Source organism: Gouania willdenowi, chromosome 6 (assembly GCF_900634775.1).
Source record: "Gouania willdenowi chromosome 6, fGouWil2.1, whole genome shotgun sequence".
Taxonomy (NCBI): domain Eukaryota; kingdom Metazoa; phylum Chordata; class Actinopteri; order Blenniiformes; family Gobiesocidae; genus Gouania; species Gouania willdenowi.
Window position 1 is genome coordinate 43,783,807 of NC_041049.1, and position 66,985 is coordinate 43,850,791.

At 38.5% G+C, this 66,985-nt stretch overlaps 2 protein-coding genes and 1 pseudogene across 6 annotated transcripts; 2 read left to right on the plus strand and 1 right to left on the minus strand.

Annotated features, from left to right (window-relative positions):
* The first annotated feature begins 25,145 nt into the window (after positions 1–25,145).
* LOC114464661 (F-box/LRR-repeat protein 14-like) lies at positions 25,146–27,714 on the plus strand. The gene has a single exon (XM_028449081.1). The coding sequence runs from the start codon at positions 25,688–25,690 to the stop codon at positions 26,897–26,899; it is 1,212 nt and encodes a 403-aa protein (XP_028304882.1). The 5' UTR covers positions 25,146–25,687; the 3' UTR covers positions 26,900–27,714.
* Positions 27,715–29,594: 1,880 nt separating this feature from the next.
* Positions 29,595–59,645, minus strand: LOC114464657 (ELKS/Rab6-interacting/CAST family member 1-like). Of its 5 annotated transcripts, none has more exons than XM_028449073.1 (21): positions 59,483–59,645; positions 56,705–57,469; positions 55,201–55,389; positions 47,963–48,254; positions 46,531–46,658; positions 46,383–46,457; positions 46,154–46,309; positions 45,862–46,029; positions 45,427–45,594; positions 44,551–44,688; positions 44,340–44,480; positions 43,247–43,387; positions 42,513–42,706; positions 41,124–41,135; positions 39,332–39,467; positions 39,120–39,251; positions 35,331–35,491; positions 35,016–35,163; positions 33,869–33,964; positions 33,039–33,224; positions 29,595–31,142 (listed from the first exon to the last, which is right to left on the minus strand). In XM_028449073.1, exons 2-21 carry the CDS (start codon positions 57,251–57,253, stop codon positions 31,005–31,007), a joined length of 3,348 nt encoding a protein of 1,115 aa, XP_028304874.1. In that variant the 5' UTR covers positions 57,254–57,469; positions 59,483–59,645; the 3' UTR covers positions 29,595–31,004. The 5 variants fall into 5 exon arrangements, 3 of the variants coding, with proteins under 3 accessions (XP_028304874.1, XP_028304875.1, XP_028304876.1); XM_028449074.1 differs by having other exon boundaries at positions 31,005–31,142; positions 39,338–39,467; XR_003674246.1 differs by lacking the exon at positions 29,595–31,142 and adding an exon at positions 33,652–33,729 and having other exon boundaries at positions 33,093–33,224.
* Positions 44,802–44,919, plus strand: LOC114466297 (uncharacterized; annotated as a pseudogene).
* Positions 59,646–66,985: the final 7,340 nt, after the last annotated feature.

Sequence of the window (66,985 nt, forward strand, 5' to 3'; positions counted from 1 at the left end):
GACTTTGTGGATGCTCCTCACTGAGGCTGTTCCAAGTTGTTGTTGTTGTTGTTGTTGTTGTCTTTTTCTCCATGTATCTGTGTTTCCAACACAAACAACGGATGCGCTGCCGTGTGATGAGATATATCTTGTTGGGAGAGTATGGAGGCTATATAAAATAATTGTTTATCTTTCTTTAATGGTGTTTATGTTGTTGATTTTGTTAGATGGCTAAATGCTTGTTAATGTGGATCTTGTTGGGGTTTTTCTTTCTTATTATGAGTTTTATATTTTGATAAGCACATTGAGATGACTTTGTTGTAAATTGCTTTATACAAATAAAGTTGATATGAATGGAATTAACACTTGCCAGCAGAAACATATGAAATTGTCATTGGTTGTCTCGATTTGTAACGTGCCTACCCAACCCTAGTGGTCACGGCACGTCACTGGTGCTGTACTATGACGCTGCTTAACTTATTACCAGGATAAATCACCATGGTAACTTATGCTGAACGGCTAACCTGAACCGTGGGTTAAGTTCTGGATAAGAGACAAGAGCTCATAAAAGCCAAGCCTCCTGACCATTCAGTTATTTTGGAGAAATACCTGCCCACTCGTAGAAGATCCTGGTTGGTGGGAGGATTTAGAGCTGTGCTTAGGAAAGAAAGAATATTTACAGATAATATAACACATAATAAAATAGTAACTCGCAGTGATTTGGATGACTAACTTTAAAGGTCCAGTATGATGGTTTTTTTCACCCATCTCTATTTGTTCTAAGAACCCCAACAACATAGTATTTGAAGTTTAGTTTTCCAATTACAGGTTTGAAAATAGTAAAGCTTTAAATTCCTCATTACTGAAAAAAGTGGTCTTATTAGAGCAACATGTTACTAAGTACCTAAGTTAAGCCTGATTTAAAATTCTGCGTAAAATCCCCCGCCGTAGACGCACGTAGGTCCCCTCCCCCGTAACCTTACGTGCGCCTCCCAATAATCCTGCCTTTAAATAAATAAAGGCAATCAGGATCCACTGTGAACAACAGTTGTGCACAACAGTGGATTCAGTGCTGCTCTGGTTGCCTTTATTTAACGCACACAAGCTCTTCTTCTCTCCTTAATGGCATCTACGAAACAGCAGAGTGGGAACAGTCGCCCCCTGTGGGTTACGGTTTTGATTTATCATCTCTCAGTAAACAAAAGAGGTTTACATTTAATTTTTTTTTTTTTTACTTTTACGGATTTTTAGAGCAACTCAAAGCAGCACAAGTTGTCATTTTGACTGAAAAAGCTGCTAAATTATCCTGAATGCTTCAACTCCTATAGAACTCAATGGACTAAAAGGGGCTAATCACGCCATCAATGATGAGAAAAAGGAGAAAGTTTGAATGACTGCTGCTGCTGCTGCTTGGATGCATGAACCCTGAAGCGCTGAGATGGACTCACTTAGTGTTTTACTGTAATGTGCAGTTGTTTGGCTGAAAACAATAACAGTGTGTGAATAGCAAACAAAAAATCGCTTTGGTGACCACTGATCACCCTGTAAAAGAGCGAAACATGAAGTGAGTGAGCATCTCAAGCAGGCCCCAAAATGGCCCAATTTCAGAACTGCTTTTCGGAGGGCCAAAACTCCGAAAAACATGTGAGTTTGGGAAAATAAACCTCAAATACTATGTTACTACTACTATTATGGGGTTCTTAGAACAAATGGAGATGGGTAAAAAAAATTGCATAATATGTCCCCTTTAAAGCTGCAGTATGTAATTTTTTTTAGCATCATTTGGTCAAAAATCCATAATCATCTTTCAGCATATTGTAATCCAAAGTGTTCTCAGGGGACAGTGAATCTCTGCTCCTTCTCCTGGGTCTGTAAATTAAGTATAGAAATCCAGGAGCATCACGCTGGATGTTAGCGAATCAGAGATCTTTCTATAAACACGTGTGCTCCATTAGCTGTTTTGGGCCTTGCTATTGGCTGCTCGAGTGAAGTCAGACGCCTTCACATACCATCTGTAGTTAAAGTGTAATGACGGACGTTCCAGCAGAAGTCTCCATCACGGTGTTAGACATAACAGTTACTCAACAAATCAAGTGGAAAAAGACAGATCAAGGTGGAGAAGCAACAGTTTAAAGGGACAAACATACTCGGTAGGAACAGACCGCTTTGCGCCCTTGTGGATCCCCATCACTGGTGTCAAGGGAGAGTGATAACAGACGAAGAGAAGCTTATTCAAGGTGAATCATTTTTATAGTTTGGATGCAGAGTGATGGTTGGGCCCCCTGCCCTGAGCGGCAGGCAGCTGAGATCACAGCCGCCTCTGTGTGCTTGCGGCAGAGTGATACGTGCTTTCATGTCTCTAAAACACCAGAAAAATCTCCAATGACACAAGATCAAGTCCATACACTTGTCTCTAGTCTCTGTTGAGAAAAAAGTTGCTAAGAGCATTCACAAAAGATGCCGGGTAGGAGAGGTTACGTTTCGGTGTCAAAACGGAGCGGAGAGGGGATTCTACATACTGCATCTTTAAGTGAATGTGTTAACCACACATTGTAGTACAGCTGCTCTTGGAATTTGAATGTTTGGTCAGGTCAAGTCCGCTAACAGAGAGATATCTGATATATTTACCCAGCTTCGTAGTACAGGACCAGGCATACAGATGTGTGCAAAGGTGGGGCAGGATTTTTAAGAAGGTGGTACAAAGAACAGCTGATCACATCAGCCTCTTATCCATTCTTTCCTCCCACGCTGATGCAAACACACACGTCGTCTTCCAACAGTGTGTAAACATGGTTGACCTCCAGGGGCAGCACAGCGGAGACCTCTCGGTACGCAGAGGTTGGCGAGGTCAAGAGACGAGAGAGAAAGCCAATAAACGCACACACACACACACAGCGCAACGTGTGGAGATTACAGCCGGCATGCGATAACGAGGGTTCACCTCTGACCTCATCGCCGTGGTAATGTGAGGGCATGCCCATCACCGAGGGAGCTGAGTTACTCAATCCATTACCAAAGAAGAAGAAAAAGATGAAGGCTGTGACAGCTGAGAGGTTTGGTCAGAGGAGAAGCATCTAAAAGCAGAGTTGGGGTCACTTATAATTGTAATTGTGTAATTGGTAATTAATTACAATTATGATGTAATTATAGTTATAAAATGTGCTGTTGCTGTTGTAATCATAATTGAATTGTAATTTAGTTCAGAAAATGTACTTTGTAATTGTAATTGGCTTGAGAATTCTATAAAACTGTTAATTACTATTTAATTAAACCCAAAACTGGGAAACCATGTTACAGTTCAATACACATACGTAGTTAACAATTATTAAAATGTGTTTCAGATCAAATGTACCTGTCAGTTCACTTGAGGATCATTTTACCAATAATAAACATTTAAATCTAGACATATACTGGCTCAGACGCCCACACCAAAAATATTAATACCAATATTTTTCATTGATAAGGAAGGCCAACAAGGGAACCAAGAGATATGAAACAACGGTAGAACATTCTCTGTGTACTACAACAACGAAACGTCAGAAACTGCGGATTTAAAGTGGGGTGTTCCTCAGGGCTCGGTCCTTGGGCCGCTTTTGTTTCTGATTTATTTACTCCCTCTCGGTGAGCTGATCCAGCAGTGCCCTGATGTCTCCTATCACCTATACGCAGATGATCTCCAGCTGTACTGCAGTTTTAAGCCCTCCGAACCCCAAAACGTGCTTTCCCTCACAAACTGTCTGGTAAAGGTAAAACAATGGCTGAATGAAAATAGCCTCCAACTGAACTCCAGTAAAACGGAAACCCTAGTCGTTGCCCCGGACATTATTGCTCCTCTTATCAAACAGCACCTTGGCGCCCTAAGTAGCACTGTTAAAAGTTCTATAAGGAACCTTGGAGTAACTTTTGATGAAGGGATGTCCCTGGAACGTCACTCTAAGCAGCTCATCAGGAACTGTTTCTTCCACCTGAGAAACATCTCAAAGCTGAGACACATAGTCTCTGGTCCTGAGCTTGAGATGGTCATCCATGCGTTTGTTTCCTCACGATTGGACTATTGTAACAGTCTGTTTACATGCCTTAGCAAAAAGGATCTGGCTCGTCTACAAGTGGTCCAGAACTCTGCTGCACGCCTCCTGACCCGTACCTGTAGGAGAGCCCATATCACTCCTATTTTAAAAACTCTACATTGGCTCCCTGTCATCTACAGGATGAATTTTAAAATCCTTGTGCTGACTTTCAGGGCCCTTCATGGCCAGGCGCCTGAATACATTGAGGGTCTGATCCAGCCCTATGTTTCAAACAGGAGCTTGAGGTCTTCTTCGCAAAACCTGCTGATGGTCCCCCGCACCCGCTTTAAAACACGAGGTGATCACTCTTTTAAGGCGGTAGCTCCTCGTCTCTGGAATGCTCTTCCACACACTCTGCGGATGCTGGACTCTGTGGATGTTTTTAAAAGTCATCTAAAGACCCACTTTTTTATGGAGGCTTTCTTGACTCACTCCTGTTTGTGAATGGACTCTTTTATACATTGTAGCATCATTGTAGTGGACTTTTATATGCATTGTGCCTTTTAACTGTAAATTGTGAAGCGCTTTGTGACCCTGGTCTGAAAAAAGTGCTATATAAATAAACTTTACTTACTTTACTTAAATTAGATGATAGATAATACATTTTAGTGTATTTTACAGCTGATTTAAAACATGGGTCAAACTGACCCGTTATCATAAGAGATGCTAACAGAAAGCTAACACAATAGGAAGGTTACATTTTATGGGCTTACTCATTAAAGGCTCCGTAAGTGTAATTAATTACTAGTAACTGAGTAATTGAGAATGTAATTAAAAGAAAAATAATCCTTTTAATTGAGGAAAAATGCTGATAATTGTTATCGTAATTGAGTTGTAATTGAAGATAGATAATTAAAGACTTAACTGTATTTTAAAAATGTAATTGGCCCTAACCCTGGTGGGCTTATCTATTAAAGGCTCAGTAATCGTGATTAATTACTAAAGTTCAATTACAGAAGTAATTGCACTATAGTAATTGAGAACATAACTATAATTGACTTTCGAGGGAAAAATAATTATTTTAATTTTAATTGTAATTGAGAAAAAATATTGTAAATGAATTGCAATTGAAAATGGATAATTAACGACGTAATTGTATTTTAAAAATGTAATTGACCCCAACCCTGGTGGTCTGTTTTTATTAAAGGCTCAGTAATCATGATTAATTACTAAAGTTGAATTATTAGTAATTGAGAACATAATCGAAGGAAAAATTATTGAGAACACAATTGTAATTGACTTCCGAGGGAAACATAATAATTTTAATTGTAATTGAGAAAAAATATTGTAAATGAGTTGTAATTGGAGACGTAATTGTAATTTAAAAATGTAATTGACCCCAACCCATTCTAAAAGCCTCACAACAGAAAAAGAATCTCTCCTCTCCTTCTCCTCTCGGCTCTCTCTCTCTCCATCATTTCCCTGTTAGAGGCGTGCTGTGGCAGAATAAGAGCTGACACCCTAGTCCCAGCAGTAACCGAGGGGCTGCCATCAACCCTTAAACATTTCCTCTCCGAGCTGTTTCCCTCTGGCTCAGCGCTCTGACTGCTGACAGCAAACACGCAGCAGATGACAAATAAAGGGAAAAGGAGGATGAAAAAGAGGGGAGAGATTTTCTACAGTTTGCCTATATTCTTGCTTCTTCCTTCCCCCTCTTGTTTTCTCTACACCCCCCACGCTCGTCTCTATCTTCTTCTTCTTCTTCTCCTCACAGTGAGGTCGCTGACCCCGAGCAAGTGAGCCTCATTACCCAGTCACTCTGTATCTACTCATGAAACAGAAGACAGACGACTCTCAGTGTGTGTGTCTGTGTGTGTGTGTGTGTGTGTGTGTGTGTCTGTGTTTGTGTGTGTGTGCAATCGTAAATATATCTGTCACCCCTGGAGTCAGCTTCAGAAGAGGCGATTTAAAAAAAAAAAAGAAGGAGAAGATTAGAGAGAAGAAATGTGGGGGAGGGAGGGGCTAGTGGTCAAAGATGATTGTCAGAGGAAGTCATTATGCACATATATGGTGTGAAGAAACCTGAGAAGACATTCTTCAAACAATGTATCTCATCATTTCTCCTGTCCTGTGGATCGTATTCCCCGACAAGGATCTAATGGGACAGTGATGGGTTCAGGACGAGCCCACGGGAAGGAGCAGGAGTGTTCACAGTGTTGGAATTACATCAGTTGAGTTTAATTTACATGATCTGGATTAAATCTGTTGAGGAAATATTTACAAAACGTGATCAAATTGCCGGCTTCCGCTGTCTGTAGTTATAGAAAATGCATAGTGTCAGTAGCTGCGTTTCCATTACTCTTGGAAAGGTGCAAAATCTAAATAGCGTAATAAAAACTGGTAATGGAAACACTTGAAATTATAATGAATATGATATTGAAATGTATCGCAAAAGCGCAATGGAAACACTTTATCAAGGAACGTCATAGGACGTACCTGGTCACATGACCACTTCTCTCTGAAAAAACATGGCCCGTGTGGACAGAAGAGGAGACCCAGACATTTCTGAGCTCACATCAGACATGGAACAATAAAAGAATGCAGAGTGTTATAAGGAGGTTTGGAGTGTCTTCTTGCAGAGGAGTCTCGCAAGACGAGATTTCACGAGGTTCCAAAACAACCTTCGATGGAAAACACATTCAAAGCGCTATTATACTTTGTCGACATTTAGAAATATCGCTTTCATTTTGCAAAAATCTGCAATAGAAACACAACTAGCGTTCATTATTTGTGTACCAACGAATAAGAAACATATGCAGCAAACATGCTTGCTAAATCTCCAATGTAAACACTCTCTTACGTGTTTGAAAAGTTTGGTGCATTGCATTAAAGTGTTTTTACTTCATTCTTGCTGTGATTTCTTGTGTTTCTTCTCCAGACAAGGCGGACAGTGATTGGCTTGACATCGTTTTTGTAGTTTATTTCCAGTATTCCCAGTGATATCACCTCACTCCACCAGACATTCAATTTCAGCCGCATTCAGATTTTTCCATGAAATGCTGCATTTGATTGCACTAAGAACCCGGATAAATCCAACAGAAGGAATCAAAAAAGTGTAATAAAAATGGCCCTTGAGCTCTGGACTCCGACTCGGGAATTCAAGTAGAATCCAAGCAGCCCGAGTTGATCGGAATTAAGTTTTAGCAAAATGTTGGCGCACACCATTATATGTAAACAGTCATTTTCTCCTCAACTTTTACTTTTACGTGTTGTCTAATTTGGTATTTGTGTTATTACAAGTGTAGAATTACTTTGTATAATAACTTTGGCATTTTCATTCCCACTCTGTTCCATTGAACACACTCTGTTTAAATGGTGATGCTCCATTAATGCATTCTTTCTACAGTCTATGGTTCGATGAAGAATACAGGATTCCTCTCGCTGGTGCATTCAAGTCATACTTACAGTATATGACGTCTCTCTCTTTCTCTACCTTCAGGTGGCTAAAACAAACATCAGCTTGCTACAGCCAGTCATGTTTTCCAAGCTCACTGAATTAAACATATTTACCTTGGAGGTCCAAATTGACAACCCGGTGTCCGTATTGAGATTCTCTTACAATCTCAGTACGTGACTGCTACGTACTGAGATGTACCCGTGCTGGATTAGCCACGCACAGAGATTGCTGTACTGATTTTAAAAAAAATGCTTAAAACATCACATCAGTCGACCATCGATAAAAAAAATATGATTGTCATGATCAGTTTTATATGAATCCAACAGCTTATTATTGTAAACTTACATTAGGTTAACTGTTATTTATTGCAATGTATATTATACTGTAAGTACCCTTAACCATGGAGAAAGTTAACCTGTCTATCCTTTCTTTGTGGAGTTGGAACCTCTCCCGCCTCGTATATTGAGCAGTTGTACATTTTTCCCCAAGAAAAGGAGCCGTTCAGCACTCGTCAAATAACATTAGCTTTGAAATTGAATTTTCAATCTCAGCACGGCCGAAGTAGCAAAAATTCATTTTCCAGTAGTGCGCGTGCTCATAATAGATCTCAGTACGAGGTAAACTCAGACCGTGACACCGGATCTTTCCGGGTTCCGAGTGCCATGGAATGCAGCAGAAGGACCAAAATAAACAGCCACCATTGTTTTGAGAAAACTTTTAGTAAAAACACAAGAAATGTGTTGGGAAGTCACTTTGAAAGAGTTTTTTGGAGGCAAACACAAGAAATCACCGTAAGAATGAAATAAAAACACTTCTATGCATCAGTCTACTGGACTCCACTTCCCACAATGCAATGTACCAAACTTTTTCAACAATGTCAATAGGAGAGTGTTTACAGTGGAGATAAATAAATAAAACTGATCCATGAAACCTACACTATCTTTATCTGATTAAAATCTTTCTTCTCAAGCAGCTTTAATATGAATGCTAAAGAAAAACAAATTTACCATATACAGTATGTATGTCTATATCTGATTAAAAAAAAAGATTGTCTCCAGCAGCTTTAAATTCAACCTTAAGTTTAAACAGTCCAGATTATGCCATGCATATAAACCTGCTGAGGCTCTGAATCAAAAAAAAAACAGAGAGAGAGCACTAGTGTTGTTCCATCACAGCACGGAGACATGCATGTTAATGGTGCTGAGCCCCTGAGCCACACTGTACGTCTGTCTCCACCTCCAAACTCTCTTTCTCTCTGTGTGTGCGTGTGTGTGTGTGTCTTCACTGTCCATCTGCGTGTGTGTGAGTACAAACATGGCAGAGTAACTCACACACTGAGTGGGAAAGCGACACTCGCTCCTCTGACCGAGACACTTTCACTAAATACTCAAAGTTCACGTCATTAAAAGTGTTTCTCTCGCTCTGCCTGTGTGACCCTCGCTATTTTCTACTACACATGCATGTTTCCCAGCAGAGCGTGAACTTCTCTCAGCACATTCTGCTGCCTTGCCCTGACCACAGTGGGTGACCTTTGACCCGACTCCATGAACTCTAATTCCTATGTCTGTCTCTTCTGACACTTCCTGACCTCAAAGGATCATAAATCATTGTCTCATTCCCAGACTAATGGAAATGCCCTTTTGAAATTCATCCATAGTCTCACTTGTATAATCTGTTTAAATATTATCAATTATATTTGATTATTTACTTGAAAAAGTGACAGGAGAACAGATGTTTATGATCTGACATGTTTAACACAGGGATGGGCAACTTTTATCACAACAGGAGCCACAAAAATGTGATCGTATCTGATCTGAAGGTCACATTATCAACATTCATGTCAGTATTTAGAATAATGGCCAATCTGAGCATTAACACAGGAAACAACAAAGGGTTTTTGATGTTTTGTTTATTTTTCTATCATTCTGTTTGTATGATTTTTTTATTTATTTTGTGTATTCTTGTTATTATTTTTAATGTTTTTGGAGTTGCTGTTATTTGTTTGTATTCTGAGTCCTTTTATGTATTTTTGTTGTCATTTTGTACATTCATTTTTAACTTTTTACTGTCATTTTGTATGTATTTTTGGAGTCATTCTGTACATTGTTTTTGCCATATTTGTGTGTGTTGTGAGTCCTTTTGTGGTCATTTTGTGTATTTTTGTTGTCATTTTGTTGTCATTTTGTAAATTTTTTCTTTTATTTTAGTGTTTTTACTGTTGTTTTGTGTAATTTTACATTATTTTGTATGACTTTTGTGCATTTTCGTTGTTATTTGGCATATTTGTATTGTTGCTTTGTGTGCTGTGTGTGTTTACTGTTTTTGTTCGTATTACGAGTCACTTTCTGTATTTTTGTTGTCAGTTTGTACATTTTTTTTTTTTTTTGTTATTTTTGTAGTCGTCATGGCTTTTTTTAAAGGAATTTTTCTGTTATTTTTGTGTTTTTACTGTCATTTGTATATTTCCTGTCAGTCAGTTTGTGTATTACACAACAGTTGCCCATCTCTACCCTACTGCATCCAAGTATCAGTAGATCACTGCTCTGTCTCGTGCTGCTGAACTCTACAGAGACATCCTCACAGAGTTCAATAACTAACCACATCAGGGTCTGTTCACTGTGCGTGCACACACACACACACACACACACACACACATATACATCATTACCTGGGGGGTCTGAGCTCCCCCTCTAAAGGCCTTCACCCCACATGCTCATCTCAATTAATCATCCAACAAAACAGATGTCAGGAACAAAGGAATGATCTCCAGGCCTGTGGGGAATGGAAGACAGAGAAGGAAAGGAAGAAGAAGAGGAGGAGGAAGAAGAAGAAGAGGAAGAAGAGAAATAAGTGTTTTTGTTGTGTATTTATATATATTTTTTCTATTCATTTTCATTTTGTGTAGTTTTGTTGTCATTTTGTGTCAGAAGAAGATTGGATAAATATATTTTTTAAAGAAGAAGAACAAGAAGAAGAGGAGGAGGAGGTGGAAGAAGAGAAAAAATAGGAAGAAGAAGAAGATTGAATACAGATTTTTTTTTAAACAAGAAGAAGAAGAGGAGGAAAAAGAAACAAAAAGAGAAAGAAGAGGAAGTGGGAGACGAAGAACAAGGAGATTTTTTTGTTGTTGTTTTGTATATTTTTCTGTCATTTTGTATGATTGTTTGATTCATTTTCTGTGTTTTTGTTGTTGTTTTGTGTGTTTTCGCTGTTTTTGTGTGTGTGATGATTCATTCTGTGTAATTATGTTGTCATTTTGTGTCAGAAGAAGAAGGGAAGTACCAGTTTACCTCAGGCTGGATGTTGGTCTGATGCAGGTGATGGAGGTTTGGAGGGGGATGTGTGCGCTGCTAGAAGCTTTGCAATGCTGTTACTGTAAATACAAGATAAAACTGAAAAAAAAGAGAAAAAAAGCGGGGGGGTAAAGTAGTCCTAGTGTTATAGAGAGGAGAGGATATGGTGAGAGACGTACAGGGAGAGTGAGAGAACAACAAAGCCCTGGAGATGAAAGGACTACAAAACAATGGGTGCAAAATAACGCTGTGGTGTGCTGTGCAGAAGTGGAGCAAAGATTGAAAAGCTGCCAAGATAAAGACGAGCTGCTGCCTTTGAACTGTCACGTCACAGCGATACTGTCAAAAACAAATGGCAATCCTGACAGCTTTCAGCTGCATTAAAACAGACTTAGTCATCTTTTATTCACAAATGCATATTTTATGGATTTAACAGCGAAGAGCGTGACCTGTTGGTAACTACTGAATATTTTAATTTTGTGCTAAATTATTGACATCTACATAGTGTACACATGGAGGGGAGGTGGGGGGTCCAATGAGGGGAACAAATGCAGCGAGGAGCAAACCATACCCTTATTCCTACCATGAAAAAACAATAGTTTCTATCAGGGTTGGGGTCAATTATAATTATAATTGTGTAATTGGTAATTAATTTCATTTTATGACATAATTATAATTGTAATAGAAAAAAATGTTGCTGTTGTAATCATAAATGAATTATAATTTAGTTTGGATAATTGACTTTCTAATTGTAATTGGCATGGAAATTACAAATGAATGAAATACAAAACTAGGGAACCATAGTTCTAATACAGTTCTATGACTTACACATACCTAGTTAACAATAATTAAATATATGTTCAGATCAACTTTTCCCACTAGATGCCAGTTATCTTTAAAAGATCATTTTACCATCCTTAAAAAAATGTAATCTAGGGGTATAGTGACAGAAAAAGGCTCAGATGCCCACATCAAAAATATTAATACCAATATTTCCATGGATAAGAAAGCCTAACAAGGCAACCAAGATATGAGAAACATATTAAATGATAAATAATGGTTTTTAGTGTATTTTGATGACGTGGGTCAAACTGACTCATTATCATGAGACAGGGGTGTCAAACTCATTTTAGTTCAGGGACCAAATACGGATACTCAAGTGAGCCACAGATTTTATGCAAGAAAACAAGTAATTTCAACATTATTGTCCCCTAGTTTACACATCTATGTATACATAACATACAAAATATGTAAGAAACTGACAATATCCAAGCGATAAGTGATAGATATCAGTCAGAATAGGATCTTCACTTTACATTTCCTACATTTTGCGACCAGTTTCTATTCAATTACTGGAAATATTATGTCATAATTTGAGGAAAATTGAAGGATTTTGTAAGAATTTTGAGTTTTTTCAATCAATGGGAAAACTGTGAGCCCCTGCAAATATTGTTGAGTTTCATTTACACATCAGACTTCATCAGAAGTCCTTTATTGATCACAGGGAAAAATTACTTTTGTTACAGCCGCTCAAGAAACATGTTTTCCCTGTCATTTTTACTTTCTCCTGCGGGCCAAATTAGATGCTCCAAAGGGCCGGATTTGGCCCCCGGGCCATGATTTTGACACATGTGTCATAAGAGATGTTAACACAAGAGAAAAGTCCAGTTTAATAGGGGTTATTTATCAAATGCTCAGTAATTGTGATTAATTGTAACTAAAAGTTAGTGAGTGTAATTGTAATTGACTTTCACAGGAAAAACTATAATATTAATTGTAATTGGGGTAAAAATGTAGTCACTGTAATCTGAATTGAGTTGTAGTTGAACATGGATAATTGAAAACATAATTTTTATTGAAAAAAATGTAATTGACCCCAACCCTGGTGGTTTCTATAGTAGGTGGTGCATCAGTCTGCTGTCCCTTATTCCTTCCATTCCTTTTCTATCTGCAGTCCCTCCATCTCTCTCTCTCTCTGTGTGTGTGGATAGTTCCAGCACACATCAATAACAGCCAGATAACAGCCTGCTTCTCCGTCCTCATGCACAGCCTTAAATCACATCATCCCCATGGATGAAGGGAGAGGAGGGAGAGGAGGATGAGGAGGAAGAGAAGAAGAACAACAGTGCAGCGCTGCTCATATTCCAAATGCAAAAAAATAATATGACAAGAACACATCAATTAATGCAGCAGGAAAGAAGCGCCGGCCGTTTTCAGACAACGTTATGAGCACACGGGGAGAGGAAAGCATGAAGAATGAGTGTTTGTTTGATTGTGTGTGTTTGGGTGAGAATGTTTTTCACTGTTCGTTTGTTCAACGTCAGCTCCAAAAAACAGAAGTGCAGAGTATAACACAACACAAGCTCTTAATGATGCTCACTTTCCTGCTCGTGTGCAGGATTCAGCTGAAACAAAAACAAACAGTGGATGCTGCACTGTTTATCTATTGTTAGAGAATAGAGTGAAGTCACGCTGTAGATGCTCAAAGCTGAGATGGATAAGAGGGACAGAGTCAGAGGTTTGGTTTGCTCGACTCAATCAATCGTTTATTAACAGATTTCAAAATGGACAGAATATGAATCATCAAGTCAATAAGAAAACATGCTAAACGTACAAATAAATGATTCGACCCAACAGGGCCAGGGTCGCCCCAGATCGTATCCATTCACATTTTGTCCAGTCGTTATCTAGTCCCTCCTCCCTTTGGTCTGGTTACGTAAGACATTTCTGTGCTGTCACACATCAAGGAGAATAACAGATTTACTCATTTTATCTGAGCCGCACGCAAAAATTCTAAAGTTTATATCTAACATTAACTAGAAGGTTTTTACATTTAGAAATCAAAGGATCAGTTATTGTAATTAATTAAAGATGACATTTATTGCTGATTTACAGCAATACAAATCACGTACAATATTATTGATTGATCAATTATTATTTATTATTGTAAGGCGTGTGCTTATTTGATTTATTTTGTATATGTATATGAGTTGTTGAATGTGTATTAAGTTTAGTATTTGTTAATTTTTTTAAAACAGTCTTTAGTAATAAACGTGTCCCATGGGGTTGTTATATATGACTTGTGTCGTCGCTTACGTAAAGCTTGTTTTGTTCATTAGATTTGGTTGAAAATATGTTTTGAAACTTCTTGTTCTTGTCCTAGAAAATAGGCCTCAAACTTGAAGCATTTTATGTAAGGATATATTCGATATATAGATAATTAGCATAAGGGCTATTGAATGTTGGGTATGTCTTAAAAAAGAAAGAAATAGAACAATATTTCACATCAACACTATCTATGTCTATGTATCTATCCTCTCCTCGTCTAACCCCTCTCCTACACTCTCAGGCCTTCTTCTCACATCCTCACTTTTCGTCGCTCCGTCACTGTCACACGTAGACGCTCACAGACTCACTTCCACACCACGTCCCACTTCTCACTCCTCGCGTGTCTGTTTTCTCTCCTCCCTCCTTCTTTTTTCCCTCCTCTCTCCTTCTTTCCTCAGCTCTCACTACGTCCACACAACGATTCAGTGACACTTGTCTTTTCGCTTCAGTGTCACGCTGACAGTCGGAGGACACGCACGCACGCACACACAGAGAGCAAACACACTTTAACGGGCGCACAAAGGAGAGAGACGTGCAGAGTAATGGGAGAGCGTGTGACATCGTGTGAGCAGAGGTCAAAGGTCAGGCAGTATTAAGACTCTCTTTGTGGCTGGAGGCGTGGCTGGGGTCACACATTCTTCACAGACAGCTGCTATTTGTCCGCTCTGCATTCGTGAATCAGAACAGCTAAAGAGATTTCAAGGGATTACTGCTTTTTTTCTCTCACACACACACACACACACACACACACACACACAATTGCACAGAAAAAAGCACACACACAGATTGTGCACGTGTGCATAGATACAGAGGCTTTTATTACAGTAACGTCCTCGTACCTCGTATCCTGCCCCAGACTTGCTAACCTCGTGACCTTTGAGCCCTGTGCTCAGCACCTGCCGACCTTGTTTACAGGAGAGGTCAGAGGTCACAGGACACCATTTCCAGATGGAGCGCGGCTAGCGTTCCAGGGCTAAAACTGAAATTACTCGTTTTCCAGCATAAAATCTGTGGCCCATTTAAGATTGATCTGCTACGTCTTTGGCCCTTGAACTAAAATGAGTTTGACAGCCCTGAACTACTCATAAGTATAAGTCAACATTAGTGTGTAATGCGTTCTAGGACTGGGCAATATAGACTAAACAAATAATCCTGATAATTTTTACAGTTACAGTATTTACAGTTAAAATGCAGTCAGCTTTGTTCCCTAAATTTCTAGAAACCATTGATCTACAATCATACAGCTTGTCTTTTGGCTTCACTCTCAAAGTTATACATGTTGTACAAATGTTTAGGAGGAATTAAACGTGTGCCTTTATTATCTTTTTTTATTTCAGATGTTATTGATCCACTAAAGCAGCTGTGTGATACACAATACAGGGATCAATGTTTAATAACAGCCTGTTGTTCCTTTAATAAATGATTTTCTCATCTGCCTTGCTTCAGTTAATTTGGGGCCAACGTTATTGAATTGATTATCACTTAGATTTGACACTACACAGATATATGTGTGAATGAAGTGATTCAAGTAGAGAACGTATCGTCTTTATGTAGGTCAAACATTGTTTATTTTGTTTTATTTCATTTATTTGACAGGGACCATGTACGTACAGGAGCATTAATTAGCATATGAAAATATGCTTTGTACCAGATTTTAGCTCTTGGAGCTAATTTCCATCTGCAGTCCCCAAGACAGACAATTACAAAACACTGTACAAAAAGCATAAAACAATACAATTAATAATATTTACAAACAGTGCTATTATACATTTTAAAAAGTACATTTCATCAACGGGAAAACGTGTTCCTCTATAGTTTATACCCATCCCCTGCCCTTCTCAGATGTAAAGATTAGTTGTTGTTTTTTGTTTGTTTTCTTTAGTGCTGACATGTCTGAGTTCTTAGAAAATGTTGTTTCATATCCAGGCGAAATAGTTTTAAGTTTTTGCACAGTTTTAGTTCAGTTGGAAGTTCCATTGGCTGACTTAACTATGTATTCAAAATTGAGCATTTTATATTTGGTTAATATTTGACAGTTATGATACTGTGGTGATTTCCTGTCTAGAATCCTAAGTGCTCGTCTCAATGCTTACAAAGAAATTCTCAAAGTTTTATTGTGGATTTGTTTGCTTGTGACCAGCATGATCCACCATAGAGTAAGTGGGCTAATATCATTGCGTTGAAGTAGGTTTTGGCTCCTTGTATTGTCAATGAATTTCTTATAAATTTAAATGTAAACAGATTATATTTTATTGTATGACATAGCTTTTTGATATGTTTCTTAAAGCTTAGTCTCGAATCTAAAATGATGCCAAGGTATCTGAACTCGTTGGCATTTTGAATTGTTTCTCCCTCTATTGTAATTAAGGGGTGCGTTTTTTTGTTTGGTTTTGTTGCGAAAAACATGGTAGCAGTTTTACTTACATTCAGTGTTAGACAGGAATTATCCAACCATATAGAAATTTTGTGCATTGCCAGTGATAGTTTGGTTGCCACTTGTTCATGGTCCCTCCCATCCGTGTAGATGACTGTGTCGTCAGCATACATATGGACACCAACATCATTGTGATGGGTTATACAAGTGAGTGACATATATAATATTCTTTATACTGGACCTTCCATTTTATGTCTTATTGGAGGGGAGACTCTCTGGTATGAGACCCTGGAGAAGACTCCATCCATCCTGGAGAACACACAGCACCCACTGCACCAAACTATGATCAGAAGAACATGTTTAGTCTCTGAGCTGCTCCACAAACATTCAGAAGTTTTTTTATGCCCCTGGACATAAAACTGCAACTGATCAATGTGTGACAGAAGGACATTATCACATTCACTATTCACTGCACAATACTACCTTACTGCTGTATGTAAATCTACTGGGTCACAACACAGCTGGTTTATTAATATACTAACCTGTCTTTTTGCATATATGTAGCTGCTCATATTTAATATTTACAAATTCCTAGACAATTTTAGTTTAAAATATGTGTTCACTATTATGATGCAGCGTTTTTGATCCATCAGCATCAAATTACACTGATACAGTAACACTGCCATTTTATCAGTGATCAGTGTTTTTAGTCGGGGTGTGAAAAAGAAAAACGATTTTACAAAATACCACGATTTTTTGGGTGCCGATTTTAATTCGATTTTGTTATTTAAAAAATTTATTTTAGTTTTTTTTTAATTTTAAATAGATTTTTTGGGGGGGTATTTAATCAATATTTTTGTGTATTTGTGAAAAATTTCAGTGGTTACAATGCTTTCTATGTGTTGCAATGGTTACTTGAAGCACTTGATTTTATGGTGACAGTGTGTAATGCCTGCAATATTTATGTATGCACAGGAATTTGTCCGTGTGTGTGTGTGTGTGTGTGTGTGTGTGTGTGTGTGTGTGTGTGTGTGTGTGTGTGTGTGTGTGTGTGTGTGTGTGTGTGTGTGTGTGTGTGTTGGCTCCATTGGAGACGGAGTGGAGGGAGTAGAGCTGTGTCAAATAGAGCGGTGACCCTATGATGTTATGCCACTGCATAGAGACCAAACGTATTGTGTACCTGGAAGGTCAATGATGGATAATATTTACTCCACAAGTAATATTCTTCACATGTGTAAACTGTATAATATTGATGTTGAGATTGTTTTGGAAAAGGCTTCTGATAGGATGGATCACATGTACTTGTTTCCTACACCAAAGATTTTTGGTTATAGTGAAGGTTTTGTATCTTGGGTCAAACAGCTATACAATGGAGCAAAATGTGTAGTTGAAGTAGGAACAGGCCGCAGTCGACCTATCCTGCATAAAAGAGATATAAGGCAAGGCTGTCTTATTTCAGGGCAACTTTTTAGCCTGGACATTGGAACTTTTTTATTGCAAATTGAAAGAGAAAAACTGTTCCTTTCTGCTTCTTTAATATCTGATACCATTTATACTTCTTATTTTCATTTGATACAATCACTATCCATATCACATTGCACACCGAAGGGAAATGGGAAAAAAAACACATCAGCTCATTTTGCCTACCGAGGGTGCAAAGATGTAGTGCGTGGCGACAGGTACGACCCTCCAACATTCACTTTTAGCAGAAAACACAATGACACGTTTAGAAAATATTCAACAGCAAAAACGAAAATTAAAAAACTACATACCTTTTAATTTTGGGTAACACACACACACACACACACACAAACACAGGGTCATTAGAAAAAACAAGGCTAACCACAGGGGAACTACCATCGCTCACTTTCCCTTCTTTTTCTATCCTTTATTTAGTCCTGCTTTTCTTCCAGTTTCCTATATTTTCTCACCGCTTTTTGATCTCACCTGACTACACTTCTATATAAAGCACAAACAGAAAACAGATTTTAAATGTTGACTGACTTGTGTAGAGTAATAAATGGGAAAGATTGGGTTGATGCTGAAAATAATGAGTAGATATTTGGAAACAGCCCCTCCTGTGGTTTATTGTGGTATTGTCTCAGGACAACAGTGACCTCTGCTGGTGATCGGAGTAGTTTCACCATTTAAAGTTCAGAATTCAAATTAGGGTGGTTGCATGTGTTTGTATCTTTTTATTTGGATCTCCAAGTGCTTTGGATAGAGCCATTGCTACTCTTCCTGGAGTCCACACTCAATATAATTGTCTTATTAGTGCAGTTTATAATTACAGATAAATCACACAACAAAGCAAACAACAACTCAAACAGTTTACAAAATAAAACAAAAACAACATTCATACAGTCGGACCGAGTTCCAATTAAAAATTCCTCAAACATTTGGCTTTTAACCTCAGATGATAAGTTATTTAGCAATATGCATTTACAATATATCAATATACATTTACAGCCATTTATCAATATACGTATAGTATATATTTATAGATAATATAAAACTAATCAAACTTAGCCTAATTATTTGTATTCAGTATCTTTGATTATAAATCATTAAGTACCTAGAGCTGTTTTGTTAATACATTTTCTTTCAGTATTTTTTTTAAATCTAAATGTGTTATTTTCTTAAATAATTTGTCTTGGAAGAGCGTTCCATGTCACCATGGCCCTGTACATTACATTAGTAATTCATTGTATTTGTCTTTGCTTTAGGGAGAGTCAGTCTACCTTCTGCATGCCTTGTTTTATATGCATGTTCATCAGAACTAAAAGACAATCATTTAAATAAAACCCTTTGCATGGCGGTGGTCCACAACCTGGAATGTTGCAGCATCTTGACCAACACTGATAGTTTTGTAACATTACAAGTTAGTTTCAACCCCCACGTTTATTTTTAGTAATAAATCTTGCCATGATTCCCTAGCATACAATAAACATCTCATGTATAAACTTAAAAAGGAAAATGTGAAATCTTGCACTATTGGAACTTAATTTATTTTCCACTAAGGCATCTGTATAAAATAAAAAGTTTGTCAAAATTTACATTTATTTTTGAAATAAAATAGCACTAACGAATTAAATTTAAAAAAAAAAATAATAAAAAATTATCAGGTTTTATGTATAGCTAAATTTATGAACTCTAAAACATGAGAACATAAGCTACATTTAATGCTGTTTTGGTGTTGTGCATTATACATTTAATCTGATTGGTCGGCTATGATGGGATGCATTTGATTGTTGTCTGGTCATTTCATTTTTTGTACATTCACAATGTCCGTTGATCATTTTAATACAAAAAAATTATAATTTACTCAGTAACGGTTGGGTGTAGAAATGTAACGAATTAAAGGTGCAGTCCGCTACTCTCAGATCCCTCCCTCCTCGCTGCTCTCTTGCCCTGCCTCCAAACTTTTCAACGTCCCTCCCTCAGAGGAGCTAACAAGCTAACGTTAGTCTGACAGCAACATCACAGTAATATAACATGCTCTGTTAAAAGCATAATACTGCAGCGCTTCTCTCTCTCAATGTGCACACACCTCAGCAGCAGCAACAACACAGTGTCACTTACAGCAGCCCACACAGAGGCACATGAACAACACATACATTACAAATCAAACATAATGTAAATCAAGCAGCAATAATTACCTTTCAAGCAGAGAAGTCACCAATTCCATCTTCTACTCCTCCAGACCATACACTGTAAAAAAGACAACGCTCTAGCTCTGGGAAAGGGGCGGGGCCTGTGAGCAACAGCTGTCAGACAGCCCATCAAACACAGTTCTGGCTCTGATTGGTTCTTTTTGCTCCGTCGTGGTGCATTCTGGCAATCTGCCAAAGGCTGTAGGAGCAGCAGAGGGACTCAATGAGTCTGGTTTTTTTTACACAAACTACTAGTTTGATGTAAAGCTGTCCTTACATAGTGACAGCTTTAGCAAATATGACAAAAAGTCACTTTTATAAGAGTTGCAGACTGCACCTTTAACCTAAATGTTTAATAAAATAATGATGAATCATCGTTAAAGAAGCATGGAGTACATCCGTCTCTCTTTCTCTGAGTCACTGCTATTGTTGCCACAAAGGTCACAAAACTTTCAGGACAAAAAACCACAAATACAAAATATTTACAAACTTTTACACCCATAACATAAGGCCAGAATGAATCAGCAACACAGCAGAAAATGAAAATAAAATGCGTCCTTACTTTTTATTTGTCAAAACATGGATAACTTTGTATCCTCACAACTTTTTAACTTATTTCACAGCCAAGGCCTGCCTTGTCTTTTATAAGACAAGAGTAGCATCTTAAGGTCACCCTGAGTCCTCCTCATGTCTCCTAGATAGTTCTCCTCCTGTGTCCTGTCTGTTGGAGGCAGGTTCTCCTGCATTAGCATCATCGCTACAGATGCTGATACTCGCTATGCTAACTGCTAACTGCTGCTGCGCCACGATTTCCCCAGAAACAACCTTTACCTCAGGCTTAGCTTCACTTATTGGCTTTAAAAAGCTCTTTAAATACAACTGTCTTTTTTTTAGCCATTTTCTACCGTCTTCTATGATGACAGAGAAACTGTTTTTGCGCACTTTAAACGTGCGTGGGGGCGTGGCTTGACTTTCCTCTCTCTTCCTCACTCGTGCTGTGTCTACATTCAATTTTGTGTTTACAATGAAATTTCCAGGGATTTCAACTCAATAAAACACGCAGCTGTCCAAATATGATACTTAAAATTTAATCAAAATACATGAAAGTCAGATTATTCCTGGAGAGACTTGGTGTTGACATTAAGCAGCAGACTAGCATGGAAGTTAGTGACTAGCTTTAGAATTCAGAGTTTATTTTGAGTACGCCATTAGATAGTACAGTGTTATAATAATTAGTATTATTATTATCATTAGTGATATAATAATAATAATAATAATAATAATAATAATAATAATAATAATAATAATAATAATAATAATAAACATTTGTGCTTTAATACAGGAAAGAGCAAATGTTTTGTGGATTTCTTTGTCATTTTGTGTATTGATTTGATATTTCTGTTGTCATTTCTTGTTTTTGGAGTCATATTGTGTGTTGCTGTATCTTGTCATGTTGTATGTTTTTTTTTTTTTTCTCTAACTTTGTATGTTTCTTTTTTGTTTGTTTTTGGGGGTTTTTTGTGGTTTACTTTCCTTTTATGTTAATGTTTTTTATGTCGTTTTGTGTTTTTTGATTGTCCTATATCTTTGTTGTGTGTTTTAGTTGTCACATTGTGTATTTTGTGCATTTCTATTGTCACTGTATATTTTTCTCACTTTTTGTGTTTTTGGAGTCATTTTGTGTTTAGTTGAAGTCTTGTACTTTGTTGTTTTGAGTGTTTTTGTTGTCATATTGAGTATTTTCCTCTTTTTTTTATGTTTTTAGGTTGTTTTGTGTGCATGCTTTTTGAGTCATTTTGCGTTTTTGCTGTCCTATATGTGGATTGTTTGTATGTTTTTGCTGTTACATTGTGTATTTTGTCGCATTGTATATTTCTGTTGTAACTTTGTATACTTTTCTTTTGGTTTTTATGTTTTTGTTGTCGTTTTGTCTATTTTTAGAGTTTCTTCATGTATTCATTCATTTTTTTGAGTCAATTTGTGCGTTTACTTAAGGGGTCACAGAAAAATAGGTCAAGGGCTGCATGCGGCCCCCGGGCCACCAGTTGCCCTTTTTTTTGCCTCAGAGTACCAGTAATTAGTTCCTTTTTCAATGTCTCATATAAAAATTCATGCCATAAAAATGGTGTTTGTGTTTTTGTCGGAGATTGATCTCTTTCTGTACGTCGTGGACTGACTTCAGCCTGTTTTAGTTGTTTTATATGAGAGATGCTTCACTTTAGCAGCTCAATCTGTATTATGTTTAATATTTTGGGGTCAGGCTAATGAAAGCAATAAAATTAAAATGTGGACAGAACTATGAGAACACACTCTCAGGTTTGAGGAGGTGAATCAGAGAGCACGAGCCAGACAGGAGCCCAGAAATATGCTAGGAATTAAAGAGGTTTGTTGTTTCGGGGCCTCGAGGCAGGCTGTTGTCAGGGAGGGGGGCCAGTTTGTCTAGCAGAGATGGTGAGAAGTGAAGCTAAACTACACTAACTTCTCCCTACTGGGACTGTCTGATGCCAAAGTTTGCATACAGAAATAGAAAATACAAACAGTAAAAAAAAAACAAAACAGAGCATTAGGGTATTTTCCTAAAACTGTGAGAGCCATTAACAGTTTAAATATATACAATGTGCCTACAATGTATCTCATCATTTTGATTTGATTTCATTAATCATATTTAAATATTGTTTTTATTGCACCATAACACAAAAATCTTAACAAAACTTATTTTTCATTTTCTTTTTTGGTTTATTAATGTTCTGTTTTCAGGCTTATGTGGGAGTTTCTGTTGTAATGATGAATTATTGATTTAAATAGCATAATTTGTTATACACTATACACTAAATGATTATTGATATATTTATTTATCATAACATGACATTGTCTTAAATCCAAATTTTAGCTTGCCATCTATGAGCTATTACAGTGGTTCTCAACCTTTTCACCCCGAGAAGATCAAAATAAAGGTTCCAGAGACCAGGGACCCCCACTGTAGCTGAAGGTGGTTGAACACAGACATGAGCATTGAAGAACAGTCATGTGGAGACAGGGTCATCTATAAGGGGAATAAAGGGGAAAGCTTTCCATAAAGTCAGTAAAATGATGGTCCATTGTTCAATGCATCTGTGATAACCACATAATATATAGTCATCCTCAAAATGTAAATCCTTGTTTTAATCAGAAAAACCAAAATCGCCAAAAACCGGTGGAAAAGGTGATGAAATGGGATTTTTAAAACCACAGAAATTGGTTAAAAGTTGCTTGTTAGAATGGCCAAAAATGGAAAGAAAAAGTGGAAAAAACGGTTCAAAGTGTCAATATTGGAACAATTAGTAGGAACAAATAGTTAAAACTGGCAAATAATGGGGGTGACAAATCGTGAATGTGGTTAAATTGGCAAAAATAAGCATGAATTACGGCGAAAAGAGGTTCAAAGTGACAATAATGGGTCAACAAATGTGACATTAGGTGGGGATCGTGGTGGAAAGGGTTTATAAGTGCCAAAAATTTAAATGTGCAGAAATGGCATTGAAATATGATTGAGAAGTGGCAGAAATGAGAGTAATGTGACAAAAATCCATGAAAATAAGCAAAAATTTGGCAAAAAAAAGTGATGAAAAAGGTTCAAATGTGGCATGTGTAGTTACAGAAAAAGGGTAAGAATAAGAAAAAACGGGCTCAAATTTTTTGAAAAAAATCTGTTTCTTGAAGGCATCTGGCGATCCACTCATAGTGTTTCACGACCCCAAATGGGGTCCTCACCGCAAGGTTGAGAACCCCTGCTCTAAAAGATAGGATGAACCATTCTTTAATATTTGGCCCTTTTTCCACACAAATAATTGTGTTTGTTCCATTTTGGAGTAATCCAACAGAATAAATCATTGTTTTATCAACCATGGCATTAATCACAATCTTATAGATCAGACATAGGCAACTGCCGGCCCGGGGGCCATGTGAGGCCCGCTGTCTAATTTTGTTCAGCCCCTGAAGTAAACGCACAAAATAACTGCAAACAGAAGAAGTGCCAGAAAGATACAGAAAACAACAAAAATCACACAAGATCACTACAAAAAAAGACAAGAATAAAGAATATTTATACATAATGACAACAACACACAGCAATAATTGAAAAACACAAAAAAATCATGACTAAAATATGAGAAAAATAATAACTAAAAATTACAAGATTACTTAGAAAACACACAAGATCTTGACAAAATAAGAAAAAATATCATATGTGAAGAAAAACACACAAAACAAGAAAAATACAGGAAGACCACACAAACCCTTTGTTTTTCCTGAATTAATAGTCATACTGGTCATTATTCTAAATGCTGGTATAAATGGTGATCATGTGGCCCTCAGAGCAGAAAATCACATTTTTGTGGCCCCTACTGTGATCGTAGTTACCAGGGGTGGAGCAGAGATTTTAAAAGTGGGGGTGTCTAAGGGTAGGACAACCGTCGGCTTCCAATTTAGTTTATTAAATTAATTTATTAAAACCATGATAGAGCTGTTGTTAAATAAGTGATACTCAACATGTTGCGCTTTATCTCTTAATTTCAATTATTATTTCACCAGAAAACCTTAAAAACCCCTTCATACCTTTTTCTTTGGACATTTTTCACCCTTTTTCAAAAAGTTTCACACTTTTTTTGTTTTTCAGATTTTAGCTTCCCTTTTGCCAATAAATATCGTTTTTCCTAAAATTTTTTTATCAGTTTTGTCAAGTTTTTGTCAATTATTCAACCATGTTTTGCAACTCCAACTAAGCTATAACTTTAACACTTGTTTGTTTTTTGTCTACATTTAGCCTCTTTTTGTTCCACATTTTCACAATTGTTTGCCACATTTTGCTCATTTAAGTTACCTTTTGCCATTACATACCACCTGTTTCCTCTTTCTTTGTCATTTCTTTTGCCACTCTTGACTGCTTATGACCCATTTTAGTCACTTTTCACTCTTATTGTCACGTTTTTGCCACATGTTACTGTTTTTTTCTCACTTTACTCATCGCTTTGTTTACCTTCTTGGAACAGCAGCGTCATCAAATGTCTGGCTGTGATTGGATCACCATTCAATCAATCTAACTGGATCAATACATTTTCAACAATGAATCCCACTGTGAAAAGTGAATTGGATTAATTTTTGTTTTTATGAAAGTGCGGGTGTTGCTAGTAGTTGCCCACCGCTGTTATAGATGATCAGTGAATGTATCACAACAGTTTGTAATGCTTGTTCAATGGAGAGTTGTTGCTGTCCCGTTTCTCTCCGCTAGGTGTAGCTGGGAGGGCGGAGGAAGCTAACCTTACCCGGCTAACACAAGCTCATTGTAAATGTCCGGGATGCTGTTCAGGAACAACTTCTAATTATTAACAGCCTTAGAGGATTTAAACATCAGCTCAGAGTAAGTTTTTTTGGCTCCTGGTGTCGATGATCCGCCATGTGATGAGAGCTTTATCGGCTCTGGATGCGTTTCATCGCTGAAGCGCACAAGTTTACCGGGACTAGCTACGGCTGGCGGACTGTAGCTTAGCCTAGCCTAGCCTAGCCTGCTAGGTTAATGCTAATCTGTTAGCCCAGCTGGCTAACACAAAACTTTCTGCTTCTTTTTGGGGGGATTTATCGTCTACCTCCGTGACCTGTCATGTGTGCTCACATCTGTGACTGACTGTAAGCTTCGTGTGGAGGAAATGCGTGTATTTGTGCCAGCTAACACTAGCTAACTGTTAGCCTGTTCGTATGTAGCGGGGTTAGCTGACGCCGCCGGTCCACTCGTTAACTTCGGCGGCGGGTGTCAGCCCCGAGGCCCGGCTGCTGCCGCCGCTATGTTCGAGATGGAAACACACATATCGTGCCTTTTTCCGGAGATCCTGGCCATTATCTTCAGCTACCTGGACGTGAAGGACAAAGGCAGGGTGGCCCAGGTGTGCAGCTCCTGGAGGGACGCGTCCTACCACAAGTCCGTGTGGCGGGGGGTGGAAGCCAAGCTCCATCTGCGGAGAGCCAACCCGTCTCTGTTCCCCAGCCTGCAGACCAGGGGCATCAAGAAGGTCCAGATCCTGAGCCTGAGGCGCAGTCTGAGCTACGTCATCCAGGGGATGCCGCACATCGAGAGCCTGAACCTGTGCGGCTGCTTCAACCTGACGGACAACGGTCTGGGTCATGCCTTCGTGCAGGACATCCTGTCCCTGCAGGTGCTAACGCTAAGCCTGTGTAAGCAGATCACTGACTCCAGCCTGGGCCGGATCGCACAACACCTGAAGAATCTGGAGGTGCTGGAACTCGGGGGATGCAGCAACATCACCAACACCGGCCTGTTGCTGGTTGCCTGGGGCTTGCATCGCCTCAAGAGCCTCAACCTGCGCAGCTGCAGACACGTGACCGACGTGGGCATTGGGCATCTGTCGGGCATGACGCGCAGCACCGCGGAGGGCTGTCTGACCCTGGAGAAGCTGACCCTGCAGGACTGCCAGCGGCTCACCGATCTCTCCCTTAAACATATCTCCAAAGGCCTCAACAAGTTGAAGGTTCTCAACCTGAGCTTCTGCGGGGGGGTGTCGGATGCTGGGATGATCCACCTGTCCCACATGACCCACCTGTGCAGCCTCAACCTGCGCTCATGCGATAACATCAGCGACACAGGGATAATGCACCTGGCCATGGGCTCCCTGCGCCTCTACGGACTCGACGTGTCGTTCTGCGATAAGATCGGCGACCAGAGCATGGCCTACATCGCGCAGGGCCTGTACCAGCTCAAATCGCTCTCCCTGTGCTCGTGCCACATCAGCGACGATGGCATCAACAGAATGGTGCGCCAGATGCACGAGCTGAAGACCCTGAACATCGGACAGTGTGTTCGGATCACGGACAAAGGGCTGGAGCTGATCGCGGACCACCTGAGTCAGCTGACAGGCATCGACCTGTACGGCTGCACCAAGATCACCAAGAGGGGTCTGGAGAGGATCACTCAGCTCCCGTGCCTTAAAGTACTGAACCTGGGCCTCTGGCAGATGACTGAGAGCGAGAGGATGAGATGAAAGCTCATCATCTTAAATAATGTGACCATAAATAACCAAGAATCAGTGGAATATTCTCATTTCCTCTGATTCGGCTCCAGTTTTGTGCTTTTTTTTCCTAATAATCGCTGCCTGTGTAAAGTTCTCACACGTTAGCTACCTCAGTCATTAAACACAGTGCCTACTGTCGCTAAATGCTAGTTTAGATTGTTAATTTTTTACGAGTTGAACCAATGGAGATTTGGGTTTTAGAAATCTCACATTAAAAACATAGGTATTTTAACTTTAACAGAAAGGCTGGTATACCTGGGATATGTTGTTTTTTTTTACTAGTAAAACCTGTTCTTTTTTTAACGAATGGGCATCACTGACAAAGTAGTACTTCAAATTGAAGTGAGTTGATCACTCGTGTCTTTGTTTAACGATGTATGATTTATTCTCCTGACAAACTGAGTTGATGTATAAGATCTTCCAGGTATAATTAATATGGTGTATTAATGAACATCCACCAAGAATATATTATGCAATATTTTACAGTGTGTCAGCCCACGGCGAGGCCTGTAGACAACTTTTCTGCTCCAGATGATTGTCTTACATTAGGTTTTTTAAAGATGGTTACTATGGTTACTATGCAGCATTCATTTGACTCTGTTTTTTCTCCATTTGACTCTCAAACATGTTAGAGCAGAAGTTATAAATGGTGTGAAAAGCCTGTCTTCTTTTAAACTGTTGATCAGTGTTTTCTCCCTGCGATAATGTCAGAGTATTTGTTTGAAAGCAGTAATTTAAGATCATTTTATATTCATACAGTAGTGATATTTATGAATAAAATTGATAACGAGTATTAAGGTGTTTTTTTCTCTTTAAAAAAAAAAACTAACTTTAATTTCATTTTGACTTAAAAGTCAAATGTTCAGTATTAGCAGCAGATCCTTTAAACCAGAGATGAGCAACTCGTAAATAAACAAGTTGACTTCAAAAGGACAACAAAAATACAGAAAATGACTTCAAAAACACAGAGTAAAATATACTAAAGTAAAAAAAAAAATACAGAGATATACAAAAGGACAAAAACAAAGTTTAAATTATATAAAATGACGAAAAAAAAGTGTAAAATACAGAAAATGAGTAAAATATCGATAATGACAAAAATACACAAAATGAGAGTAAAAAAACCAGAAAATGACAAACACAAAGTTAGTATAATGGAGAATGACAACAAAAATACACAAAATGTGTAAGCTATGGAGAATGAACAAACGCACTTCAAATACTCACACAACCCTTTCTTTCCTGTATTAAATGCTCAGATTGGTCATTAGTCTAAATATTGACATGAATGTTGATAATGTGTCATGTCAGAGGAAGACTTTAAAATATGTTTACTTTATTTTTCTAGCTTTATCAAAATTATAGGATAAATTACTCTGTAACACATACAAAGATAATCGCTATTATTCGTTTTATCTGTCAGACAAAGAAAATATTCAGGTTAAATTGAAAGTAAAAAGGTAAATACTGGGATAAACTACACTTTTAAGACCGTAAGTATTTTACAAAAATGATCCTATCCTATTAAAACCATCCTTGAAGAGTGAATAATGGACAATCAACACCCTTGGACTTTAACTTATCACTTGTCTTAAACACAGGTTACTTAGTGTGTGTGTGTGTTGCATTGGTGTGATTTGTGCGTCTTAGGAACAAACAAGGTCATTAAATAAAAGCAATGCTCATAATTTATTTACATACAAACAAAATCAAAAAAATCCACAAGAATTTCATTTCACCTATTTTTAACACAAAAATATGGGACATTTCTCGTACAAATGCAAAAGGGGGAAAAAAATCCTGGATTAACTGAACTAAAATCCATCGTTTACCTCTGTGGTTTCACAACAGGAGAAGTTTAGGACGTGTGTGACCAAAGTAAGAGCACAGATGTTTGTATCTCTGAACCCCAAGGAGGAAGGCAAGGGGTTCAAAGAAATGGAGAGAAACTAAGGTTTGGTCGACAAGAAGAAAAAATATCAAACATTTGATGTTTTAAAGCACGAGGTGTCTTTCCTTCAGTCGAACAAACATTTCTAATGATTCCTTTTGTCTTATTTCTGAATAATATGTTAAAGTTTTATTTATTCAAACAACTGTTCCTCAGGAAATCCACTTTGATACCCTGACATGTTTCGACTGACAACTTCCAGTCTTAATTTCAGCAAGATTCTTTTTGAATAGTTTAAGGTTTCATTTATTCACACAACAGTTACTTAGCTGGAATTAATACACAGAAGTCAAGGACACTTCAAAGGAAACATCAATGTAATCAGCAGACGCCTCTGACAAAGACTGGCAGTTGTCAGTCGCAACATGTCAGGAGATCAAAGTGGATTCCCTATAGGAACAGTTATCTGAATAAATGAGACCTTAACATACTAACTGCCAGTCTTCGTCAGAGCTGCCTGCTGATCGCTTTAAAGTTTCCTCAATTTCCACGTAATAATTCCAGCAAGATTCCTGAGGAACAGTTGTCTAAATAAATGAAACCTTAAGATTTGTAATGAATGAATGAATAGAGTCTTCCAACCAACCAGTGTTAATATCAACCAATGAAACCAACACTGGAGGCTTAGGATGTTATGTCACTGCTTCATGAAACTACAGATCTTAAAAAATTAGTGAACAAATGTAAGAAAAGTAGTCAACCATCACACAGTCACGGTTTAAAAACATTTGTAGTTCATTTATTATTTTTGACATGAGTTGATTTTTTTTTTTGACACTTCTTTCTGCTGAACACAAACTTAGACAGTCACTTTGTTCCGAGCGGCTTCTGTGCAAACATTCAATGCATATCGATACGGTAAACATTTCCATATTTATATATATATATATGTATTATATTCATATTTTATCATGTATATATTTAAATCTCTATAGAGCAGGACTTCTCGCACATTATGGCAGTTACTGTCACACACATACACGCACACTTTTGTCCTGAAGACAAAATTAGACAAACAACTGCACTATGTCAACTTTTCAGTTTTTTGTTTCTTTTTTAAATGCACAACATATTCCACTTAATTACCTTTATTCAGTCACTGCACATGATTAATGTCACGTTATATACAAAACCGAGTTAAAAACTGCTTTGCTGATGTACACGGTAATTAAAAAGCTCAGCCCTGAAGAGTTGGAAAAAATATAACAAAACTGTCACAATGTAAGTAATCAGAAAAAATATGTTTAAAAAATAATAAATCGGGGGGCGTCGCTTTTCTTCTTTATCTGACAAATGAAAGAGTAACTGTGAGTAACAGTTACAGACACTTTGGATGAGTCTGGATGGTGATTTCTTACATCATGCCTTAGCACCAGGATTACAGAGGATTAACATCCCTGTTTTTAGGTCCACTTCGTGATCTCTGTGCATGCTCCAAGGCCACTAGAACGTTCTTGAACGAAACATTGCATACCGATTTAAACAAGTAGATGTTTTTTGTGCAAAAATCCATAACACCAACAATAAAAGCTGTTTGTTTTTAAGTTATCTCTCTCTCTCCTGCATTGAGAACAATGACTGCGATTAGACGCTAACCTCTGCCCGTGTCAAAGGTTGGGCGGTTTTGAGCTCCCTCTACTGTCAGTCACGCTCCATTGGTTTGGTTAAAGAGTGGCGTTTTATTTACCGATGCATCTGTGCTTCAGGTCTTGTAGCAGCTACCCTGTCATCAGGATGAAAAGTCCTCTTCTGTCCCATGTTAGAAATAATAAAAGCACCTCCTCAGAGAGAAATCTAAAGGGTAAAAGACTTGGAGGTATCCGTGCCTCGTGTTGGCAGTGAACGTGTGTAGATGTCTGACCTCTCTCTCTCTCTCTCTCTCTCTCAGTAGATCTGTGTGTAGTGAGAATCCTTGCATTAAAAAAGTGGCCCGACCTAAGATAACTTTTCTTGTTTTTTCCTTTTTTTGTTTTGTTAGTGATCTTCAAAGTTTGTGGCTGTGCTTCTCATTGAAAAAGGTTGACCTCATTAAACGAGCCAAGACAGCACTCACAATAATGCCCCAAGTTTTTCCTGGACTGTCAATGATCACTGAGGGCGCTACGTTACAGAGTCCCGAGGTCGTCAGCATGATTCCTCCAAAGCATTGACGACCTGCTCCAAGATATCGGGGCAGTAGTCAGCGATCTGCTGGAGGACAGAGTTGGCATATTCCTGCAGCTCACCACTCTCCTTCTCACACAACTCCAACTCTTGCTCCAACTGCAAGAAGAAGAGCACAAAAGAGTACAGACTGTAAGGTTTTTGCTCTACCTTCTTCCCGATTGTTTTGTTGGACAGCTCAAGGACAGATGACTAGAGTCAAAATGACAATTTGTGTAGCTTTTAGTTGCTCTAAATAAACCAGGAAAATTTAAAGATGTTGATGTAAACCTCTTGTGTTTACCGAAATAGGATTAAAACAGTGACTGCAGGGGGCGACAGTTCCAACTCTGCAGTTTTGTAGCAGACAATGAAGCAGAGAAGAAGAGCTCTCCTGAGGGACCTTTATTCGCCCTTAAACAGTGTGTGGCTGACACTCTGGTGGCTGAAGTTAAGCGAGTAATCACGGACTGTTGAAGACGCACAAACAGCAGCACACTGTTTAAGGGAGAGTAAAGGACCCTTTGGAGAGCTCTTCTTCTCTGCTTCACTGTCTACTATGAAACCAGAGAGATGAAACTGTTGCATCTTTTTGGGTCACAACTGTTTTTATCAGTAAACAAAACAGGTTTACATCGGCATCTTTAACTTTTCATGGATTATTTAGAGTAACCAAAAGCAGCACAAGTTGTCATTTTGACTGAAAGAGCTGCTAAATGTTTCACAACAATAGAAAAAAATGGGATATTTACAGGCAGTGGGGCCTTGTGACATCATCAATCAAGTGAACACAGGCTCTAAAACTGTAAAATAGTCTCATTTTTAAACGTTAAAACAAATATGGTGCATAACAATGTTTTTTTGCTAGGCATAGATCTTCTGGCTGCCAATGTTCTGGTTGTACACTCTGATAGCTGCAGGCAGGAAGAAGCGGCGGAATCTCTCCTTCACACAGGCTGTAGAAGTCTACCACTGAAGGCTGTAGAAGTCTACCACTGAAGGCTGTAGAAGTCTACCACTGAAGGAGATGTGCAGTGCTGTGAGTGTCCTGGAGGGGGTGATCAGGGTTGTCCCGCTTGGATGACAGCTACATATCTGCCATCCGCCTGTCCCCCACTGTGACTATGGGGTCCAGGGAGCAGCTCAGAATGGAGCTGGACCTCCTCACAAGTTTGTCTAGCCTCTTTTTGTCCGTGGCAGAGACTCCTCCAACCCAGCAGACCACTCCATAGAAAATTACAGAGGCAACAACTGAGTCGTAAAAGTTCTTCAGGAGTGTCCCCTTTACTCTGAAGGACCTCAGCCTCCGAAGCAGAAGAGTCTGCTCTGGTCTCTCTAATAGAGAGCGTTTGTGTCCAGTTTACTGTTTATGTGGACACCCAGGTATTTGTAGGTTGAGACCCTGTAAACTTCCTTTCCCTGGATGTTCAACAGTGGAGGTGGAGAGTGATGGCACCTGCTAAAATCCACCACTAGCTGCTTGGTTTTCCCAATGTTGATCAGGAGGTGATTTTGCTGGCACCAAATCACAAAGTTGTGCGCTAGTTCTCTGTACTCCTGATCGTCTCCGTCAGTGATGAGGCTGACAAAATGTAGGCCTTAAGCTGACTTGAAGACATTAAGTGTCATTAAAATAAACAGAAAAGGCCAATATTGCGCCCAACAAAATGCACAGAACACAGTGTTATATGAGATTAAATGAATATGTACTGGATGATCTCTTATTGCTTTAGCTGTACAGGTGTAAATCAACTGTTTCATGATGATATATCGATTCGACTATGGACAAGGATATAATATTTGCTGATATCACAAGGCCATGATTGGATTTTGTTTTGAAAATACCAAACAATTTGGATGTTTTGACAAATTTATTGCTGAAACCTTTCCAGTTTTAATCGATTAGAATGGATCGTTGCTTAACCGATCTATATGTAGATCAGGATCAATGTACCGTTACACCACTTGCTGAGCTACTGTGTAAGTTTGTGGATGGGAAATGAATTGTTTTGCTACCTGTTCCACACTCATCTTCTGGAGCTCCTCCTCCCAGTCGTCGGGGTCATTGTGGTGGTAATGAGAGGGCGGGGTGAGCGGGCTGAGGATGCTGGGGTCCCGGTCATGGCACAGGTCGGTCAGGTGGGCGATGTAAAGCTTGAGTTTGCTGCGGTTTTGAGACAGGGCTAGAAGAGGGGGGATCATCTGCAGGAGAGAGAGTCACCATGCAGATAAATACACACACTTTGCTTTTATTAGGCACAAAATAACCCAAAAACATTCATGATGTATGGCAGTGCAAGTTAAGAATCACTTAAAAACCCAAGTATTTTTTGCATGCATGCACAAACCAATAAAAATGTCTCAGAACACTGACAAAAAATGTAATTAACCTTCCATGTAATGCATCTGAGTGGGTCAGCACAGCATGCATAGCAGAGAGACGTCCTATTTAAAGTGTGTTAGCACTCACACATTCACCCACATATACAGAAAATAAACACATATAAAACATCTTAAAACACAGGATAAAGCAAAAACCACAGTGACTGCTGAACATCATAACATACAAACAACATGATGACAAAAGAAGCACAAGATGCAACATCTTTGGTTTTTGATACAAGCTCACCCTTCTGAACAAAATGGCTGAGAGAGAGGGAGGGGCGGGGCTAAACACTGGCTATGCCCAAATCCCCTCCTCATCATCCTGCCACAAAGTGAGCCAAGGCGCAGCGTTAGGAAGGAACACTGGGGTTAGTTAGTGTGTAAACAGGCAGGAGCAGCAAAATTCTTCAGCAGGAACTTTTATAAACTCTTTGAGATGTTTAGGATCAAACTGAGGTTACCTGATCAGGAGAGGGTTTGTGATTGGTCTGATCAGGCGCCGTCTTTAAATGTTCGTCCTCGTAGTTGTCCGCCATCAGTTTCATCCTGTTCTGAGTCTGGAAATTATAAGCAGATAAACATTCAGGGAAAATCACACAATTAAAGATTTTAAGACGGGGCTGTATCCTGGAGTTTCACAAAGTCATTTAGCTTATTTGTTGTTTTGTATTGTAAATGTATTTTTCTGTCATTCTGTACATTTCTGTTAATGTTTGTGTTATGAGTCATTTTGTGTGTTTTTGGAGAAATTTTGTATATTCTTCTTATCATTTTCTTTATCTTTCAGTTATTTTTGTCATCTTGTGTGTTCTAGGCACAATTTAGTGTATGTTTATTGTCCTGTATAGTTTTCGGTAATTTTCTATGTTTTTTGGAGTCCTTGAGTGTATTTTTGTTTTTTCTTGGGCATTTTTCAGTCATTTTGAGTGTTTTTGGATACGTTTTGTTGTTTTCTATATTTTTCAGTTATTCTAGTCATCTTGTGTGCTTTAGGCCTGATTGTTGTGCTCTGTATATTTTTTGGTAATTCTGTTTTTGGAATCTTTTTCTGTATTTTTGTAGTTATTGTTGTCATTTTGAGTGTTTGTTGAGAATTTTGTGTATTTCAGTTGTCATTTTCTATAATTTGCAGTTATTTTAGTCATCTTGTGTGTTTTAGGCATCATTTTGTGTATTGTCTTATGTGTATTTTTCAGCAATTTTCTGTTTTGTTTTTTTCTATGTCCTTTTGAGTATTTCTGTTGTTTATAGTGTATTTTTGTTTTTTGAGTATTTTTCAGTCATTTTGTGTGTTTTTGGAGACATTTTGTGCATTTTTGTTGTCATTTTCTCTATTTTTCATTTATTTTAGTCATCTTGCATGTTTTACGCATGGTTTTGAGTATTTGTATGGTCCTCTGTGTATTTTTCAATAATCTTCTATGTTTTTTGGTGTCCTTTTTTAATTTTTCTTGTTTCTTGTGTATTTTTCAGTCATTTTGTGTGTTTTGGAGTCATTTACTTTGGAGGCTGCACTGCATTAGACAGAGGGAAGCATGTGGCCCCTGGGCCTCCAGTTGCCCATGTCGGTGTTGAAATGTATGCAAGCCCCTTTGTGCACGCCCCTACCTGCTGTTTGAGCTGCTGCACCAGTCGGTCCTTTTCCCTCTTCAACAAAGCCACCTCATCCTGCGTCTTCTTCTTCTTTGAGGACGACAATTCAAGAAGTGCAATGTTTGCATCCTTCTCACTGATGGCAGCCAACAGCGCCTCCTGCCTGTCAAGTGGTGTTATTATTTTAGAAAGCATGACATTTAACCATTAGGAGTAAACTCTCATTTATTATTTATTGCATAACATCAGCCTGCCAGCAGGCAGAGACAGGATTAGATGACATTTGATGGGATGAAGGTAGATTGATTGTGCAGTGTGTGTGTGTCTTACTTCATTTCCAGCACCTCCTCCAGGTGTTTCCTGCGTTCAGCTCGCAGTGTGGTGAGGTGCGCTTCTTTCTCGCACAGAGATTGCTGTGTGGAGGACAGTTTGGCTCTCATGGACTCTAGCTCCTGCTTCACCTTCTCCATAGCTCCCAGCAGCTCCTCCATCTGAGGGCAAATGCAGAAAAACATTAGAGGACAAGAATATTTTGAGGTTCATGAGACAAAGTTAGTGCCTTGAAAAGGGGAAGGCCAGCATCATGTGAACTGTAGATACAAATCCAGAGTTGTCCAAAAAGGAAAAATGCTGATAGCGCCAAATTTTTGTTCACCTGCTAAAATAAACTACAAAAAGCTTCGATTCCAAGTTAAAGACACTTATTGCAATAGAAAACATTAGAAATCTCATCAAATCTGAATGTTATAGAGGATTGAAGATTTGTCATGGTGCTTTTTAATAGAAAGGCAAGGAGCAGGTGAACAAAAAAAGGGATCAGAGACGACAAAAGCAACACTTGTAGTGTTTGCATTCAGCCCACAACATTTAGCTCCAATTATACGAGAAGAAAAGACAAACTTCTTAAGCTTGAGCATTAGCAAGTTTTGCTACGAAAAACTCAGAGCTGCAGCAGTTGCTTTTATTGCATCCACCCTCCTGCAGGTGTGCATCCTCACAGGCGACGTATGGAAAGTTGTTTGAGCATAGATTTGATATTGGTGATTTAAACCATTGTTCAGCTCTACTAGTACTCAAATCTAGAGTTTACTAGTACACGAGTACACTTTACTATTGAAGCAAAAATTGTAACTGGTTGTACTAACTACACTTTTTGCTTCACTAGTTCTACAAGTTAACATTTTAAGCTAATAAGGGGGCAGGGAAAAGCAAATTCAGGCTTTTAAAAGAATTACAACCAATCAGGGAGCTGGGTTTGATTACAATCCCTCCTACTTTATTTGCATTAGGTCTACTAGTGAATCTATTGGCTTTATTGGTACTACTAATAAGCCAAAAACAGTCTACTTACACTACTTGTAAGATATTTTTACTTGTGACATATACTAGGTTTATCAGTGCTACAAGTAACACTAAGGTCTACTTGTGTACCAAAAACCTTCACTAGTAAAACATTTTCGTTAACTAGAAAATACTAGTAGAGCCCAAAGATTCCCTCTATTGTACTAGTGGACCTAATGCAAATGAGGTAGGAGGGATTATAACCGAATCCAGCTCCCTGATTGGTTGTTTTATTTTCAAAAGCCAATGTCAAGCCTGAATTTGTTTTTCTCCGCTCCCTAATTAGCATATGTTTACGAGAAGTACTCGTGAATCGTTTTGCTCTATTAGTACTACTAATGAACTTAAAACAGTCTATGAGTATGAGGGCTGCCAACTTTGGTCGTTTAGTCGAGTAATTGGTCGATGCCGTCGTGGTTGACCAAGATTTTCATTGGTCGACCAGCAATGGTATCAGTTTCAATACCGTTAAAAATGCAATGCACTTATATAGGTGATAAAGATTAAATATCAAATATAATTAATTTAATGCCTAAACATGATTCTATGTCCAGCAACAGCTCTGTGTGAGTGCTGCCTTGCAGCGAAAAAAAAAAGGTGTTGTGCTTCAGCTGTCAGTGCGCTATCCTCAGAGCAGAGCAGAGAGGGAACAAATTAAAACAGTCCTGAAGCAGAAGCATCCACTGTTAAATCAATAATTTTTCTGCACAAAAACATGGATTATCTTTATATTTGATATGTGGATTATGTAAATAGATCCAATGCTGTCTCTGGCGCTGCGGGGTACGCTGCACACCTGTGTTTGACGTGCGTTTGTTTCCCCATGTGCTGATCTGATGTTGACATTAACAGTTTATTAATAAAAACAGGCTTACTACTAAAACAAATGTAAATATGTCAATTGTATGAGGAAACAATAGGTTTTAATTGTTGTTTTCAGGTCGGGCACGGTTATAAATACCTAATACCTGTCGGACCTGTAGGTTTCAATTTTGCTTTGTCGGGTTCTGGTCAAAGTTTGAATAAGGTTCATATCATAAATGGTCTGTGTTTAAAAGCAAATCAGCACCGCAAAACACCAAAACAATATATTTGTCTCTTTTTTTTCTCTTCGTCCTCCTCTGCACCTGCTCATTCATTCTCCGTCTTTTTGGTCGACTAATTGCTACGTGTGCCATAGTCTTGGTCGACCAACATTTCCCTGGTTGACTACAGCCCTAACTAGTATTACCTGTGAGATATTTTAAGTTTTCTAGTAGTAACTACCAACTACTTTACTAGTAAAGAAATATTTAGTTTTACTAGTAAAGGTTTTTGACGCACGAGTAGACCTTAGTGTTACTTGTAGCACTGGTAAACCTAATATACACTACCGGTCAAAAGTTTTAGAACAACACACTTTGTCCAGTTTTTTACTGAAAATTATTCAGTTTATTGTGTCATTGCACTCTGAAATAAGCAATTTGAGTTGAAAAAGAAATCATGGAATCCATGAACAATACTGTTCACCTGATGCTCATGAGGGTCTGGTACCACAGTGTGTTCCAACACTGCTTTTATGCAGCAGACAGGGGGAGTTGGAAGTAACCAATTAGTAGCACCAGCTTTCAAGGCTGATTCAACCTTCATTGCTGCAGAACAGCTTTAAATTGTTAACACACTTTGGGTTCCCTGAAAAAGGCCTATTTGTATAATTCTGAAATGTACATTATTTTTTACTTTTGGGTAACCAATCCTTTTTTTAAACCTCTGACTCTTCAGTACTTATCTTTGTACCATTTCAAGCTATTCATTGGACTTGCATGACTTGAATTGCACTAAATACCTGGAAAAATTAGGGTGTTCTAAAACTTTTGACCGGTAGTGTAAGTCACTAGTAAAAACTCAGCTATACTAGTACTATTAGTAAAACAAAATCCTCTACTAGTAGTCAAATGAGTAAGGTTTACTCACGCACCAAAACCTTTACTTATAAAACATGTTTTATTTACTAGTACTACGAGTACAAAAAAGTTCACGAGTAGTTTTAGTAATACTAGACTGTTTTTAGTCTACTAGTAATACTCGTAAAGCCCAAAGATTCACTATATAGTACGAGTGAACTTTTTTGTTTTTGGGGAGGAAACAATTAAGAAAAAGAGAGAAAAAATGTAAAAGAGGGAAAAAAAAAGAAAGAAAAAAAAAATACTACTAGTAAATCTAATGCAAATTAAGTAGGAGGGATTAGAACCGAATCCAGCTCGCTGATTGTTTGTTATACTTTGAAAAGTCAATGAAAAGCCTGAATTTGTGCATTATTACCTTATAATGCTTATTTGTTGAACTAGTGAAGCTATTTGCTTCACTAGTTCAACTAGTTAGGTGTACTTAACTAGTACATGCACATGTGCTCTAAATGTGAGTATCTAGTAGAGTTTAACTATGGTAATTTATGCTCAAAAGTCTTTCTGTAGCGGAGAGCACACATAGTTGGATCATACCTTGGACAACTTTAAGAGGGCGAGGTTGGACTCATGCATTGGTTTGAGTGAGTGCTTCTGAGAGGTGGTGAGTAGCAGAGAGAAAAAGAGAAAATGAAAGGCAAAGATAAAATAAGAAAAAAGGAGGAGGAGGCCAGAGTCAAGCAAGGAGGTGAATAAATGATGACTAACATCGCTGGAGGCAAGAACAAGGATGACAAAAGAATTAAAGATGTTCTTATCTGTAAATAGAAGCGTTTAAATGTGAAAGAGCCACAGGGGTGCTCCGGATGCTGGACTATCACTGCTTTGTGTTTACCTGCTTCTCCTGGTGTGATCGAGCTGCCTCCTCCTGTGCCAGCACCATCTCACGCTCAGCAGTGATCTGAACACTTTCCCTCAGAGCCTCCTCCAGCTCCTCAATGCGCTCCGATTTCTGACGCAGAGTGTCCTTCATGAGCCAGAAGAATCATTGTGTGAGGAAAACACAGACTCTAAAAGGACCTTTAACGATTAGGATGCAAATCTCACCTTTACCTGCAGTGAAGACTCGCTATGGTTGTCCTCCCTCTTTCTGGCCTCCTCCACGAGTCGAGCGTTCCTGTTCTTCTCCACCTGTTCCTTGTGCTTCAGCGAGGCCACTTTTTTCGATTGGTCTTTCATCTGCCTGAAGAACCATCAGACACAGAAGTTATTCACCATGTTTGGAGGACATCCAGCAGATTCCAAGGCACATAAGATCATTTCCAGACCTTATTATGCAATACCATTCCTGGTTTACTTTTGGCCAGAACAGCCTTTTTTTGTTTGTTTAGTCTTGCAGTCTTTTATACACGTCCTTGTACGGAGCCCCTAGAGGGACATGCAAAAAATGTTGTTGTTTTGTTTTGTTTTTTAAAGGAAGAAAAAATAAAACAATCTTTTGCAAGATCTCGCAAAACTATTGCATTGCAGGATCTCGCAAAACTACGGAGCCCCAAAAGCAGGGTTGTCAAACTCATTTTAGTTCAGGGGCCAAATATGGAGCAGGTCGGATATTTTAGGCAGGAAAATTAGTAATTTGAAGATTATTGTGCTTTAGTTTGCAATTCCATGTATAAATAAATTATAAAATATGTAAGGCAAGGCAAGGCAAATGTATTTGTATAGCGCATTTCATACACAAGGCGACTCAATGTGCTTTACATGATCAAAAAGTAGAACAGAAAGTGTACAGCACTGATAATATTAAAGCAATAAGTGACACACATCAGGCCCTGCAGAATCTTTACTTGAAATATTTTTGATTTTGTGGCCAATTTTTATGTAATTTGGGGAAATTTTGTAGAATAACACAAAGACAATAGTGGGAGTTCTTTAAACAATTTGAAATAATAAAAAAATAAAAGAAATATCGCCATTGTGTGATATAAGCATAGGAAAACTCTAAGCCCTGCAAACATTGTGGCGTTTCATTGAATTTGTGTACTATTTTGGAGATGTCTAGCCCAGATATCTACAACTCAATTAGTTGGTAATTTACACAGTGATTCATGGTTTCTCTGACTTTTTTTCTTCTTTACGTCAGTTTTTTTTTCTTTTGCAGCCCTAGTTTTGTCAAATTTGTTTCTTCATTTAAGGTTTTATTTTTTTGTATGTCCTATTAGGGGCGCCGTATCCTTGCAATATGACCAGTGAATGAAACTGAATATATATGAAGATTTTTAGGCAGCAAAATAATTGATTGGGAAAAAAAAAAAGGATGCGTGAAAATGATGCTCCTTTTCATGATGCAAAAAAAAAAGATAAGAGCATTTCAGCCTTAAAAGGTAACCGATTAGAAGCAGAATCAATGAGCACATGTAAAGCTGTAACAAGAGACTAGAGGGCTGCGTCAGAACATCTCCCAAACTGCAGCATTTTTGTTTTATTTTGTTTTAAGATAAGAGAAGATAATCCTAATCGGATTAACTAGTAATGATGCACACTTCTATTATTTGGTAGACAATTTCTGTTGAAATATTCATAGTAATTTGCTATTATCTTTTTTTTTCTCACTCAAAACAGCCAAACATTTTTGGTATTTTGTCAATTAAAACTTTGTAACAATCCTGCAAGAAATCAACAGTACATGTGACTCTGGGTGAGAGGCAGAACAATAAAATAACAAAAAAAAAAGATAAATTAAGCTCAGGCAAGCAACACAATAGACAAAGGGCTCAGGCGGAGACGATGCCTTGCAGGCCCAAACAGGCTAGAGGAGTGAGAGGTGTGGGGTAAAAGGGAAAGAAGTGTGATGGCAAAAAGACAAGGATGGTAGGATGAAAAAAGTGATAATACTGACCTGGAGGCCAAACTGGTAGGGTGAGAGATTTCCATTGTACAGATAAGGAAACAGTATGGAGAGAAATAGACTCAGACACAAAGAATCAGAGAATCAATTAAAGATCATCGTATCCTCATTGATGAACTCCTCACATACAGGATACTTATGCCACTATACTAGAGTTAGGAATAGTGTCATTCAGCTTCTTAGGCTGTACCAGCTAGGGCCTCCCATTTTACATCATCACAGAAAACGAACAAAAACCAAAACACGTAATTCAAGTTCTGAAACGAAAAAACAATCTGAACCATTTATTTATTTATGATATATATTCTATATTTAATATCAGTCCACAATATGACAGAAATACCTTCATGTTTTACATGCTTTTCCCCTCAGAAAACAGGTGACTTGCATGTCTAACAACAAGTAAAGGAACAAGATGAATATGGCAATTCTTGCTCATAATCTCGTTCAAAATCTCACGCTACGTAATCACACGAATTTGGTGCAAAACCTGAGAGTTATTTGTCGGTTGGTGGTAATTTACCTATAATAAAATGAAAACCCTCACATGTTTTGGGACCATATCACATCAAATTTATTAGATTTCAGGGTTGGGGTGAACTACATTTTTCAATTACACTTAAGCCTTTGATTATCCATGTTCAATTACAACTCAAGTCTGATTATGATGATCGGCATGTTTTCAAATTACAATTACAATTATTATTTATTTGCCTGAAAGTAAATTACAATAACATACTTAATTCCAAAAGTTTAATTACTTCCTTTTCCATAAAAATACTGTCATTAATATTTTTGGTGTGGCCGTCTGAGCGTTTTTTTGCGTCAGTATACCCCTCGATTATTTTAAAAATGGTAAAATGATTCTCGATAGAACTGACAGATGTAGGAAAACTTGATATTAAACACATTTTATTAATTGTTAACTATGTATGTGTAAGGCATAAAACTGTAGGTTCACTTTTAATCAAATTGTAATTGACAGTTTTTATAGAAATTCCATGCCAATTACAATTACAGAGTTAATTATCTGAACTAAATTACAATTCAATTGTAATTACAACAGAAACAGATTTTTACATTACAATTAGAAGTATAATTATGTCATAACTGTAAGTAATTATTAATTGTGTAATTACAATTATAATTGACCCCAACCCTGGTAGTTGTGGAAATGAAAGCAAAAAGTAGAAAGTGACCTGAAAATGAAGAAATTCTGAAAGTGAAAATCGTCTCTAAAAAGCTAATGCGGGGCTACTTTTTGAAGCTACAGCTACAACCAAAATCCTAATGGATGCTGCTTATGCACATATCTAGTGAATCATACATATTTATATATATTTATATATAATGATGTTCTAACACAACATCTTCACTAACCTCTCGAGTTCGTTGATCTTTTTGTCCTTGTCGTTCTTCTCCAGCTCCATTTCCCGAAGAATCTCCAGGAGTCGGTCTACCTCAGCCTGCGCCTTCCCAGAGTCCTCTTTGTGCCGCTTTACTTCCTGCTCGAGGTTCCAAATGCGCTCTGCCAGCTCTGTGTTGGCTTGAGCTTCGTGTGCTGCATTCTGAGCCTTTACAGAGAACAGTATGGTGCTCAATCAGCTCAAGGTCAACAGGAATGAGACAGACTTAACAATGTGTGTTGGTTCTGATAAGAAATATTAAATCCTGAACTGAAGCGTCTTCTGGGAATCGTAGCCTTTTCCCACAAAAGTCAAATGGCTTCATCTTTCAGGCATTTACAATAACAAATAAAACCTTGTTGTTTTTGTTGTGATTCTGCTACAATTTCAAAATCAGATTAAAAAAAATAAAATAGTAGATTACAATTGCACCAACACTCAGGAACAGGTTAATGGCTAACATGAATCTAATAAAAAATAAAAGCTGTATAAATAAATATACCATATAAAACAAATCTTATGAATATAAAAATAAAAAAACAAAAGCAAGCTACATTCAAATCCACAATAAAGGAGTAAAATCTCAATGTTTGATGCAACAAGCTCTTTTGTTGTTGAGATTTCTCCAATAAACAAGAACAGATTTTCTGCCGCCGTGTTCCCAGAGCAATGCAACATGAAGCGGTTTAGAAACGTGATGCAGCTCACCCTCTTCAGCTGGTTTTCCAGTTTGTGGCACTCCTCCCTTTTCTGCTCAAAGGTGATTTCTAGACTCTTTAGTTTGGAGTCTTTCTTTAGCCCTGAGGAGGCCAGCGATGATGCGTGCTCCTTCAGGTCCAACAGTGAGGTCTGCACGCACACACACGCACACACACACACACGAATGAGATCCAATTACTAAAGTCAACTAGGATGGGTTAGAGTGCCTGTTATATACCTCAGGGTGATGCAAAACAGAATAAATAAATAAATAAATAAATCCGTATGTTTGTCTGACGATTTACTGCAGAGTTAATGTGAACTAAAAAAAATACACTCAGAACTTTTCCAACATGTTGTGATTAGTATTATGCAGACAGAACAAAAAGTGTATCCTTTTGGATATTGAGCTTGTGAGGGTTTTCTTTCCAACCAAAAAACAGACTATGTCAAGCTCAGGGCTTGTGTTACCCATCTCTTATCTTTTTGCCACGTTGCAATTCACATTCCTCACCACTCGGTGGTGAGTGAGCATAATAATTAGCTATGGCAAAAAAAATGCCAACAGGAGGAAGGTTTGAGACAAGGGCAGGTGAACTTTTTATATTTTATGTGCAATCGTTTAATTTAATGCTCAATTTCTCACTGCATTCATCTGCTTGATTACACGCGTTACACGGTGTGGATTCTCCATTCAGCTTGTTGGGTCTCAATATTAATTAAAATATTGAAAACAAAATGCTATTAAATATGTCATTGTTACATTTTTAAATATTAAAGTAACAAGTAAAAATAAATTATGATGGGACTTTTATGAACTTGTCAATGAAAATGACAGATGACAAAAAAGTCTAACGCGACCCCTGGTTAGGCTAACTGTGGTTTGTCTCATAATGGACCATGAGAGTCAATGAATCGATTATTGGGAGTTTGTTTCTGTATGTTAGCCCTGTGATGGACAGGTGACTGATCTAAGGTGTTACTCCTTAAAAAACTGTACAAAAGACAACAACAACTCTGAAGAAGAGAAGATAGAAGGTGGATGAGATCTTTGGATCTAATGTTACTGATCACATGAAGTCTGAACAACTGTATTTTTCACCTCTCTGTCCGATAAATCTCCCTGCAGGAGGCTCAGCCTCTCCTTCAGCTCTTTGAGCTCCTTCCTGTTACGATCCAGCTCCTCCGTCTTCTCCCGTTCGTCTCTATCCCGCTGCTCCTTTAGACGCTCGATGATGCGCTCCTATAAAAAAGCAGCAGAAATGCAACAGTCAGCCAGAAGAACTGTTGGTTTTTTCCAGACACATCGTCACCTTTTCTGCCAGAGATTCCTCCAGAGTGGTGAGGGCAGTGTCTGTGTTGGAAGTATCAGCCTGTAAAGACTTCAGTCTCTCCTTCAGGCTGCTCATCTGCTTCTCCTTGTCCCTCAGCTGCTCCTGCAGGTTTTCAATCTGGGGCACACACGAACAATGAGTCGTTAGTCAATGTTCAGTGTCAATGATGCCAGCAAGTTCTTTTTGAATAATATGTTAAGGTTTCATTTATTCAGACAACTGTTCTTCAGGAAATTGGCCATACCAGCCTGTCATTGCCCGATCCCATTAGATCTCTGAAGTTAAGCAGGTCTGGGCCTGGTTAGTAGTTGGATGGGAGATCACTGAGAATTCCAGGTGCCACAGTGGGGTGGCAGTCACCCCAGTGGTATCTGTCATTGTGTCCTTGGGCAAGACACTTCACCCACATTGCCTAGTATGATTGTAGTGAGTGAGTGTTGGTGGTGGTCGGAGGGGCCGATGGTGCACTATGGCAGCCTCACCACTGTCAGTCTGCCCCAGGGCAGCTGTGGCTACAATAGTAGTTTACCACCACTAAGTGTAAAGCGACTTTGAGTGTTAAAAAAAGCGCTATATAAAATTGATGCATTATTATTAAATTGACTTCTCCTCATCTCCTGACATGTTTCGACTGTCAACTGCCAGTCTTCTTCAGAGGCGTCTGCTGATCGCTTTGATGTTTCCTTGACTTACGCTTAATACCGCAACTTCTTTTTTGAATAGAACTTGCTTTTTTGAATAAATGAAACCTTAACATTTTATATAATGTTCAGTGTCGTCGTGATTGAAAAACCAATGCATCGTTGCAGCTTTTTCAGACAAAATTAATGACCAGCTCGTGCTTGGCGACGTCACCTTTTTCTGCAGCACGTTGACTTTGCGCTCCTTAACATCCAGCATGTCTTTGAGGTCGTGGATTTCCCCGTTGAGGGTTCCCTTCTCCTCAGAAATTTCCTGTATTTGTTTGCTCTTCTTGTTCAATGTTGCTTCTTTCTCTTCCAAGCGGAGACGCAGTGCATCCACCTGAGCAGGTAAGAGTCAACAAAAAGAGAGCTTTCTTTGAATTTAATCCTTTGTCCTCCTCTAATCCTTTAACCTGACAGCTTCTTGTATATACCTGTATTATATTTGTACATTTGTGTCATTATTATACTGCAATGTGATCATTTGTATTTAATCCTTATTTAATTAACAGTATTTTACTTAATGATGTACATTTTCTTTTCACTTCTTTCTTTTTTTGTGTTTCTTCTTTTCATTTAAAACATTTCTCAAGCCTCTGTGCTGTACCTCCGTCTGTAGGATGGCAGCTCGCTGCTCCTTGGCAGTGAGGGATTCCTTGAGGACCTCAATGTGTTGCTTGCTGTCTGAGAACTGGTTTGTCAGTGTCTCTAGTTTAGTCTGTAGACCAAGCATCTCTGTGTCCTTCCGCGAGAGGTCCTGTTTTACCTGCTCCATCTGAGGGAAATTCATCAAATTAAAAAAAATAAGAAGAGAGGAAAGGGTGGGGAGAAAAATGTCAAAGGTGAGAGATTTCTATTCTCCACAAGAAACACTGAATTAATCTTGTGTGGTTCCCGACCTTGTTCTTCATGAACTTGGTGTGACTGCGGTACACCTCCATCTGCTTCATCTCCTCCTGACGCTCTTCGCAGCTCAGAAGACCATTTGATTTCAGCATCAGCAGCTCCTCCTCCATGTCCCTCAAGCCTCGCTCCATGGAGTTGATTTTTGCTTCCTTTAATTTATAAAACAAAGTATGATGTGACCTGAGCAGACATAATAGAAACACACAGACATTAACATTGTACCTTCATGTCAATGACAGTCTGTAAAGCCTTGGTTTTGGTGGACTCTGGGGCTCCTTCATATCGACGGTGGAGCTCCTTTTTTGGTGAAAGAAAAATTAGCTATGTTACATAAAATAAACAAAAATGTGACACACTGCGATAGCATTACCTCTCTGAGTGCAGTGATCTCTCTGTCCCTCTGATCCAGTAAACTCTCCAAGTGGTGGCGGTGCATCTCTGCATCAGCCAGTCTCCTGGTCCTCTCCTGGTCCTCCTCAGACGCTTTAGCAGATTGTCCTGATCAACCAAAGAGATCCAACCAAGCCATGTGGTTTGTATTTCACAAAATACTGCAATGTCCAATTTCACAACTTCCAAAGGATTCATTATATTAATTCATTCCTCAAAAGTCTCAAAACCATAGAACTAATAATTAAAAGCATATTAATCATTGCGTTTTGAGCCATATTTGTATATGTATACTAATGAAAAGTGAATTACATTTGAGTCAATAACATTACCCATTTAGGGAAGTATGCAAATTCCTGTTAACCATTTGAAAATGTAACTATTGTAGCCTCCCTGATTGCTGAATCATTTACTTGTAACTAGGGGTGTGCATTGCCGTGAATCATATCAGATTCATGGCAATGCACGATTTACATCCCACAATACGGTACATCCCAAGATATCCCAATACAATATACATCGTGATATCAATGATTACTAATTTCACCTTTACAGTACAAAATTTATGAAATACAATTTACTAACTTTTTTTTTTTTTAAAACAAGTGGTAAGTTTATCAAACTGTCAAGTTCCATTTTTCAAAAAAGTTCAACTTTTACTTCTACAACAGATTCTGATTCTGTTACATTCTTAAATTCTAAAAACAAAAAAGTAACAACACACATCTATAAAAGTGCCCAGTATGTTTTAAGAAAATAAAAGGCAATCAACTTCCAAGCATAAATGCATTGAGGAGTGATAGTTTAACAAGGTCTGATGAGTAATAATTCCAGCAAGTTCTTTTTGAATAATATATTAAGGTTACATTTATTCAGACAACTGTTTTTCAGAAATTTTTCTTTGATCGCCTGACATGTTTCCACTGTCAACTGCCAGTCTACTTCAGAAGCATCTACTGATCGCTTTGATGTTTCCTTGACTTCTGTATAATACTTCCTACAAGTTATTTTTGAATAAAAAGAAACCACAATGTATTATTCAAAAAGAAGGCAAAATTAACTTGCTAGAATTATTACACATCAAAGCGATCTGCAGACGCCTCTGAAGAAGACGAACAGTTGAAACGTGTCAGGAGATCAAAGTAAATGTCCTGAAAAGCAGTTAACTCAATAAATGAAACCTTAACATGCCTGTATAAGGTCTAATGTGGTTCATTGATACCTAGTGACTGAGCATTTACATGCTGTGCAAATGTTAGCACAATTAAATGTTTTGTTTTTGTTAAAAAAAACCTGATTAAAAAAATCGATTTGGAATTTTTTGGCTTTATACAGTAATCACGCGGTGAAATATCGCAATATATCACAGAATCGATTACATTACTTGTAATCGTACAAGTTTTTAAGCTCACCTTTGCTTTGCAGCATTTCTAACAGTTTCTTAATGGACTCGTCTCTGGCTCCTAGGGTTTGCTTCTGCGTGTCAATCCGCAGTTCCATCTCCTCCAGGGTCTTCCTCAGGAGGAAAAGCTCTTTGGCCTGCCTTTCATGCTCGCCGTGTAGCCGCCTGTAGTTCTCCTCTGTGGGTTCAGAGGTCAGGGGCAACTCCCTGCCGTGACCTGCAGAATCCTGCTGGAGCAGCTGGTTGAGGTCTCTTTGGATCCTCAGCTCATCTTGAAGGGCCTGAACGGTCATCTGGAGATGCTAGTGAGAAAGAACAAGGATTCATCAGTCTTTCATTCCTTTGTTTTATTGTGAAAAATCTATTCACTTGTGCTGTCTCTGGTCATTTACAACCTCCAGTCAATTCAGAAAATATCCAGAAACCCTTGTGCCCCAGTTCTTCAGTGTTACACAGTTATAGCAATTACCCTACATCACTGAAGGCAGTGATGCGAAGGATTGTAAAATTAAAAGGCAGCCAAACTTAAGGTTAAAAAATGGCCATTCATCAAAATCTGCCACATCCTCCTGAAAACCAGTTTATTAATTTCTGCCTGTAGTGGACATTAGTTTTTGGTCTATAATATATCTTTTACCTTCCTTAAGCAGTACGATCGATCCCTACAGGGCATTATAGAGGACATCCTGGCCTTTCTAATGACATGTGATATGTTAGGATGGAATACACACTATAATAACTTATTATAATAACTGAAACTAAATGGGAAATGTAGCAAAATGTCAGCAGATTGAGAAATCGATCTATAGACCGACTGAGGCATAGATACTAAAATAAGATTCTGTGTTTCGTTTTTTATTCATTGTATTATTTCCCAACCTAGATTAAGTTATTTAAGATAAACTCTCCAAGTGTCTCCTCATCTGCGTCTAGTAACTTTTGATTGATTGAAATATGTTACTATTATTTTTCTGAAAACACATCATCAACATTATTTTTATTGGTGAGTTAATCTACCTCCAAAGAGACAGAAAATCCCCCAAAAAAGATGCTTTTTCCTCTTGGTTCGGAGGAAGAAACAACTTATTTTTACAAAAACTGACACGACTGTCTCGAACGAATTTTTCTATTCTTACAACAAAGATAAAAAAATATCACCAAGAAAACAACAAAAAAACACGTTAGGCACTATTATTACACTGCGATCATTCGTATGAACAAAACGTATAAATGCGACCGAGGCTGTGTTGGAATTGTGCCACCAATGTAGGATGATGAGCGTTCCCACTGAAGTATACTTCCAAGTTTCCCAAGATGCATTTGGAAACGACAACAACAAAAACCTGAGTCACACTGAGGCTAAATATCTCTCTTGATTCTCCACCTTTGAATATCAACATGTGCTCATTTGATCCATAAAACTCAGATATACACATTTCATTCTCGACATTTTGGAGATTCCATATTAAATAATAAATTCCGTAAAAAATAATACTTATAAAAAAAATTAAATAAATATATTTGGAAGATAAATATCAATATTTAATATTGTCGCAAAAAACGTGATAAATGGGTCAACAACATGTAAAGATTTCACCGCAAGATATTTCATAAAACGTGCGACATCAGGCAAGGTTTCCATTAATATGATGATAGAAATAAAAATAAAGAAATGTTTTAAAATCTTATTCAGAACTGTAATTCAACTAAAATAGGGCAGAAAATAAATGTTAATTGATTTAGAGTGATGTTTCAAAACAGAAGTCGTGGCCAGACAGTCGCACCACATGATATTTGGACACTTTAAATAAATTACAGATGTAATTTAGTAAATATTTAAAATAAATCTTAGTGAGCACATATGTACTAAGTTACTACATATTCGGTATTTTTTAATGCACTTTAGCCTTTTTTTAACTAAAAGAAATGCAGTTGGACAGAATATTTAGGTGTCAAGTCATTGACCCATATTCGTGAATCAATATTGTTCTCACCTTTAATGCATATTGAGAAAAATCTGACACATTTACTAACCTAGAGTTATACTAGCACTGAAGTAAATCTTAGTAGATCTTAAAACATGGAATGCCAGGACACAAAGAGGGAAATACGAATAGGACACTCTAAAGCAGAGATGCGAAAGATCCATCACAGCAGGGGCCACAAAAACGTGATCATTTGATCCGAGGGCCACATTATCAACATTTATGTTAGCATTTAGGAGGATGCCCAATCTGAGCGTTAATACAGGAAACAACAAATGGTTAAGTCTTTGTAGTCCTTCTCTGGTGTTTCACTGGTGTTTTTTGAGTTATTAAACATTTTGCATGTTGTTTAATTGATTTTGTCTATTTTCTTGTCAATAGGCATTTTTTTGTTGTCCGTGTTTTTCTTATATTTTTTGTTTTATTGTATTCATTTTGTGTATTTTTCTGTCATTTTGTGTAATTTCATTGGCATTTTGTGAGTCTTTGAAGTCATTTTGTATACGTTATTGTTTTGTAGTCATTGTTTTTAACCTTTTACCGTTTTTGTTGTTACTTTGTTTTAGAATGTCCCGAACCGATATTGATCGGATATCGGTCCAATATCAGCCAGAAAACGAATATCGGACTGCGTCTAAAATCTCCGATATATATTCTATTTATTAAATTGTAGAATACTGTAGTCAATATGTCGAAAGTAAAAATGTATACAACCAATTGGTAAATAGTAAATGGGTCAGTTTTTCTCATACCTACTGTTGGTGACTATTGTTCTCTGAGTAATATGACTTGATCAAGCCTATACTAACATTCCACACTACAAAATAAGTAATAAAAGTATGTACGATTCACGCTGATATCGCATCGGATCGATATCGGCCAACATGCAAGGCTGCAATATTGGTATCGTATTGGAAGTGAAAAGGTTGTATTGGGAAATCCCTGCTTTGTGTACTTGTTGACATTTTGTGCATTGTGTTGGAATGGAATTACAATTTTGTTATAGACCGAGGGCCGCATGTGGCCCCTAGGCCGCCAGTTGCCTATGACTGCTCTAAAGTGCTGAGAGTCGTAGAAAGATATTATAGATTTTATTTAGCATGACTGAATTGAGAGACCAATGTAGTGATGCACCAATAGCCAACAGACAGGGGTTTGTGGACAGAGTAACCCAAAGAAATGCACCCAGTGACAGACAACCAGTCCAGTGTAGTATGCATGGCATTGTTGTAGCATCTGAGGTCACCAACACTTGGCAGTGCTGCAGTGAGGCAGCAACACAAGGCCGTGTTACGCCCTGCGTCCCCACCAGCTGTGAGCACAGAACAAAGGGAGATGTCTGTGGCTGCCTTCTTCTTCTTCTTCTTCTTCTTCTCTCTCCGTCTCATCCTCCCCCTTCTTTTGCCAATTTCCTCTTCTCACCTCCTCTTCCACACTGTATATTTAACTCGTTTGCTCTCACTTTGTCAGTCACTATATTATTATATTTACACCTTTTCCTCTTACTAACCATCATTCTCTCCACTCTGTGACTAAGGCTGACTCACTGCCGTCACTGCACCGAGCACAGAAACACACACAGTCGCACCTTTCCTCAGCCATGATTTCTGACTCTATAACAGATAAAAGCCAGGTGCTTGCATAAGAGCACTGACTGAATACACTATTACTGTACTAAGCCCTTTTACAATGACGCCAAACACAATGAAACACATCACCACCATTAAACTGTAAAGTTTAGCATTACATCTGAACACCTTATTACATGACAAGTGAATAACAGCCACCATACCAAAGTGAGTTTTTAGCAAATAGTTAACACTACATACAAACACGATTATCAATAGGTTTTTGTTTGATGTATTTCTCAGAATTGTCTTCAAACTATGGCTGGGCAATATGGACCAAAACTCATATCTCAATATTTTTTCTCAAAATTACAATATGAATCTTGATTAGTTTAACTCAATAAAATCTTACCAGAAAGACAATTCTGGGTTAAACTTGCTGATGCAAACAGAAACACACAGAAACATTTATTAACAAACAGCAGAACAAAATGCCACTTTTGTCTTTTTCTCCTGTAAGGACAGCACGTGTGAGTGAATTCTGTAGTGTGGCTTGTTTCGGGGAAGGACTGGGTTAGAACGTACTCAGCAATCCATCCAGCTGTTCTTTTCATGCTTTTTTAAGAAGAAGCAAAAGCAGTAATTCCTAAAATATGTATTTTAATACAAAATAAGCTATGAAAAAATATAAATCAATACAGGCAATATTGTAATTTTCTATGTCACCAAAATAGAAAACTCAAACTTAAATTTCAATATATTGCCCAGGCCTACGTCAAACACACTATTTTAATTACAACATAGCAGAGGGGTATGATATGATACTGCAGCCTTGGTTATTGTCCAATGCCGGTATCTATTCAATAGAATATCAGCATGAATCAAACATACTTTTATTACTTATTTTGGCCATACCAGCCTGTCATTGCCCGATCTTGTTAGATCTCTGAAGCTAAGCAGGTCTGGGCCTGGTTAGTACTTGGATGAGGGATCACTGAGAATTCCAGTTTCCACAGTGGAGGACAGTCGCTCCAGTGGTATCTGCCATTGTGTCCTTGGGCAAGGCACTTCACCCACATTGCCTAGTATGAAAGTAATGTGTGAGTGAGTGTTGGTCGGAGGGGCCGATGGCACACTATGGCAGCCTCACTTCCATCAGTCTGCCCTTTACATGTTTTTTTTCTATTAACCAATGTGATACATATAGTTTAACCTTAAACATCAGAAAATCAACAACTGAATGAAATAAATAAAATAAATTAGAATCCACTAAACACAATATGTATTTCATATATATTGTAATAGAGATTTTACAATATCGGATCCGGATACCCCTACAACTCAGAGCTGCAGTTATGTCTCTTTAACAGAAGCCCAAGGGGGCATTCAATTTAATTGGAGCTATAATCAGTGTGCGTCTTTGTGTGTGTGTGTGTGTGTGTGTGTGTGTGTGTGTGTGTGTGTGTGTGTGTGTGTGTGTGTGTACACATGTTTTACTGCATGTGCGCCAGCCTGGAGGACAGAGCAGGCAACACATGAAGTCAGACATCTTTAAATTAAAGCTCTAGCTGATTAAACCCTTTTCTAGTCTGCTGTTACTGGGAATTAGCCAAAGAATGTGATTATGTGATTCAGCAGAAGTGAAAACAGCTCATTACACAGGTCAGCCCAATCATTAGGAATAACAGCACAACAAAGGCCATTCCTACGCAAGAAAGAGACCTTTTTTTCCAGCATATCTGACAATGTAGCGTATATCCAGCCTTCTTTATCTCATTAGTAATGAAATGCAAACTTTCAAAACAAAAAGTAGCAAAAAAATAATGAGAAGAACTATTCTCTGTCAGAGTAAGGGTTACTATACACTGCTTCGTCTCAGCCAGAAGAACAGTTTAGTTTCTTCTATTGCCTAAAATACACATCAGGCTTTTTGTTAGCTCAGTGACTGACTGAGAACCTGCTCTTATTTACACTGTCAGCACTGCCTCCAACCTGCAATAGATTAGTGCAACCCATAATAAAGATAAGTCAGTTGAAAATACAATTGAAAGCATTACAGTACGCGTGATAGGTAGGTAGATAAAAAAAAAGGTAAAAAGGTTGTCAAGGGATGCAAAAAATCTAATTAACCATCTAATCTGTGGAATTTCCTGCTAGTATTGCTCAATTTCACAAAATCCTGTAACACCTTTTAGAAGAAACTTAAATTATGACCCATCATTTTTTACTTGTTTTTGAAAAACTGTTTTATATCCCCTTTATATTTATGCTATTTGTAATCTACAGCGCTTTGGTTTATTTTTGTGTCACCAAGTAAAAGCAGTTTGTGTGTTCTTTATCAGTCAAAGTCACCATATGAATGAACATGACTCAATAACTAAAGTTCAAGCACACATTCGTGAACTAGATTCACAGTTCACAGTTAACACTTTGGATGGGCCACCAGAGGTTAACACAACTAGGGAAGAACATTTCCTGTCAATTTCCAAAGGAAATTAAGCTCAGGAATTTTAGGGAAATTCAAAAATATAAACTTTTCATGGGAATTATTTATTGAAATTAATTGAAAATTGGAAGAAATTTTAATTAACTGTATCACATCCAATCAATTCAAAATAATACAAATAAAAATATATAATTTCAACTCGGGTTGCAAAATTCAGAGAATTTTAAAAGTTGGAAACTTTCCTTGGGATTTAACGCAAAATTTCAAACATTGAAAGTTGGCCATTAACAGAAATGTTATTGATATAGTTGGGAAAACAATTTTTAGCATTGTCTAAAATATCAGCATCAGCTATTTAAATTACTCGTAATTTTCCGTTAGATCCAATAAATATGTCCAGTCAGCCGTTCATATTTTTAAAGCTGATATCCGCAGGATGAAAAGAGAGAGAAAGAAAATTCAAAAGGAAACGTCTCGATGTCCCTCCCAGAACAACTCCACTTCCACCCCCTGCCTCTGCCAATCTACCAGAAGCCACACCTCTACTTGTGTGCACGCGCATCGTGGAACACAACAACAATATTTAACACACCAACACACGTGTAGTATTGTTTTTCACTAATAAAACACTTATGGTAGTTTGATTAAAACATGTTTATTACCTGTCCATGAGAAATGTCGCCAAATCAGGGTCTGTTCGGAATCCTTTTAAAAGCCAAACGTACCTCCATCTTTGAAAAGCAGCTCCGAGATAAATTCTGTTGCGGCCCCTAAGTTTATCCGCAAGCTTTGTACCCAGATTTCGAGGCGTGGCCTTGTTTACGCACGCGCATTCACTTTGATTGACAGTCTCCGCTACAGGAAGTCAAAGCCTATTGGCTGGGTGATCGAGGCGCGATTTGAAATTTGTATAGGGGTCTATAGGACAAAGGAGGGATTTATATACATTGATGCATATGAATAACCACCGGCAGAAGACCATAGTAAAAGACTAGTTAGGTATTTATTCTAATTTCTCAGAAACTCCGGATATCAGCTTTAAATAATACCAGTATTCCTGAGCTTAAGCTCTAAAGGATATTTAACAGAAATGTTGTCCTTATTTTTTTCTAATACCAGATCCATTGACTCTCTGAAACATAAAAAGATGCTTAAACATTCACCTACGTTTTAAGAGAAATCCCTGGATGTTCGTATTGTGTCACAGGCCTACAGATGAACAGATGAAAGAACGAGACGCACTGCTCACCTGTGCTTCATCTTGAATAACACGATATTGTTCCTTCCACACGGTTATTTTAGAGACTTCGTCTTTCCTGAGGGCTCGCTCCTTCTTTAACTCTGGGCTCCAGAAGGTTTTGATTGAATTCATGGAGGAGCTGAGCTTGCTTTCTTTGACTTCCACCTCCCTGAGGAGCATCTCATTCTCACGCAGAACCTGGAAAATTAAAAAAAAGTACAATCTCACATCTGCTTAATCAAACCTGTGAAGTCAACATATTCTAATGTTATTTAAAGCTGCTGGAGACTTTTATTTTTGTGGAGGACTCATAGATCTCCTTACCCTAACTAGATATCAGGATCATACAAATCTTAATTACCAAATAATTCAGTTGTAGTCAATATATCAAATTCACACATGTAGTTTTCCCATAACTCACATAACTGCAGTCATTTTGTATTGGCAACTTATGGAAATAATTCATTCCTTTTTTTTTTTTCAAACATCCTGAAATTTCTCCCAAACAATTGAAACTCCTCTAAATGACATAAAAGTTGGTCACAAAATCAAAGATTTTTGACAAAGAGAGAGAAAAAGAAGAACAGAACAGAAAAGAAGACGACAAAGAAAAGGATCATACAAACCCATTATTCTTACAGCGAAATGGTGCAAATCATGTTTAAGGCAAAAAATAATGTACTAGCAGCAATTATTCAAAACAGGTTTAACAAAAAGAGGGACTTTATCATTTAAGAGGGCTATTTAATTTTAAAATATCAAGTTTTAGTACAACCAGGAAAAGTTTTTGTATTTATGTTTAGGATATAGATCAGTCTGGATGGGGTACTCATGTCCATGCATTAAGCAATTTAGAAATGATTTTCTAAAGCTACAGTGAGAACAATCCTTAGCAGTAAATTTGTATTTGCTTACCCTATATATTAATGGTGATGTTTGTTTGTTTGCTATTTGCTTAATTGTATTTTGGTATATGTTGACTGTGAATTTGTGTTTTTGAAATCTTTTGTAAGACTTTGTATGGTGAAATGAAGAGTTTATATTGTTAATTAATATAATGAGAAGCTAGTTAATTAACAAAAAATGGATTTATGGATCATGGGGTAGGATTAAATAAGTATGTTCTTATTTCCACTCCTTTTTGGAAATGTAAACCAAATTGCGAAATTGTATTGAGAATCTTTTAGTTTTCCTTATTTTTTATGATTGACGTTAAAGTTTTGCACATTGAATTGTGCAATACAATAAATCACGGTAATAATGAAGTAAAAACACTTCTACGCATCCATCTCTGGGACTCCATATCCCACAATGCAAAGCGCAAAACATTCCTGTCAAAGTCAATATTTGGAGTGTATACAGTGGAGATAAAATACTTTCGAGCAGAAATTTCGACCTTTTGCATCTATTTTCATACAAATCTTTGATTTATTGATCTATGAGGCCTACACAATGTCTATATCTGATAAAAGATTATCCAGCAGCTTCAAGTTTGGTAACAAGTTGAAAGTACCTCTTTTAGCTGAGCCTGCAGGTCAAGTATAGTGTTGTCTCTGGCCTGTCGGAGCGAGTGAGGCACTGTGGAGGCCAGGTGGTGATCCCCGAAAGCCAGAGCGTCCCCGGCCATGATGCTGGACGACAGCACGGCGTTAACAGGCACTGAGGTGGAGATGTTGGGAGTGCTAGCGGCTACGACTCCACTGCTGCTACCTCTCGACCCGTACGTAACTCTGGGTCTCCCCATGGTCGTCACGGTTCCTCCACTTTTAGGAAGGTGGTCACCTGCCATAGCGACCTCGTTATCACTCAGATACATGGGCCCTGAGGTGGCGTACGCAGCATTGAGAGACTGAATGTTCTCCATGGAGAGGGTCTTTCCTCCTGCTCCTCCAGGGCCTCCTCCGCTGCCTCCTGTGCTGTTGGTGCGACGGTGGCCCATTCTAGGAGAACGAGGGAGGCGCGGCGATCGACCAGACCCCTGACCACCACCAGTCCCTCCCCCATCTCTCCCTCCGCTATGATTGGCATCCCCTCTGCTAACAGAGCGTGAACTACCGTACATTTTCAGCTTAATAGAGGATGCTTGGAGCAAACTAAACTAAAAAACCTACTTATCTTTTCCAACAAATGGATTTTCTCGTGGGCACTTTCCCAAAGTAGATCAGCTACAGATAGTGGGCCCAACGTTTGTCATACAACAAAGATCTGACAACACTTCCAGAGACGGACGACCCAGTTGGATTCACTCCTTTCTCTTCAGACAGAAGACTCCAACAACCTGCACAGAAAATACAGTAAAGCACTGTTACCACTCCAACAATAATAGAACAAGAGGCTTCACTTAAATATAAAGAAAACTTCCAAACCTGTGAGTTAATTCCATCAGAGATTGTTTGGGGGTTTTACACCACAGTATTCTTATTCATTTATTATAGGTCTAGGATTTGAGTCAATAAACAAATATTTATCTGACAAAGGTTATTATCTAACACCTTATCACTATAGTAAATTCAGATTCTTATTGTAGATCCTCGGATTTTCCATGATCGCACAAAACAGACAGAAAATACATGAATTCAATTCCTGAAACAGAAACAGCAAAAAACGAATATTATTCTTTTTTTAAATCATCGTTTTCTTTTTTTGTTTAAAGCAAAATCAAGCAGAAATTACAATGTGAAATTGAATATACTGTATAACCTAATATGCATAGTTTGGTAAAATATCACGCATTTACACCCAATTTGTCTTAGTAAATGGGTGGTCAGAGAGGGATAAATTACAATTCTCACACAAAATCTGACGTAATAGAACTGTCGCAATAAAACTGACGTAATATATCATTTTAAGAATGTGATTTCAGCAGAGCTTATGTGGGCTGTATACAAAGAATGATGTTACAATACTGTTATTATTGTACTGACCATAGATGCCAGTAACTTAGTTACACGTTACTCTAATATCACCACTTTTTTCCAGTAACGAGTAATCAAATGTGTTACTATTTCCAAACCAGTAATCAGATTAAAGTTACTTATCCAAGTCATTATTTATGTAATTTTCCTCATATATGCGACAAGTAGCGTTTTGAGCATGAGGAAAACTCATGTGTTACATACTCAGACCAAATGTTACAGGTCAAAAAATACTTTATTTTACATTGTATATATATATAAAAAAAAAAAAGTATTTGTTTAAGTGAAGTCAAGAAAGACTGCCTAATTCTATTCTTAAATGGTAAAAGTTTATCAAGAGATACAGTGTTGACACTAGTGTCAAACTTCTGTATGTTATAGTATTACCATTTCTTTGTTGTTTTGTGGGAGGGTGGGTTGGGGGGTTGGTTTGAAATATGAGAATTACATATTCTGAAGATTGTATTGTAAAAAAAATAAAATAATAAAAATAATAAAAAATAAACCTTGTTCATAAAATTAAACTTCCATAAATGGAATGTCCAAACAATTTACTTTTAGAATCAAATAATCAGTAAAGTCACTAAGTTATTTTTAAATGAGTAATCAGATTACATTTTCATGGTTTTTCTTCATTTAATACGTACACATGATATAGAATCTGTTAATAGTAAGAGTTACATTGGATTTATCTCCATTTCATATAGTGCTGTGTTACATTTAGTTGGGCTCTGTCTGCCATCCATTCACAACCATCCTCAGTTAGCTACAGCTAACAGTAGCAGTTGACATTTTCCTCTGGACAGTAACATAAAAACGGATTATATAGTTATAGTTTATAAATCCTGCAGCTCGGGGTGTTTTCCTGAAGTGCTGACGCTGTGGAGGGAAAAGGGATAGTCCACGGTGGCCGTGGGGAGGAAAAACTCCCATCCATCTTGGAAATATATCCTCATTTGTTCTATCAGGGCCATAGTTGAGGAGAATCTACAGCTAAAAGAGAAGTTGCCACATTGAAAACGTGACACGTGATGTAAAAAGAGGAATTCTCCATGTATCCATACACCGTGTATATACTTCTATGTAGCCTCAGTGTGTGTGTGTGTGTGTGTGGAGACACCCAAACCAGCCCATGTCCATTTTCTCTCCCTCTGCTCGTTTCTTCTTCTTCATTCACAGGTTCACACACCGAGCCCACCGTGTACAAAGCACTGCTAACACAGCTTTTTTTAATTTTTTAAAAAAAAACCCTGCCATCACATCACAAACAGAGGCTAAACCCATGTAATTCTGTGAGGTCAAGAACAATCTTATTTTTCTCGCTAACACAATAGCGAGTGGATTAAAAGAGGCAGAAATGTCTCTAAATGTACTACCTTTCCTCGTCGTCTGCTACAGCTTGGAAGAATGCCGAAAATAGGGCTTCTGTCAAACGGTGTTCGAGCGTAAAAAGCACCATTTTCCGTTAATTCCACGGTAAATGTCTATCTGGTTGTGCCATCTTTTTTTGCCAGCAGTACTAGCAGCGGCTCACGAGAGCCTGGGCGCCTCAGTGACGTCAAGCCTCTTCTGCGCGTTCACGCCATTATTCGTCGCCACGCTTTAAATTTCAGATGCGCGATCACGAGATAATGGCGTAGGGATGCTCAGAGGGGGTAAATGTGTAGCATTAACCTGGGAATCAGCAATATGATGGGATGCAAACCAAGTGCCTTTCAACACAGATCAGGTTTGGGCTCAATTATATTTTTCAGTTACAATTACATTTTCAATTACCCATGTCCAATAAGATTTTTCACACTCTGGAACTGCGCATGCGGGTGTCACAGGTTGAGAGGGGTATAAATGTCAACAAGCGGTTGATATTTCCAATTTAACAGCGTTTGTAATTTTATTCCAGGGATCTTTGGTGTTTTAATAGTGTTTATGTTATTCATATTACACATTCAGACTCAAGGGGGGACCAGGGTGTTCTTATAGAGTTGTCCTGACTGGACAATCATGTAAATACTAACTGGAAGAAACGTCTAAAATGACAACACCCAAATTTAAAAGAATTATTTCACCTGTTTGAGGCTAAAAGATGATATTATTGACTCCCAAGACATTTCTTAAATAAATTAGTTACTAAGTTTTATGATTCACCTTTAGACATGTGTTTTACACTTAAGTTTTATCATAATTTATACCATTTTAATGTGCTTCAATGTCCAACAAGTTAAAAGACTAAAAAACAAGGATGTAGTCTTAAAGAAAAGACTAGAACAAAATGATAGGATGCTTGGACTTTTTTAATAAAGTGTATTCCATTAACAAAACAAAACAAAACATCTGACATTTTTTACTAGAAATAAATAGGACATTTTATCACAAAGGACAGCAAGTGACATAAGAACATCTCCCATAGAAAAAATACACTACGTCTGACTATGTATAGCATTGTTATTTAAATACACAATTTAGACTTAGTCTGTAATGGCCGCATCTCCAGACCACGGAGACGCCACTCCTCAGCCACTGTCAGAGATAGACATTTTACTACTAAACACCAACAAGGAAATTACCAATCTACAGGAAGAGATTTGGCATCTTTACAACAAGTTAAAATAGAAAGATGAGCTACCCATCTTTCTTTTTTTACAACACGTTACTCCAGTTTTAAAGTCTTCACACTGGCTCCCAGTCAGCCTCAGAATAGACTTTAAAGTTCTGCTGCTGGTGTATAAATCTGTGAATGGGTTTGGTCCAGAATACATCAGTGACATGTTAGTCAGGTATGAACCCAGCAGGTCTCTCAGATCTATGGACACAGGTCAGATAGTGGAGCCCAGAGCTCACAGTAAACATGATGATGCTGCATTTAGTTGTTATGCTGCAAAGAAGTGGAACAAACTGCAGCAGAGCTGAAGTCAGCATCACATGTGAACATTTTTAAATCAAAGTTAAAGGCACTCTTTTTCTCTACTGCGTATGATTGAGAGAGAGATTTTTGGTCATGTTGTTGATGTCATGTGTTTGTTGATGATTTTACTGATGATTTTAAATGTTTGGGTTTTTTTGCCGACTAATGTTCTTATAGATTTTAAGCAGTTGAATGTTTTCTGTTGCACTTTTTGATCATGTAAAGCACATTGAGTTGCCTTGTGCATGAAATGTGCTATACAAATAAATTTGCCTTGACTTACTCACCAAGTACACGGAGATGGTCATACAACAGTCAATAGTGCTGTCATCCTTCTTCCACAGTACTCTACGTGACAACAATACAGTTCCCTGAGAGAATCTGGGTTCAAGACTGTCCTGTTCCACACCGCGCCAACCATCCTGGGCTGAAGTTATTGTGCGCGGATGAAAGCAAAACTCCACTTACTCTCCATATTCATTTTGAAGCCCTCTCATACGAAAATTGAGAGAAACTCAGTCCAATTAAGCCGACTGAAACAACTGCCAGGAAAACTCCTCCACTGCTTGGACTGAATTCCCATCGGTCCAAATCCTCCGTAGCCTGTTGAAAACTCATCAGAGCAGCAGTACAAAGGCACTCTGGTTCCATGTACAGCCATACAAGCATCGACAAACACCGTTCTGCTCCGCCTGCTGCAGAGCCATCTCAACGCCAGCCGACATTCATCAGTGATTCGCTCACCGTCAGACGAAGAGCCGCTTCAACGACAGCCAATCCCGACGATGGAGACTCCCCCGCAGACATCATTGATCCGCCCGCCGTCAGCTGCAGAGCCACTTCAACGCCAGCCGGCGCCGATGACGGAAACTTCCCCGCAGCCAGCTGTGACCCGCCCACCGTCAGATGCTCCCAGTCCGTGTAACAGGTCCACACACATTCCTAGTTCTCTTTTTCAATTAACTTCACTCATTAATGATGATTCAATAACTAGGAATATCAGATTATTGAATGCCATCACACATTGTATTCCAGGTGCTACAGTTCACACTATCTTAAACAAACTTAATCAAATGTTACCCACGCTGCCAGCAACTGTTACTAAAATAGTGTTACATGTAGGGACAAACGATACCACCCCACATGAATTGATGTGAACCATGAATAAGTTTAACCTTCTCTTTAACGTTTTAAAGACGTAGGAAATCAGTATTCATCTCTGGTCCTCTTTCTACACTAAATCGAGGTATAGAACGCTTTAGCCGCCTCCTACAGCAGCACAACTTTTTACAGCACAACTTTCCTGCTTGTTAAAAAAAAGCTCTTCGCAAAGCCAGAACTTCCTCTTACTCAACTTTAATAGAGGAAAACAAGAATAATTCCTCGGTTTCTATTCAACAATATCCTGCGGGACCAGCATCACCCAGCCCATTACCTGTTCAACCTGCTGCCGTCAGGGAGAAGGTATGATCCAATGGCGCCAGTAAAGCCAGACTGGCTAACAACCTGTACCCTTATGCAGTGAGACTGCTTAATGATGTCCCCTTCCCCTCTTTTCTCCCTTGCCATGGACAGTAAATCATACCCCACTCTGCAATAACTGTGAACTGGACTTTGCATTGCTGCATTAATTACATTTATATCCAATTCTTGACCATATTCTTTGTTTTGGATGCCTTTTAAGATGTTTTTGGAGTGCCACATACTTTTGATGCGCCATGCTTACCAGAGGTGTGGACTCGAGTCACATGACTTTAGACTCGAGTCAGATTCGAGTCGTGAATTTGATGACTTTAGACTCGACTTGACAAAATGTAAAGAGACTTGCGACTTGACTTGGACTTTAACATCAGTGACTTGTGACTTAGAAGGACTTGCAACCTTTCCCCAAAGCCCAAACAAGTTGCTGTAAACCGCTCTAGCCACGCGTGTGCATGTGTGTGTGTGTGTCTCCGTATGAGGAGTGGGTATGTATGTGGGGGTGGGGGGGGGATGCTATCAGCACAATATCCAATCAAATGTGGTTTTTAAGACAGCAATCATTGCAGGACAACAGGACGAAAAAGAACCATCAATCAAGGCATCGGCGGCAAAATGATACCTAAAATAATTTCGTTTGGGTACAAAAATTATGAGGTAATTAATAAAAAACAAGTTGCAGTATTCAAAACATGCGCTTAAAGGATCATGGACGGAGAAGCAACAACTTCTAACTACGTTCGTCATTAAAAGCTGTGGAAAGAATGATAAGCTCTGAATGAAAGCTAAAAATATAACCAAAACTTTTCAAATCAAAGTCAGTTTTATAGCTAATCAATATAAAGAATGTATATACCATTTTAGCTTGCTGTCAGATGAGTTTTTCCGGCCAGAGAAACATTGTGTTGTTTTCATCCCTCAAAAATTAATTAGCAATGCTAAATTAGTACAAATAATTAAAATGAGGGGACAAGCGGTGTGTTCTTACCCACTTTGTCACAGACTGGAAAGTGTTTTTGGGATTAAAGAAACAACGCTAAATTGGTTTAAATCCTACCTATCAGACAGAACCCACTTTGTTCATGTTAATAATCTCTCCTCAGCACACACCAGAGTTAACTCGTTGACTGCTAAACTCCTTTTGGTTTAGTAACGTTGACTGCCAAAGACATCTAATTACATCAGTTGTGTTTTTCGGCTGGGGTTGCTAGGAGACAGTGTGACAAAGCTCTCCCGTGAATATCAAACTTTTACCTTGATGTAGTAACTAACTGGTGACATGAAAGTTGCAGCAACGCACCTTTGGATGAGAGATTAGCCATGATGAACAGAGCTCAGATGAAGAGGCGCTACGAGAGTTGATGCTGAAGTTCCTAGCAGTGCAGTGCACAGCAGCGCACACTTGACCAGAGCATGTGCAAAAATCAGTGGACTATTGAGAGTCGCGAGAGAAGACGATCAAAAAAGGGGCAAGCGGTGACACTCGGCATGTCGGGGGAGAGACTTGGAGGAATGCCAAAATACAGTAAATAAACCATTCAACTCTGACCTAGATAGCAATATAATAACAATTTTGCCATCAAAAGCCGAGTCTCAGAATCGTTTTTGTAGTTTTATAGAAAGAAACCAATGTTGAGGTGTCCCTAAAGCAAAAAAACAAAAAACTGCTGATTACAGAACAACGAAACAAGCTAGAAACAAAACTTTTTTTCTGATGAAATTAGAGAGTCTAATCTTTCAGAATCTGGTTTCAGATTTCAGATTGTCATAGTACAAAGTATTTTGTGTGTCTTGAAAAATCTTTGAAAATCATCTAAAACGCCTGGCAATATGGAGTTGGCTGCTCTGAAAATGGTTGGCAGTGAATTAGTTAATCATGGAGTTCCACAAGGTTCGTTTTAGGACCAATACTCTTTACGTTATATATGCTTCTACTAGGTAACATTATCAGAGAACATAATATAAATTTCCTTTGCTATGCGGATAACACAGAGCTCTATTTGTCAATTAAATCAGATGAAACTTATCAGTTATTATAACTCCAGACTTGTCTTAAAGATATCACATCCTGGATGAGCTGTAACTTTCACCTTCTTAACCAGGATAAAACCGAAGTGATTTTATTTGGTCCAAAATACCTCAGAGAAACTATGGCTGGATGGCATTACTTTGTAGCATCCCAGTAAAAACTTAGGCGTTATCTTTGATAATAACTTATCCTTTAACTCTCATATTCAGCAAATTTCAAGGACAGCCTTCTTCCACCTCTGTAATACCTTTAAAATCATGATGATCTTTGCCCAGAGTGATGCTGAAAAACTAATCCATGCATTTGTTACATCTAGACTAGATTATTGCAACTCTTTATTGTCATAATGTCCCAGTAACTCACTAGAAAGGCTCCAGTTACTCCAGAATGCTGCAGCCAACTGGTACAAACAGGAGAGAGCGTATTTCTACAGAATATGCTTCCCTTCAATGGCTTCCTGTAAAATCTAGAATAAAGTTTAAAATCCTCCTGTTAGTATACAAAGCTATACATGATCAAGCACAGATCTTAAGACGTCTGTGCAGAACACTCCGCTCTCAGTTTGCTGGTCTAATGGAAGTTCCAAACGTGTCTAGAAGTAAAACAGGAATTCAAGCATTCAGCTACCAGGCTCTTTGCCTTTAGAACTAACTCCCAAATCCCAGTACGGCAAGCTGCTACTCTCTCCAGCTTTAAGGCTAAACTCAAAACCTACTTATTCGCTAAAGCGTTACCCTAACCAATAGAGCTGACAAGGTCTCCTCTTTAACTGGCGCATCTACAGACCATGGAGACGCCACTCCTCAACCTAAGGCTAAACTCAAAACCTACTTATTTGCTAATGCATATACCTTATAGCAGCGTTAACCTAATCACTAGAGCGGACAAGGTCTCGTCCATAACGGCCGCATTTACAGACCATGGAGACACCGCAAACTGACAACTAGGAACAAAGCCCTAAACCCCGCAGGCAGACCTGCTAATACTGTATCATGTTTTTCTGCAGTCTGTGCCTTCTCTCCCTTTTCTGTTTCAGGTGTCCTGAAGCTGGAGCTGGCAGTTTCTGATCTGTGGTTCATGGCTCAACTAGTCTGGGACACTTTGATGTTCTGTCTCTCTATCCTGTTCTGTTCTCCTCCTTCTGTTCATTGACCCCAAAAAGTCGAAGCTGGCGGCCACCTCTGAACCTGGTTCTGCTGGAACTGCACGCACGCTTGCTAGACACACCCACACTGTTTATACTGCTAGATTTCATCCCATTTGAGATGATGTTTGCTTTGTTCGTTGCAAATTTTTATGCGCTGACTATGACGATGACATGTTCTATCAAACACTCTTAGACAACTTAGACACATCATCAGTGTTGTATCCTGGGTTCATTGGGTGTTTCGAGTCTCACAACAGACACCCTCACCCAGGTGACCCAGCCCTGGCTTGTGTCTAAGTTGCTGATGTGGCCCACGGATCCCCCCGCTTGATCCACAGCCCTCTTGATGCCTTTTCTGCCTTGTCAATGATGTCTCTGATTGCTTAGCTGTTCTGCAGTCCCTTCACTCCCAACATCTTCAGTACCCTGATGAGAGGCTGGCCGACAAACCCTCTGCACCCGAGCTCGGTGGGGTTGCATCAGGTCCTCCATCCCCTGCTTCGGCATTCTCCTGCCAGTTCCTCATGCTTGGCCCTCTTCCTCTCAAAAGCCTCCTCCATCCGGTCGTCCCAGGGAACAGTCAGCTCCAGCAGGACCACTTGCCTCATTGTTTCAGACACCAGGAGTATGTCTGGCCTCAGTGTGGTCACAGCGATGTTCTATGGGAACTTGAGCTGTTTCCCTAGGTCGACCTTTGGCTGCTAGTCCCGAGTTGTTGCCAGCAGCCCCACTGCTTGACTCTGGTGCTGCTCTTGATGGTAGTCATTGGACTTGGCTGGCTTGAAGTCCATCTGTCCCCAGCTGATGAGATGCTCAAGGCCTTGCAGGATCCATCTACAGCCCGGGACTGATGTTATAGTCACTGTCAGATCATCCATAAATGCTCTGATTGGAGGCTGCCGCTTACTGGAGTTGGTGAGTGGGCCTCTGCACTCCACCTCTGCTCACTTCACCACCATATTCATGGCCAAGGAAAACAATATCTCCGAAATAGTGCATCCGGTGATAATGCCCTTCTCAAGCCAATGTAATGTAGATGTTATTGTTCTGGAGGTGACTCTCAAACTGAAACAACTGTAATAGTCCACTATTGTGTGGAGTAGACTCGTAGGCATTGGCAAGATTGAGCCAAAGGACTGCCACGTCTCCTTTGCCTTCATGTGCCTCCCGGATCAGATGGGTGACAACTCCTGTATGCTCGATGCATCCAGGAACCTTTGGAATTCTGCCCTTCTGCACCAAGGTGTCAATGTAGGTGTTCCTCAGAAAGAACTCCATCATGCACCGGGCAACGATACTAAAGAATGTTTTGCCTTCAACAC

Coding starts and splice junctions, on each gene's coding strand:
- LOC114464657 (XM_028449073.1), bottom strand. CDS start 57,253: ATGTACGGTAGTTCACGCTCTGTTAGCAGAGGGGATGCCAATCATAGC. Junction 46,310..46,382: donor AGACTGTCATTGACATGAAG/GTACAATGTTAA, acceptor TATAAATTAAAG/GAAGCAAAAATCAACTCCAT. Junction 33,225..33,868: donor ACAAACCCTCTCCTGATCAG/GTAACCTCAGTT, acceptor TCTCTCCTGCAG/ATGATCCCCCCTCTTCTAGC.
- LOC114464661 (XM_028449081.1), top strand. CDS start 25,688: ATGTTCGAGATGGAAACACACATATCGTGCCTTTTTCCGGAGATCCTG.